The sequence below is a fragment of the Diorhabda carinulata genome, chromosome 7 (genome assembly GCF_026250575.1).
Source record: "Diorhabda carinulata isolate Delta chromosome 7, icDioCari1.1, whole genome shotgun sequence".
NCBI lineage: Eukaryota > Metazoa > Arthropoda > Insecta > Coleoptera > Chrysomelidae > Diorhabda > Diorhabda carinulata.
In genome coordinates, this window is record NC_079466.1 from 5,700,707 (window position 1) to 5,766,851 (window position 66,145).

At 32.1% G+C, this 66,145-nt stretch overlaps 3 protein-coding genes across 5 annotated transcripts; 2 read left to right on the forward strand and 1 right to left on the reverse strand.

The window, feature by feature from the left end:
• Positions 1–3,701: 3,701 nt before the first annotated feature.
• On the reverse strand, positions 3,702–49,263 carry LOC130896672 (protein kinase C). 2 transcript variants are annotated; one of them, XM_057804924.1, is made up of 12 exons: positions 48,603–49,263; positions 45,913–45,970; positions 45,701–45,857; positions 30,688–30,719; positions 22,532–22,602; positions 20,167–20,401; positions 17,055–17,216; positions 13,909–14,216; positions 8,951–9,199; positions 5,448–5,625; positions 4,795–4,943; positions 3,702–4,080 (listed from the first exon to the last, which is right to left on the reverse strand). In XM_057804924.1, exons 1-12 carry the CDS (start codon positions 48,933–48,935, stop codon positions 3,916–3,918), a joined length of 2,097 nt encoding a protein of 698 aa, XP_057660907.1. In that variant the 5' UTR covers positions 48,936–49,263; the 3' UTR covers positions 3,702–3,915. The 2 variants fall into 2 exon arrangements, with proteins under 2 accessions (XP_057660907.1, XP_057660905.1); XM_057804922.1 differs by having other exon boundaries at positions 13,909–14,219.
• A 400-nt stretch (positions 49,264–49,663) lies between these two features.
• Positions 49,664–50,935, forward strand: LOC130896673 (CDK-activating kinase assembly factor MAT1). The gene has a single exon (XM_057804925.1). The coding sequence runs from the start codon at positions 49,775–49,777 to the stop codon at positions 50,711–50,713; it is 939 nt and encodes a 312-aa protein (XP_057660908.1). The 5' UTR covers positions 49,664–49,774; the 3' UTR covers positions 50,714–50,935.
• Positions 50,936–61,212: 10,277 nt separating this feature from the next.
• On the forward strand, positions 61,213–61,879 carry LOC130896675 (uncharacterized). Of its 2 annotated transcripts, none has more exons than XM_057804927.1 (2): positions 61,213–61,712; positions 61,785–61,879. In XM_057804927.1, exons 1-2 carry the CDS (start codon positions 61,256–61,258, stop codon positions 61,868–61,870), a joined length of 543 nt encoding a protein of 180 aa, XP_057660910.1. In that variant the 5' UTR covers positions 61,213–61,255; the 3' UTR covers positions 61,871–61,879. The 2 variants fall into 2 exon arrangements, with proteins under 2 accessions (XP_057660910.1, XP_057660911.1); XM_057804928.1 differs by having other exon boundaries at positions 61,791–61,870.
• The last annotated feature ends 4,266 nt before the right edge of the window (positions 61,880–66,145 follow it).

Below are 66,145 nucleotides of genomic sequence, written 5' to 3' on the forward strand. Positions count from 1 at the left end.
CTAGCTTCCTATCACCTATGTATTTTTTGCAACGCTTGTTTGGAAAACCAATGGTTCCCCAAGCTTTGACCATCCTCCATTCAAAACTTCCTCGATCTGGTACAGTTTCAAAAATATCAGTTCTTCAATTTAAACTGATGTTGGAAACTCTGTCGAAAGTAACAATGATTTAAAATATTCAATATTCCTTTTTTTCAATATTTAATTCGAAAAATCATAGTTTAATCATGAATTGTTCGATTTATTTTTTTCCGAGTTATTCTGGTTTATTTTTTTATGATTTGATTATGATAACAAAAAAGAAGCAAACTTAAAAAATAGACTGAATTTGATTGTATTACTTTCGAAAGAATAGATAGATAAACAATTTTGTAAAGTAAAACCAAACAGGAGTAAGTAAACAACAAGTTGGTTTAAGGCTTCAAAAAAAATTTTTATCATGGTTGCTAGAGCATCTGGATTTTTTTACTGGGTAATGAGTCTGCTCAACTCTCCTTAATGGTGTGTGATTAGGTGGTGTTTAATCTATGCCTTTATAATATACTTGCTCAAAGAAAAATATCAACATAAAATTAGTTTTATGCATTAAATGCAGATAAATAACAGATAAAAAGAAACATTCTCAAGAAAGCAGCTCCAATATTTAAGAAGATTCAAGATTTATTCATGTTCAGGTAGTTACAGGCATTTGGTTAAACTAACCTACATTACAACTACTTTGCCTTTTAGGATCAAGTTTTTGAACTCCTATGACGAAATATCCATACTATGAAAATCCTCACATTAACTTTAATAATCGTATTTAGAGATTCAGGAAACAATATTCTGGCTTTAATTGTTCACGAATATTCCTTGTAACCTTCTGAATCTACCAAAAAATTTCAGAAAAGAGTTATGAATTTGATCATTTCACCATTGTCTTTAAAAATTTGAGTTGAAAACAGAAGGTAAAGCTCATATTAATGAAGATTTGGACATATTAAAAATGTTCCTTTGAGAAACTCTTTTACTACATGAAATTTTAAGCGCTTATATTGAAAAGTTAGTTCTATTTATATTATCCCAATGGAAATAAAAAGTTGCTGGACATTGAGTTGTAGTGATGCAGTGAAATTCTTTCATAAAATATACAGAGTATTTGTATTGTTGATAAAAAATAAAATGTATGTTTGGAAACTTTCAAGAATTCACCAGAACGTGATTTAATAAAAATAAAAATAAAAATAATTCGAGGTAAGGCAATGAAAACTAATGTATTCAAATACCAACATACATGTTTAAGTTAATTAAAGCTTCAAGTTTTCTCGATCAGTTTTTCAACAAAAAATTATATCATCTGACTAAATTATTAATTCTATCGCCACATATATGTACCGCAAGAGGTTTCTATAACTTGATAGATTTTATCCGCTATTCTTAAACTGAAGTAATAAGTGGATAGACCATAAATATATACTAATTTTACGCACCGAAACATTCACTTTTTACACGTCATCGAAGCATTATTTACAATTTACAATAGTTAATTAGCTTAGCTAACGTATTTATAAACCTTATTCTAGAAAATACTCAATTCGAACAACAAAAATAGATTAAAGAAAAATATGACAGTATTGTATTAATAAACAAGTAGTCAAGTGATCTGTATGCCAAAATGTAATTTAAATTATTTTGCATAACTTATTAATATTAGGAATGAATCACGAATTAAATGTGTACATAAACTAACGATATTTTAGTATTGACGCAATAAAGCTCTATCCAAAAACAAACGCGGAGATTAAAAAAGACATTTGACACCCTTTTCCTTCAAATATTCTATTAATATCCTTGTGTACTATTCTGAAATTGCTTACGTTTTCATCAGGTGAAAAAAGTTTTTAAAAAGCAACATTTTTAATTTCTTGTTCATTTTTTCACATGTCATCATCTTCATTATCGTTACAGCCTTACACGGAGGCCTCGACTTTCTTCCGGTCTCTTGCAAGGACCATCCAGTTTGATGCACCAATCTTTGTAGTATCTTCAGGGACTCCGTCGCTCCATCTTAGCCTTGGTCTCATTTTACCTCTATTGTTAGTTTGTATGGACTTAAGTTCTTTTTTGTGGACACACTGTTGTCTACCAATTTTAATTGTTGTTCTTATGCCTCTGTTTCTTGATCTGTATAAGTTGTAGACAAAGTTTTATCTACGACTCCAGACGTCTTATAAATGTTTAACTTGGTACTTCTTGAGAGGATCGTTTTATGTATTTTAACAGTCCGAAATAACATCTATTGGCAAGCATTATACTCCTTTTTATCTCTTTACTAACGTCATTACTAGGTTTATCGAGGCTCCGAGGTATACGAAATCATCTATCAGAATGTTTAATTATGGATTATACCTTTTAAAATAAATTGTTCTATCATTTATATCAACTTGTACATTTGTCTTGTTCATATGGGCGAACGTACTATTTACTATCACCACAGTAACACTCAAAATAACACTACCTGGCGTACGCTAAGTTATTCAAGTTCTCATCTTTCGAGATCAAAATTAAGTTGAAACTTAATTGATCCTTTATATATATTCAATTTTCTACACCAGTCTTCTCTCAAGAAAAACTCTCATTCAGGGGTAAAATTTCATATTTAATTTCAGCTAATAAAATATAAAGTGCAGACTGTAAGGAATATGTAATTTGTCGCTATCAACATCTAGAAACCTATTGTTCAACTGTTTATAAACATACTTTGACACAGTTTTTAAGTCATCCTGAGTATAAAATAATGGATTTGGAAAAGAGCAGTATTAACAAAAAATAGCTGTAATTATTGTAAAGATAAATAAGTTGGCCAGACTTGGTGCTCATTTAAAATATGCATGAAAAATTAAAAAAAGGAATTATTCATTACATTCTACACTTTATTCGATACGAATTATATGTGAAACTTATCGACTGTAAATTTTTCTGGAAGCGCAGTGCATTGATGTAAGATATTTAGTAAATATGTTATGTGGAACAAATTAAATAAGTTTTAAGTTTACCTTTGATCTTTGAAGAAGATACTCGATTATCAACACGCATGTCTGTCAGTGTAGTCGTGAATAATATTGTAGCAGTAGTAAATATTGTGTTCAATATAAGTATCACCAATGGTTTTAGAAATTTCAACTCATGTTCATAACATTAACTAAATATTATTTATTTCTAATATATCGTCATTTTTGTTCCTGTGTGCCAATAAAATTGTTTCAAAAATTTTTTATTCAGCAATAAACTTGACCACTTATCAATTTTAATTGTTTTTAGAACTCTATGTGATCCCTCATCCTGGATAGATATTTTTTACGGGTTAATATCCATATTTTAAAACTTCATTCCAATTAATCTATTTTAATTTAATATAAACATCTTACAATGATCAATAAATAACGTTATGCACATAAATTTCTTCCAATAAATTCAACTTCCAATTTTAATCAATAGTAATCATCAATTAATTTAAACTTTTTACACATATTGATGACAGAAAATTAATATAATAAACTTATAAGTGTTTAGTAACAAAATGTTTCCTTATTTGCTAAAACAATTACAATAACTTGTTTCATATAACATAAATGTTATTAGAAACTTTATGTACACGAATACTTTTTTAAAGTTTAGTCTTTTTCCTTAATTAAATTTTTATATAATAAATTTACATTCGATTTTTCTTATCCTGATTTTATATTACGTAAATTACCCCCGTTTCAATTTAGTATAATTACAAAATTCAAGTGAAATAGTAAGTCTACCCAATCAATACATTGTAGTTTAAGAAATACGAATAAGATAGAAACCAACATAAACATTTTGCAAAAGGTACATACAGGACTAAATTAATTTTTGGTACCTGGTTTTACTTTAGGTACACAAAGAAGCCTATTCGGCAAGAAATCTGGCTGGGTTAAAATCTCGATTAATCATGGAAAATCCACGGAATTCTTCTTGATTTATAGATTGAAGTACCTCATTACTGACTGGCGTTAAGATGGGTTCTTCCCTTGTAAATTCTGCATCGAAATTTGTCACGTCCTTTCTGCTTTTCTGTAAAAAATATTTCATTATAGACAATATAATATAGAAAAATTATGTTAGTTTGAAAGAATTCAGGTTTGTGTTGGTTTACTTACAACCACAAATTTATTATTCTATACTACAGCAAAATAGTTTTTCAAATGAATAATCATACAATTTTGTTGAAAATACTCAAATTTTCATATTACCTCAAAATTCAGTTTTTGTTCAAATTCTCACTGCTTTTGTTTTTGGAACATGTTTTTCATTAAAAAAACCAAACTCCATTTGACTGCCTTGATACAATTCTATAATCATTATTTTACCAACCTCCAAATAATCTGTTTAATCAAAAGTTCACGAACTTGATTATTTCTGATGATAATACTTTTTCAAATGATATTATTATAAATCACTTTCTGTTAATTAAATGAGCTACTGTATAAAGACAGTTTTCACATTTCAAATACAAATGGCGTAGTAGATTATCAATTTAATTTCAAATCGTTTGATTTGATTTAAATAACCTATGCATCTTTTAGGTTTTGAAAAAAACAAATTTTATAAAAAGTCATTCGTAAAGATTTTGAATCAGACGGATTTCAATTCCAAAAAAAATCTTAAAAATATAACGAAATAAATTTAGAAAATATAACAAAATAAATCACCGATGATGAATATATAAATATTCAAAAGTTCAGAATATGTATTAAAGAGAATTTACTTTCTAATAATAAAACTTACTATTCTTGGTCTGAACGGAGGCTTCACTCGTCGTTGTTCTAAAGCGGTCCAATCAATTTCTTTGAAAAAGGGATGTGCCTGAATAGCAGACTCGCCTCCATGTGCAACTACACATCCCAACCTTCTGCTTGGATTTTTAGTCATGAAGCCTAAAAAAAGGAAGAAGTCAACAATAATCAATTTTCTACATATGAAGAGTCATGTTGAATATAAAATAAACATGGTTTTTGATTTGATGATAACTAAAACTAACATCTTGATACTAAATGGAAGTTTCTAATCATTAGGGTTTTTTAATCTAAAAAACTTCAAATTGGAACATTTATTTAGTACTTCTGTTTAATATGGTAACCCTTGTAACCCTGACAAGATCCGCTGATCTTAAAACGAGACAGCTGAAATGTAATGTAATGAATGACGATTATTTGTAAGCTCATAAAGAATATACAGTTAGAATTAATTACGGGTCTTCATTTCACACTCCACTTATAATTTCAAATATTTCAATTTATACCTCTAAAACTATTGAAATTTATAAATGTCATTATAACTCTAGTTATTCATAGCATAAAGATTAGTTGATGTAAGAGATTTAAATGATTCTTTATAGAAATGCAAAATTTTATAGTGACTATTGTTACATTTAAACTAACCTTTCAAGATACTGACTGCCTCCTTACTCAACCAAACTGGATATAAGACATCATCATGTAAAATGGACTCAAAAAGATCATCCTCATTATCTGCTTCAAACGGGGGTTGACCTGCCATCATTTCATACATCAGGACCCCTAATGCCCACCAATCTACGCTTGCACCATATTCCAATTCCTAAAAATTGCAAAAATGAATCCAAAAATTGAAGAATAATTCAATAATGAGTTAAAATATGGAAATATTTATGTAAGTGGAAAAAGAAGAATGTGTATTGCTTTCAGCATTATCGATAAAGAAGCAAATACATACAGAGTGGCACTTTACTGAGTAGAAATGTAATAACTTACTTAAGATAAAATATACAAGAAAAATTTTTGAATAAAAGTTGTTATATTTGCACAGATACATATTTCTAAAATATTTAGAGGTATACAGGGTGTTTAGCCTAAGCGTGACAACATGAAGTAAGGTTTTTTTAAATAGGATACCCTGTATATTTGTTTACCATCGAATTTAGCGTCAAATTCTGCATCTAGCCCATAAATTGTGGTATCGCCAAGTTGAAGCGAAAAATATGAAGATTTGGCGAAAATTGGTGCACTATAAATGCTGCTATTTACTATGTAGAAATGGAAAAACTAAATAAATAAAAAATTAAATTCATAATCTTCTCTACTAAATGAAGATTAAATATATGTATCGAAAAGATCAAAAGTATTTTTGATAATTATGATTTTTAGACCAACTACTACTTTACTATGTCGATATAGATGTTTTATGTTTTCTGGTTATACTGCTCAATTCATTGTTGTTTATTGTTCGTATAATTATTCCACTTCGAGTAGAATCACAGTACCTGTAATACTATTTACATAAAATCTAATTTAAAACGAAGTTTCAATCAATTTTGCTTTTTTTGTATTGTTATATGACTAAATAAAATAACCATACATTGAAACTCACAAAATGATATAATATACTTTATACATCTACAAGATACTTTAATCTTGGGATGAAATTACTTAAAATTGGATTACATATTTACGAATTTATGACATCTGGCGCCTATTAGATTATATAAATATATTCAAGTATAAAGAGGATCATCGGCAAATTTAAGGAGATACATCGATGAGGAAATGGAGGAAGAACAAAAAGCATATAGAAAAAGGAAAAAACGATAGATAATACATGCCTATTAAGGAGCCTAATAAAAAAGAAAATAGAACAGAATTTTAAGATGGATATGGAAGTAAAACAAAGAGATAGTCTTAGTCCTCTTCTATTTATACTTGTCATGGATAGGATGAAAAAATAATAAAAGAGAACAGACTGTAGACAATAATTGGCTACAAAAACCTAGAACCGGTAAAAAAAGACGAATTACAAATCGTTATAGATACATTCAAGAATATAGAAGAAATAGACATATGGATAAAGACTGTAAAAGACCTGAGAATGTAGTAAATATAAAGAAAAGCAATAGAAAGGTAGTAAACCCTAAAATTGAGCATGGGGAAGATTTAATATTGAAAGAATAAATAATAGATACAATGACGACTTCTGAATATCTTGAGTCACTTTCACAGGAGACTGAAAAATTGATATAGAGATAACAAACACAGTAAGAAAAGCAAAACAAGTATATTATGCTCTTAATAAGACAATACAAGATACAAAGTAGAATACTAGCTGCGGATATGAAGCAGCTAATGAAAATAGCAAGGAAAAAGAGAATGTATACGATAAGAAATTTTAGAAAAATGCAAACAGGAACCAAACAAAACATGATTATACTAATACAGATATATAAAGGGAAGAACGCCACAAAGCCTGACAGAAAGAAAAGTGACAGAATGAGAAAGATAAGAAAAGAAGGAAAGGAAGACCCAGAAAAACTTGACTGCAACAAGTGGCACAGGAAAGGGGGAAGACAAGAGAAAACAATAAAGCAGATGAATGAAGTAGAAAAGGATCAGATAGAGAGGACAAAAGGGATGAAATTAGAATCCCAATTCTCTGACGCTTGAAAGGGCATAAAGAGTTCTAGAGAAGAAGATAATTATTTCCCTTATAAAAGAATCACAGTACCTTTAATACTCTTAGAGTAAAATCTAATCTAGAATGAAATTTTCATTAATTTTGCGTTTTTTATTGTGATATGACTATGCAATAAAAAAATAAGATAATTAATATTAAAACTTGCTATGCTAACAGAATCACAAAATGATTTTTATAAATCTACTAGATATTTTCATATTGGGGCGAGATTACTAAAAAATGGATTCCATTATATCTGGCACCTACTCGATTATGTAAATATGTTCAAGTATAAAGATCGAGAAAGAAGCTCACAGAGATAAGAACCTGGAAATTGTTAGTCTTTCAGAAAATAATCATAGTAAAATCAGTATTTATTCCATTACATGTACTTGTATTTTAGATTTTGATTTTATTTTGAGAGTTTGTAACTTTTGTTCAGTTAATATTTTATATTGTATTTTGAGATAATAAAGTTTGTTATTTTTTTAATAGTGTTTCATCGCAAAAACAAGTATTCACAGAAGAAAACTTAGTGAAATGATTCAAAGATTACGAACCAAGCATTTTTCAGACAGAGACTATGCAATTGAAAAATGTGTTCAATTCAATCTAGAGAGGAACTATCGCAAACAGGAGATCATCATCCTGTCCAACAGTCAAGCAGCCATTAGAGCTCTAAGCTCCAATATCATAAAATCCAAACTAATGGGGATGGCTAAGAACAATTAAACGAGCTAGGAAAGACTGGTACGAAAGGAAATGAAATAGCTGATAAGCTCGCTAAAGCGGGGGAGACAAGCCCTTCATGAGACCGGACCATTCTGTGGTATCAGCTACAGAACAATGAAAAAAGCACTCTAAAAGAAGGTAGATGGGAGCAAACCCTATTATTGGGACAACCTACAGGGGCTGAGACTAGCAAAGGCTCTTCTGGGAAACTGTAACCAGAGAAAATCTTCTGAATATATTCAACCTAAATAAAAACAATCTACGCCCTATCAGGGCACTTAACAGAACATGCAGCGTGCATTATTGTAAGAATGATGAAACCTCTATCCACACAATTACAGCAATCCCACATTCTAGACTTTTAAAAAGGAGTAAGATTAACGGATCATCTGTAAACACTGGGTTCTCCAGAATCGCAGCAAGAAAGGAATACAATAGCTCCTTTGAACTGCAGTGTATACAATCTACAAAATCTATACATACATACATACATACAAAGATTATGAATAATCAAAATTTGAGGCAACTCTCTTATCAGACACCCGGCACTTTATAAATTTATTACCACTGGAAACTTGGAAGCTACATTGCTCTGTGACAAAAATCAATTTGATAACGATATAACATCGTTTAAAACTTAAGTTATATAGGCTATTAAAGTTTTTTTTAGTATTTGTAAAATTCAGCATATTACAAAACAATATCAAAAGTGTTGTATAATTATTACCTGTAGAATTTCAGGAGCAATATAATCAGGAGTACCACAGAAAGTGGAAGTAGTTTTACCATCCTGAATACCTTCTTTGCACATACCAAAATCAGCAAGTTTGCAGTGTCCTTCAGCATCCAATAAAATATTATCCAATTTGAGATCCCTATATATGACTCCATGCTTGTGTAAAAATTGTAATGCCAATGTGACTTCTGCTGCATAAAATCTTGCACGTGGCTCATCGAATTTTTTGGCACGTTGTATCTGAAAAAATATTTTTTTGTAACATGACGGTCTGTTGAGTTTAACTAGTACAACAGATCTTGTAGAGTTGATTGGAAAAAGATGATTTGTTGCAAATTGAAAGTTTCAACACCAACATTATTTTTGCTATAGCTAACAACCTAAAATGGCATATTCGTTTCTAACAGTTGCTTGGAATATACTCCATTAACAGCTAAGAATAAAAATTATAGATTGTATGTTAAAATGCTCAGTTCTTACTACTTCTACTGAGCATTAAAAAATCATATGGTACTGGAATAATTAAATTCTGCCTTCAGTATAAAATAAACTTATGAAATAATTTGGAAACTGAATTATCACTACATGGGAAAACGTTTGCTCTTTACAATAAATCGAAAAAAATAATTGATGGGTCTATTAGTTGATTTTCACGTTTCATTTTTGATAGTGCTGTTCCTTACAGTTTGTATATTTTTTTTATATTTACAAAATCATGCAGCTTTTGAACCTTACCTAACCTATCCATATCATTTTGCAGTAAGTTGGAATTTTTGGAACCGTTCATTCATACTGAACACACTGTTTACCCTACCAATACTCACAATTGCACTGTCTGAAGACAATAACTTGGTTGTCATGAGTAATATTTTAAATAAACCACCCTGTATTTATAATTTTTTTGAGTTGATATGATTTTTATTATTTATTTAACAATTCGATTTAAATGGTGAAATATTTATTCATTACAAAATATACAATAAATGAAACTTCAACATTTATTTGTAATAATTATTGTTGAAAATGAAAATCTTCGGTTGTCTGGCAGTAAACTAATCTGTCAGCAAATGACCTTAGCGAATTTTGAATTATTTCTGTCATGATATTTTGTACCTTGGTTCTGATTCGATGTTTTAGTTCTTAGAGAGTTTAAGGTAAATATTTGCCAGCCATTCAATATACCCTCATTGGCTCACCCATCTCTTTAGAAATACAATGTTAGTGTTCAGTTATTGTCTACCCAGTATAATGAAGAGGGGTGTAACTGTAAATTATTAATACGATAAGGAAGAGAACAAATTAATTCTGGTCCAATCTGATCTTGTAAAAGTTGTAAATATCTATCATCATTTAATGCATCTCATAAGAAGGGTTCAATTATTATTCCTCTAACTACTCCACACCAAACATTAAGCTTTTGGGGATATTATGTACAGTTTTCTTCTATTTAATGCGGATTATTATCTGAGCAAAACCTGCAATTATGTCAATTTTAAAGCCGTTCAAGCAAAATGTTGCTTCACTGGAAAGCACAATGTTATTCACATCCAATTTCATTTATAAGTAGCATTAGCTAAACTATAATTGGTCAACAGGATCACATCCATTTTTTTATTTGAATTAATGTTCCCGACAACTGGAATCATTATCACATGGTACAGTTTTTACTGCTTAGATTACATTAATAATAATTCATAATATAGATTAACGTGGATTAGCCGTATTAACTGTTCTGGACTATTTAAAATTTCTTGGAAGTGAGTTTCCTAGCTGATTTAATCGATTGACTGTTGAATTTCATATAGCTTAGTATCGCAATTTGTCCATCACTAACATATGGAACTCCTTACCCTAATTATAAGGTCATCATGAATTTGTATTGGTCATTAGCTGGTATTAAAGTAATGGTGACATCGGAGCTTGCAAGAGGGTCAATAGAATCATGAATATCCTAATTCATACATAAGTTGTAAAGGATATATTCGTCTAATGGAGTTTATTGATGATGATTGACGCTAGCCAAAGGTGGTAGACGATGGTGTTTGTTTGATGGGAATAACGGTTATGGGACAACCTACGCCGTCATCTTTATCTGATGCTTGTTGTAATTACACTTTATTAGAATAAATTTTATTTTTTAAGATATCCTTTTTACAGATTTCTCATTAATATTGTTATTTATTGCAAGTTTTGATATTACATTTTTATGTTCTTCCTGTACATTTAGAATTACATTAAATTAATTATCCTCATTTGTGGGCTGTTCTTTCTCGTCCACAATTGGAAATGTTTTTTACACTACCAGTTTCAATTCCAAGACATGGAATAGACTTGGAAATATGAGGAATTCTGTTAGGATATGTAATTAACAAATCGGCGGCTTCATAATAGAGTTGCCAACTATACTGTTTTGGACAGTATTATATTGTTTACCATTAAATTATACTTTTTACTGTTGAACAAAAATAAAGTATACAAAATACTGTTTTCAGCATGAAAATGAAAACACATTACACATATGGGTGATTCCGTTCTAACTGTGATATTCAATGTCCTGTATTGTTTTTTTGTACTAGTCATTAATTAATAATCAATTAATAAAAATTTTGTGTTAATTGAATAATTCTTAAGATATTTAAACATTATTTTTATACAATATAACTTGCCACTTAAAGAAAACTTATACTACATCACTTGAATGTCAGTACCGTGTCATGTCCATTCCTAGAATTTACCGATAAATTATTAATTTTTTTTGTCGTAACAAATGATTTAAACTAATTACCTTATAAATTCTAATGTTTATGATCAAACTGAGGAAAATTGATGCACTTGTTGTTTAATATCTTAAGTTACCATGTCAGTACCGTGGATAAATGAGTCAGTACCGTGGAACTCAAAATCCGACATTTGTGTCTTGCTCGTGATACTTTGAAGTTGTAGTAAATTCCTCTTAGAGTTTTATTTTTACAGTAAAATAGATGAATAATATGCATAAAAAAGTTAGAAAAGTTAAATTTTAAAATCTTGAAATTTTGAATACAAAAAATCACAGTTAGAACGGAATCACCCATATGTGTTATATTTAGACGCTCACACAAATTTGTTTTTATTTAGTCAGAGGGTGCTCACTGCTCAGTGCAGCACAACCACATCACACAGTTTCTGAACGTATCTGTCAATGTCAAATATTCAGGACTGTCACTCACTGGCAGACATGCGAGTATGTGCGTTCTCAGAAAATAACCTTTTTCTTGCGTAGACCTTTCTTTTTGTTTTACAACTTTGATAAAATTAAAGTAATAAGTTATAAGTATAATATAAAAAGACAAATAGGAGCTTGTTGGCTATCTCTTCTACCAGCAATTGATACCATTTTACTTAATTGGACCCCAATTTGTAACTACTGTGTGAGTTGGGATGTTACTCACTGACAGATATGCGAGTATGTGCGTTCTCAGAACATAACCTTTTTTTGCGTGGACCTTATTTTTGTTTTACAACTTTGATGAAATTAAAGTAATAAGTATAATATAAAACGACACATATGAGCTCATTGGCTATCTCTTCTATAAGCAATTGATACCATTTTACTTCATTGGACCCCAATTTGTAACTACTTTGTTAGTTGGGATGTTGACTGTTCAATTGTTATACAAATTCTAATAATGTTGGAAAATAATGTAGAAAATAATATAGTTGTAGTAGTTACCTTCTTTAAGCTAGTCATATATCAAATGTTTTCAATAAAACCAACAATTAATTAGAATGAAATAATGTAACTATTTTAGATGTTTATAACATTATGACTGGTTTAAAAACTGAGCTAATTCAAAGAAAAAATTATAAGTATTTTGGACGTGAAACAAAAAAAGTATTACAAAGTCTTCCCCTATTAATAATTTCATACTTTTTATTTAAAAGGGTAATTTGTATTTAGAGAAATGGTTCGATTTCAATCTGACTAACTGGCTTTCTGTAATTAGCTATTTGTCATTGAAGACTTCAGTCATATTTGATCATTTTAAGAAAATTATAAATAATCTAAATTTGTATAGACTCAATATTGGTATGGATAATTTATATTCAGAATTAACAAATTTCGAAGTAATTTATGAAAAAATATCCTAAGACTAAAACTTTCTTGAAATGAGTACTGGCCAAAAGTGGAGCCATTTATTACTAGACACTTTAATAAACACTTTAGAAGAATTTAAAAACATGACTAAAATTGTTTTATATCTACTTCTGCTTCCGTGGCGGGAGGATAGAAATAGACCATTTATTAATTTAATAAAAAATGAGTTCCTCGTTTATATTAATTTCAGTTATAATTGAGGTAAGGCATATGAAGTTTTTAAAAATGATTGTAAATTAGTAAGTTGTGCGAGAAACTCTAAAAAATATGTATTTGAAAAAATAAATGAATAAAATACTGTTCATTTTTCTAAAATACTGTTTAATATTCTTCATAGATCTGAATATACTTTATTTTTCGTAAAAAAAATTTGGCATCGCTACCAAAATCATCCATAAAGTGATTCTTTCACGTTTACTTAGTCATGACAATATTAATAATTTCAAATATCTTGTAAAATAAAATAAAATAACTGGCGTTTCAAAATTTATTGAGTTATTTGAATGTACGTTGGATTGGAATGGATTTTTAACTGTTTTATTTGTAGTTTCTTATTTCTTTACTAATTTGATTTTAGTTTTCATGAATGTTAATGCCAAGAACATAAAAAAACTTCAAGAATATTTTTGAGAAATATATAGTACCAGTAGTTCAAAACATTAATTCTTCATCTATTGTCTAGATTATATTTGCAAATTTTCAAAAATTATCAACACTAACTCTTGGAGGGTATAAAGTTACCACTCCAATCCTCATATTGTTTAACCTCCAAGAGGAGGCAAGATTAACAGACACATTTACAAGTACTTGCCTGAAACATCAAATCACCACCATTGACGTACTCCATTATAAATAACAATCTGTCTTTCGTCTGGAAACATGAATGTAGAGCAGTTAAGAATGGGTGATTTGCCGCCAAAGCTAAGATTCGTTTTTCTGTCATCGTACAATCGACATCATCATCTTGTATAATTACATCTTTCTTTAACACTTTAACAGCATACACTTCATCTGTATTTTTCTTTTCGGCCAACATGACTTTACCAAAACTGCCTTTACCAAGAACCTTTATAAAGTGAAAATCATTAAGGCCGATAGTTTTCTTTCCAGCACAAGCATCTTCTGAAAGAAAAAATATATTACATATTTAAAATCTCCTATAAGATACAAATTTGTGGTGTAAACTTGATGATTTGTATTTTTTTTAAATGAAAAATACAAATATAATAGTTATATATTTTGGTTATAATTGGTCAGTTTTTATAGAATCGAACAGAAGAACAGAAATTCGGGGTCTTGTGGTCACAAAATTTGCACAAGATTTGAATTTTCTCTAAAAATTGACAACATTTTGACATATCTGATAGTTAAGTCCTAAGTGAATGTCTGATGTCCGCACAAATATGGTGAGAGTAACAATTGTCGAGAAAGTAAATGAGAAATTCAAATTAACTAGATGAATTGGTGACAGCGAACACGAGCCATACAAATGCTAATATTAAAAGGGAAAGATCTCGGTGAGGTGCAATCACGGCTTGCAAAGTTTAACTAAGAGAAGAGTCTAATCCAAATTATTATGCAAGGCAAAAAAAATGCATTGAATGGATTGTTGAAAAAAAAAAAACAATCGGATGACAATTTTCAGTACAGAATTATGTTATTTTATTCATATTATCAATTTGGTGGTTTGTTAATCGTCATAAATGTCGCATGTTATTTTGGTACCTGAGCCATTGAAACATATTTGCCAAAAAGAAGTTGGTCGAGCAATGAATGCTAGTTCTTGAGATCGTAATGTAATTACAGAGGTCTTTTGATACCACAAATATTTTTTTTTTCAACTTCTAATGGTCGTTAAAATATATTTAAATTATCACCATTAATCTGGTCTTCACAAATCAAATAAATTTATGACCTCATTAACGAAGAGGTGGATTCTTCAAATATAAGAGTTAAGAGAAGGTTTCGTAACACAAGTGTTTACTGTTAATTTGATTTTCCATTTATTGTTAGTTCTATATTTCAAAATGACCATTATCCAATAAAATGTTTTTATAGCTATTTCGTTTGAAACATTTCTTTAATATTAGAGCAATTTTCACATTTCGATATAGTTATAATAATAAATACTTTGCAAATCAAGAATTATGTTACTGATCCCTATTCTTGCCCAGAAATTATCACAAAAGTATAAATAAATTATGAAAATCCATTTTTAAATGAACGACGTAGACACGGCAGGATATGACGTTCTAAATGGGTTCAGTTTAAAGTAGTATGCAATCAATTTATCTACGGAGAAAGTAAACTTAACCTCAAATATAATGAATCATATGTAGTGTTTACCAGCAAAATATGGAATAATAAATAAGTGTTATTGGTGTTGATTAGTATTTTCAATTGAGCATATTTTGAATATAATTTGTTTATAAATAGGATATCTCATGTAACAGGAGGAGGAAGAGTACAATACCAACTTATTTATTCTAAATACATTACTCCAAATATTAATCGATTCTATTTCATGTTATCTTGATTGGTTGTTTTGCTTGTTCCAATAATAATTCATTATTCAAATTATTTCTTATTTATTTGAATAAACGCTCTAGACAACTGATATCACCATTTCAATTCATGGGAGCTAGATCTTTGAGGTCGATGGACCATTTAATTTCATGTAGTGTAGTGTTGCTACTTGTCCAAATATATAGAAATAGATGTGGAAGCTTTTTTTACAGTTCGATCAGCAAGCAGAGGACGACAATTGCAGATTCTGCGAGCAAGCAATGTCCATTTCACTGAAGGGTTTAATTATCTTGAAGGGATAGTACTAACACAAAAATCTCAGAAAAAAGCCTCATTTGGAAGGAGTCCACGTATTTTGGAAACAGAATAATGAGATTTAGATTCTTGTACAAAATATCTTCTAGATATAAGTGCAGAGTGGCTATAAAGTGAAAATGACTCTCCAAACTATCTATTGTCAAGGGATAGAAAATTTAGAGTTTGAATGATTGGATATGATTCTTGTGTAGACGTTAGCGAAATATAGTAGATGATGTTTAATTATTTGATGGAAATTTTCAACAGCGTAATCTATGTTAGCATCAGAATTAGATGCATCAGTATATAGTACAGAGAAAATATATTTAGAGATGTATTGAACTTTGGTTGTTGTCTTTGTCCAAGGAGAATAGAATGAGATAGGAATGGGCACCAGTTTAGATAGATTTGATATTGGTTATGAGTTTCAACAGGATTACCGGAAGTGATCAAGGTTCAGAAGCAGATTTACTGGTGTTAGATTAATGATTCATTAGAATAAACTTAATGTCAAGTTATGCCTGATACAGTATGACATGAAAAGTAGTTGCCGTCGCATTGGATTCACGATTTTTGGTAGGGGTAGAACTGAAAGCTCCAAGTCAAATTCTGATAGTTGAATTATGAACAGAATTAAGAGTTTTCAAAGATTCGCTGGTTGACATAAAATTAAACTTCTATAATTTATTTTGGAACAAATGAAAGATTCGTACACCCTTAGTAGTATTTTTTATTAGCTCCCATTTGAGGGTGAGCCGAAGTTTTTAAAATGTTTATCCATATCCATAAATTATATACATTTTTAAATATGTTTTTAAAGAAACTTCCTTTCAAAAATAATTCTGAATTTATAACAAAACAACTTATTAAATATACTTACGAATTGTTTGTTCAATCTGAAAATCGTTATAATATGCAAACTACATCTCCTAGTGTTTGCTAAACAAATTCATTTTTGAAATTCTATAGAGAACGTAACAAACATTTAACAATTTGAGTTTATTTTTAATGTTAACAAATGCGAAAATAAATTTTTCTTAATGAGTATAAACATACAGTTTTGTGTCTCGTTACTTTTTCACATATTATATTATAATATTTTTATTCATATTATCTAGTAAATGCTATATTTACCGTTATTTGATAACTTTTCTTCCATTGCTTTTGACAATTCTTCACTTGTTGTTTCACTAGTTGTAGTTGAATTTTCTGTGAAACCTTCTTGTTGTGCTCCATTTCCACCAGATCCAGTTAACAATTTACTTCTTCTTGGAGTTTGTTTATCGGGTGATACACCTTGAAAGTATATATTTTTTAGTTTGACAATTATTTAAGACAAATACTCGTTTAAGCTATGACTTTTGAATTTAGGGAAAATTATGACCTCTGACAACGAAAATATATACACTACCGGTCCAAAGTTTTTGTCCACCCCATAATTAATTCATTAAATTTCAAAATAATGGACTCTAACAAATTTCTCTTCAATAATGTCAATCGAATGTCGAAACGGTGTTATAAAAATAATAGTGTTCGTTATTTGTTCACTTTATTTGAGTGCATGTTTATATTTTGTCGGTAAGTGCGCCAAGTTAAAACTTACAAGTACCTGCTGGTTTCTTTATAATTTTTCAACTGTGAATTATTTTTTCGGTGTTAATGATTGTAGTGTAGTCTCTCTTAGCCCCGAGAGACGCGAGAATGTGTTATAGTTTATAGTTTAGACATCTTTTTTGTAAAATGTAAGATTTGAAATGGACAAAATTGGTTAATCGCAAGTCTTCACAGCTTAAGTAAAAGTGATTAAAAAATATGCATCCACCTGGAGCTTTGACGATAACAAACGTTCAGGAGGCCTCGAAGAACCACAATCGCTGAAGATGAACATACTATATTGATCAGTAAATGTAATATACGACTCAGCACCCAGAAATAGCAGCTCAGATGAATAAATCTAGGGATGTGCCTTTGAGTACTTCTACAGTGATGAGGAGATTGAGAGAAACTAGCCTTTTTGGAAGGCTGTCAGTAAAGAAGCCTCTATCAAGATGTCAAAATAAAATTAAAAGGTTGTAGCTAAAGAACATAAAAATTATTTCTTCGGCGATAATAATGAACATAAAAATCGAACATGAAGAATGGGAGAGTGTTTTAAGAAGTGACGATTCAAAGTTTGAGGTTTTGGGTCTAAGAGAAGAGTATTTGTGTGCAGATCAAAAGAAGAACTGATGTTAGATCCATATGTAATCCCGACTATTAAACGCGACGGAGTCTCGAGGGTAGTTTGAGAATGTTTTGAAGGAAGGTCGACTGAAGACCTGGGAAAAATTAAAGGGATAATGAAGACTATGAAAAATATTGAAGAAAAATGCAGTTCGTTCTGGTCAGTGTATTTGAAAAAATTAGAAAAGAATAATGTACTGAAAGTAATGCTTTGGCCTTCAGAGTCGCCCGACCTTAACCCTACTTCCACTTCACATCTTTGGAATATCCTGAAAAACGAATGAATCATTTGTCGAAATTATTTCAGAGAATGCCAAAATTGTGCGTCGAAATGATAAAAGCAAAAGGGGGTTACATCGTTGAATAAAAAATCTAAATATTATATATGCTTAATGATGATGATCCTGATGTCCTTCGTATGCGACCATGAAAAATTAGATTGCACGCTTCAAAAAAGGTAAATTTTCCATTTAAGATGATGACCGATTTTATCAGACCGTCGAATTGGGCTAAAACGGATATCTGAAGCGCTGAATATTTCATACGAACGCGTTCATCATATAGTTCACGTCAATTTGGACATGAGAAAAATTGCTACAAAATGGATCCACAAATGTTTGGATGTTGGCCAGAAGCGTGCAAAAGTAGAAGCATCTTAAACCGAATTGTTACTATGGATGAAACGATCCAGAAACAAAGCAACAATCGATGGAATGGTGACACTCTGGTTCTCCAAGACCTAAGAAGCTTCGTGTCCAAAATTGCTTCAGTTTTTTGGGATTGCCATGGAGTAATCATGATTGATTTTTTGGATAAGGGTAGAACAATAACTGGAGATTACTATTAGACATTATTGACCACTCTACGGGAAAAAATTAAAGAGAAAAGACGCGGAATGCTATCCAAAGGTGTTTTATTTTTGCAAGACAACGTCCATGTACACAAATCTCATGTTGCCATTACTAGAACACCCCCCTTATTCACCAGATTTGGCTCAGTCCGACAATCATCTCTTTCCTCAAATGAAAAAAAGTTTAAAGGGTCGTATATTTTCTTCCAAGGAGGAGGTAATAAAAGCTGTGGAGGTCTGGTTTGCAGAGCAAGAAGAAAAATTTTTATTGAAAGGTCTAGAGACCTTTCAGGTTCGCTGTAATAAATGTATCCCATTAAGAGGAGAATATGTTGAGTAATAAAATATTTTGACATTGAAATTTTGTTTGGTTCTATAGTAGGCTAAGAATTTTTCAATATATCCTCGTATTGTACTTGACCATAATTTCAGTCCCAGACGATGAACACATAAGAATTCGAAAGCTCAAATAAAAATAATACACTTTGGTGTTCAAGTTTGCTACAATCCCACTACGAAACGCATATATATTGGGGAGCAGAAAAAATTTTTTTCAATTCTTACCGCTTGATTTCTCAAATGTTTGTATTTTATATAAAAAAATTCTCACCAAAGATGAGCTATGTTGCTCAACTGTAAGGGGTCCCTATTTTTATTTTACTATCCCATTCGATTAACATTTTACTAAAATTGAATTTACACAAAGTTGACGCAATTTTCTACAAAAACCCATTTTACATTCTTAAAGTTGAGTCTTCGAACTTAGGAAAAACTCTACAATAATGTCTGATTTTCATGTCATGAAGACTAGTTACAGTCATTAAGAAAATTAGTAATTTTGAAATTTGGAGAAATATTTCACAATATTTTTTTGCATAATTACTTAAAATTGATACCCGAATTAATAGTCAGTCATTATATTTATATGGATTAAGATTATGAATTCCAAAAATGGTTGGTAGCATGACAACAACTATGTGTAAATTTAATTTTAGGAAAAAAGGAAATTTTCTCATGCTAATCAAATGGGAAACTTAAATAAAAATAGCGACAAGTTGAGCTACAGATAGATAGATATCATCATTGCTATACTACGTACTGACTACCATTTTTGAAATTTATAATTGGGTTTTATTAAACTATATTCGCCATCAACCTCATAAAAGTACTTACCAATTTGTGTCAGGATTTCTGCCATTTGTTTTGTATTAATACCGCAATTGTTGGCGACATTTTTCTGACATCGTTTATGTACATTTAAAGAACAAGCTTCGCACTGAAGTCCTTGTCTTATTAGTCCATATAAGAGTGATCCACAATGATCACAAAATGTAAAACGTTTGTAGTTGTGAACTACAAACCTATGTGGTACATTAACATTGAAGCCAGTACTTTGATGTTGATTCGACTAGAAAGAAAATTCGTATTATATATTCAATTCAAATAAAATGGGTAATGACATGTGAAACTTTTGATTTTAAATATTTTACTTGTTGTTTTTTTTTAAGTTCTGATAGACCATAACCTAGAGACGCATTCAGAAAACAAGTTATTTGTCTACCAAAATATTCATATAGCAATAATTATTTTTCTACAAAGGCGAGTCATCAAGTTCTTTTCTCTCATTGGCACACGGTGCTGCATTGTCATGGATCAGAATCACACTAGAAGAGCATGCCTCTCCATTTGGTTTGTATTACTTTTCACTTTCCGGAAGATCTCACCAAATACACGAAAACCCAAATGGGTGTATAATCACTAATTAAAAAGTTGGAAATATCTCAATTTTTGTGTTCAATTTTAATTTGGTATGATATAAGACCAAGACTAAGTAGAATGCTTCAAAAGCCTAAATTTAATATTTTGAAATAATTGGACTTTCAAAAATCTGACAATAATTTAGAAATATTTGACAAATCAGCAACAACATTTGCTAGAGATTTAGGTATTCTGAATTTCCCATAAATATAAATAAAATCAGTAACTGTAAAACGGTATGAAGAAGTATGAATTGAATCTTGGAACAGTGAAACAAAATGCGTTGGACTGAACAGTTTTGTTTTCAAATCTATCAAGGTAAAAGTCGAAAGAGTGTCCTCCGTGAAAGAAATGAGGTGTGGGAGTCAATGTCGGCCAAAGGTATCGGGCGATTCTACGTTGCAAATTGTATTGACAATACAGATAAATATTCAATTGTTATTATGAAATGTATGTCACCCACTATTGAAGAAACTGTGAAATCAGAATTTTATTTTGCAGTAAAACGAGGCTGCGTGTCATAAATTATTCTTCTTCTTCTTCTTCCTGCTGTGTATAGGCATCATTGCCTGTTTTTCTTCACATCATTGCCTCTGCTCAGTCACCTGGGAGGTTGTCACTCCATCTTTTCCTAGGTCTTCCAAGGCTTCTTTGTCCTGCTGGTGATTTGTCCCTTGATATTTTCACAATTTGTTCTTCCGTCATGCGGTCAATGTGCTCATTGCATTTTATCTTTCTATCCAGTACCCAGTCATTGATATTATCTATCCCGCATGTTCGTCTTATGTTTTCACTCCTTTCTCTATCCAGTAGTGTTCTTCCCGCTATTCTTCGAACTATTTTCATTTCTGTAGTCTCCAATATCCGTTTCGTTTTAGAGGTGTCAGGTAGGGTCTCTGCTGCATAGGATAATATAGGTCTGATTGCGGTCTTGTATATGCGGGCTTTTGCTTCAGTTCGAATGTATTTATTTCGCCAGATTGTGTCATTTAGGTATGCTGCTGCTCATTGAGGCTCTTGTAGCTTGGTTTCTTACTGCCGTTTCCACGTCCCCGTGTCCAGATATTTAAATTTCATTTCCTGGTGTATTATTTTGTTATCCACCACAAGCTTACATCTGATGGGTGTCTTGGAAGTAACCATTGATTTTGTCTTTGCCGCTGATATTATCATATTGAACTTTTTTGCTGTTTTGTTAAATTGGTACAGTAACCTTTGCAGATCGTCCTCGTGCTCCGCCAACAGTACCGCATCGTCTGCATAGCACAGGATTTTGACTTCTTTATTTCCCATTTTGTATCCTCTTATGATTTCATATAAATTATATTTAATAAAAATCTCTGAATAACCGCCCATAGAATTATGGTATAAAATGTCTTGGTCTTGCAATACCAATAGGAGAATTCAAACACTTCGATAAATGTGGCGTAGAGACACATCGCAAGATTCAACGCCGTCATCAAATTTAAAGAAGATGTAACGCAATGGAAGTATGGTAGTTTCGATAATATTTTTGAAATTTTGTTCTTCTAAAATATATTTATACAAATTTTTTCTAAAAAGTTCACGAATACTCCGATATCTCAACGGCAACATGTACTACGCGCAGACGCTATCACAAAACGATCAAAACATATGTCAAAGCGCGCCACCTAGCAGGTAGACATGAGGGGTAGACATAAAGTTCCGTCACAAACTGGGAAATGGAATGGAATTTAAAATGATATTACATCAAATAGCATTACAGTAAAAATATACTTATTGAATCAAATACTCTTACCTCATCCTGCATTCCAGGACATTTTGTAACTACGGTATGATGACATCGTTTGTGAACAACGCATGTGCACACTGTAAAAAAGGTAGTTAAAAATGATAAAAAAACTATACATAAATATAAAAACCGTCACCGCACTAGTGCAGTTGTTGTTACGAAGCTAAGTATATATACAAAATGTACATTTAGAAAGAATGTTACTTTCACTGTTTACATTCAGATTGTATTTAAAATATTACTATGATCAAATTTCATGAAAAGTACCAGATTAATGTTACTGTCTGTGACATTTATTGAGCCACACTCGTTAATTGCAGTTTTGATTTTTTGAAGTTCTTTTATTTCTTCCCACACAATGACAACATGAATGACACACAAGCGATTATAAATCAAAAATACGAATTTTTACATTACCATCTTAAACCATCACTCCATGAACTGAAAGGAATTATATTGAAGAATTTTTGATTTAATACCCGTTTGTTTATAACATTTTAGAATTTTTTAACTATAAATATTACATCAATAGGAATTTTCGGAAACAATAATCCGGAATCGAGTAGATCACCTATCAGCTTATTACACAGAACGAGATTTTTTATCAAATTTTGGGAATATAACGATCGATTTTTATTGGAGATTTAGAATTTAAAATTCAACCATCAAAACCTTTAATTTTTATTACTTCATTTCCGTACGTTACAAATGGATTTGTTCTGGATTTAGACCTTAATTCAGTTATTTTTGTATCAAAAAACCAAAAATGTACAAGCATCTTAAGCGACAGTAATTTGTCAGATAGGCTGCTACAAGAATTAATCAAAAATAACCATATACGAGATTTATAACTTTTGATATGGAGGGTAGAGAGAAGAACAATCTGTGTATATGAAAAAGTCCTTCGAACTTTTTTAAATAAGGGTAGCACCAATTATCATCAGGGTTAATTTTAAACGCCAAATATTATCTACAACTTTTTACACTTATGTACAACGCAAATTTTCAATAATGAACCATAATATTGAATTTTTTCACTCGGCATAATTCAATTCCTTTACAATTTCTATATTCATACCTCTTTATTTAGACCAGCTCTTTTCTGGAAGGTTTTTCCACTGTTATTTATTGTATACAGCTACCACACTTTTGATGTTAAAACAAACAACTCCTCATCTAATCCCACTTACCCGCGAAAACTGACTAAAAAAGATCCGATTATCTCGTTCAGTTTCCTAACCACAGGGAACGGGATCCTGACTACTTTCCGAACATTCAGATCATCAATAGATTAACCTGATCATAGTTTTCGAAAACCCTTAATAAGTGGTTCTGGCGCTGCCAGTCCCACACCACTTCCGTCGTTCTTACCAAGCATTAAAAGAGGCATGTTAAAATTTTAAAAAATTTGCTAAGTCTGGGTCGAGATAATAATAATATAAGAGCAATCTGATGACCAAATGGATTTTCATTGATTAATGAACACTCCTATAAGACCTTGCCTATCACAAAGACTTCATTCTTATTTTGATACCCAACGACATTTAGTCTCAACCGTTATTTTATTACTTACTTATCACTTATTTTGGTCATAGCTACCTGCCAAGCAGATATGCAACAGATGATGCCATATAGGTAACGACGCCGATAGCTTAACCAATCAAAATTCATATTGGAATAAAGATGATTTAATATCAAATGGAATAATATAGTTTTAAACTCCGGAGCAATTAAAAGAGCGGAAGAGAGAGTAGAGAGTCTTAAGACCGTACGTGTGAGACGTGTTCGTTGAATGTAAATGAATGAATATTCACCTTATTAATAACTATCTCAAACTCAGTAGTGATTGCAGCATGCATAGAGTAATATTACATCTAACTATATCCTTTAACAAAACCAATTTATCTCCACATTTGGCTTTATTTATTAAATTTGCGTTATCATTTGATGTCTGGTGGATACGTATGTAGATGGTGACGTTATTAGGTTTTCCAGGTTAGGTGATAAGGGTGGTTTGGACAACTTTCCCCTGGGGAAAGTATCCTAGACGTCGGGTTGCGTTCAAGATAAGTTTCATCACTAGTTTTCCTGTGATGAGATCATAATCTGGGACCTTAATAGGATGAAAGTTGCTTCTTATAATTACATTTACTTCTTTTCTGGTATTTAGGTAATGAGGCCTCTGTTCCTTGATTTATTTTTATCGCTTCTGTTTAACTTAATTGTGATAGAAATGGTTGGTTTATGTTTCTGGTAGCTTTCTATAACGAATAGTCAGATTCAGCAGTGCTAGACAGGTTTTTTAAGTATTTTTTTGAGGATGTTTTTCATTTATTTAAAATGAATACAAATACTCATTTACCTTATTATAATACTCATACGTTGGACATGTAGCGAGAAAATTGCAAAAAAAAATTCAATCGAGAATAAATTTGCTAATATGAGCGACACGAATAAGATATCTAATTCATCCGATATTAAATAATATTGAGACCGTTTTGCCACCTCCTTGGAACCGCGGTCAGAACGAATTGTCACGGATGGGCCTTTCTAGGGCATCTACAACCATCTTTAAAAAAATATACTTTAACTAGATCATCACTCAAAAATGTTTCAGTTGAGAGCAATATGTCTTGGTAAAGTCACAAAGTCAAAGGCAAAGTCTTGGCCGATTTAGCTAAGCTAGCTTCACAAATACTTGGAGCCCTCTCTAAGATGAAAAAGCTATACACTCCGCAACAGCTTCTAATCCTCTACAAGGCCCAGATTCATTCATCTTTAGAATATTGCTCGCATATTTTAAACTCGGCTTATAGAAGATACATAGTTGACCAGAAACTTGGGTCAGCTCATAGTATAGAAGAAAGATCGCTGACCTGACACTGTTTTACCGATACTACCACGGCAAATGGTTTTCCGAGCTGTCCAGCATTATCCCCTGCCTACTCGACAAGCAGAAGTGGCGCATGAGCATTGAGATCGCCTGCAGACATCCAGAACGTCGATTTAACTCCTTTAACTCCCTTAAAAGTGCAAGCTTGTGGAATCAGCTATCAAGTCACATCTTTCTCGAACACTACAGCATACAGTTCAAGATAAATATCCACAGGCATCTTCATACAGCAGACACCACCCGAACCACTCGAAGTATAATAGGTATTATCTTTTTGTGCTTGCTCTATCGGTAATAACGGTTGAAATGCTGATTTCAAACATGGTTGAAAAACCATTACGCTGCTGATCGCTCGTATTACAGTTCTTTCAGAAAAGTCCACGAAATGGTTTATAGAAATGTGTCTATAAGTATTCCTCATAGTTTACTCGCAATATAACCCTCCTCATATATCATTTCTAGCCTTCAAATATTCAAGATAATGGGGCTAAATCTTAAAAACCTGGCCAAAGCTAAAAAATTCAAGTCATAGATCTGAAATCTCGCACTCGGGGGTATTTGGAGTTCCTGGCCACAAATTCAATGTCAAAAATTAAGAAAATAACTTGCCACCTTAATCAATAAAGTAACATATCACTTTTAAAAGCTTCTCTCCTTCACCCTATTTTAACCACTCCCTCGTATTTCAACTTATACTTCAAAAAGCAATGAAGTTACATGTTACCTCCAAGGTTTTCGAGGTTGCAGATTATGAATTTGATGTCAAATTTACAAAAACTTAGCCCTAGACCCTAATGAAATTAGGGCTACTCATGTCTTATTTTGGGTTGTCCTGAATATAATACTTTTTATTGCAAGAAAAGCAATTTCTAGAAAAACTTTAGAATAAACTTTACAAGACCAAAAAGACATCTATTTTTAGGTACATGGTTAATCGCGATTTAAAATTATGTTTCTAATAGGCAATAGACCAAAAGCAAAAATAAATGCGCTTTCTAGCTTTGACAGATAACTTACATATCTGAAGGGGTAGTCTCCATACTTATGGAAAAACCCAAATCATTTCTACTTGGTTAATTATATTCACCTTGAAGAACGTCGACTTCAAACAGGCCAAGAAAAGTGAGGTGAGTATAAAGAGATGACCGAAAATGCAAAAATTTCTGCTTCAATTTTTGGGGTTTTTCGGCAAAAATTAGCTATTTGGTGTGGGATGTTAGTCTAAATTTCTTGTTTACTTAACATGTTGGCGGTTAAGTTGTATGAGGTAACAAAATTACCCAAGTCCATAACTTTTTTCAATGATTTTTTTTACTGCGAAAAATATCTTGTGGTTTTTCGGTGGCCACCTTGAGGTTCACTAATCACTTGAAAAGATATGGAAATAGTGGAAATAAACGAAATTTATAAAAAAAATATATATGCGCATAGTTCTGCAAATCCTATTAGCATAACTATATTCATATAATCCATTTTTCAATAACATAATTATATTGTAATAATAAGAAAAAATATATAGATTAGGAAACTAATCTTTAGTGATGAATCTCCAGAGAAAAATTTAAAAAAATCTGGTGACGGGTGGGGTGGCACAGGTATAAGCAGAACTGTTTGAAAAAGGAAAGAGAAGGTTTAAGAGTTTCTTTATTTCAGTTGGCTAGACTGATACAGAAAGGTCGTCGACGGTTAAGTTTTGGGAAGTGGCACCACTGTCGAATACCCATCGACGGCCGCCGTCAACGTGTTAATAAAATCCTGTTTGAATTTTCTGGACGGTAGGTACTTCCAATGTTATTCAGTTTTTTATTAATTTGAAACATAATTAATGTTGAAGGTACGTGCTTCGCGAAAGTCGACAGTTGTCCTCCGGTTATCTGTCAACCTGTTACCTGTCAAACCGATAAACGCATTACGACTTTTAAACAGAAATAAATTTCAAAAGTTAATTATGTTTTTAATTGTTGTCTGTATAAGCGAATCGTTACCGATAATGTGAATTTCGTATTAATTTTTATTTACCTATAAATAAATTTGTTTGATATTGAACAAACTCACTAATATTTATTTGTAAATAAATGTAACTCATTTTATATCCGGAAGCGGTTATTCTGTCCTCATAAATTCGTGATATTAAAATTTATAAACTTGAAAAAATTAAGTAATGCGTTGAACTTGCCAAAAATATAAAAAAAATATAACGTGCGGAGATTTCAAGGCTAGAAATACATCGAAAATAATTTCAAGATTTTTTAAAATTATACATTAATACGAAAAACATATCATTTGAATGTAACAGTGAAAGTAAAGATCAGCGACATTTTACGTCAACAGTAGTTGCTTGATATAAAGTATATTTACTTTCTATTGCAGTAAAATTCATTCATATTTCCATCATAATACAATAAATTGAAAATATTTGACCATACTATGACTTAGTACACACTTTTAATTTTTTATTAAGCAAATATTTACACCTTATTCTCATTTGGAATAATATAACGGTGAAATGGAATAAATTCGTTAATAAAGAATCGCTTGGACATTAGTAATTTTGAATGCACATTTTCTCCAAAACAATTATACGGGATGTGTCATGTGACAGTGGTCATTATCAACTGTCTATTATTCATTTTTCGGATTCTCCAGAAAATTCTAGGCATAATGTCTACCTATACCTATCTTCAACTGTTTCGGAAATATTACGATTTATCGCAAAAATTGACTTTGAAAAAAATACTTATTTATTACATAAATAAAGAAATAGATTTTAGTTTGAGTCACGACTATTTATAATATAAATCCCTAATGCATTTCACGAATTTTGTTTGGGAGTGACTTAATCATGAAAATCTGTCACTGGCTCCTGGACTATATTTGTCATCTCATGGTAGGCCAAGAGGAAAGGCCCATACTTGTCTCACTATTTAAAACATAAAATACCTAAAATATGGACGAGTCTTTATCTTAAATACAACACAAAAATATAAAAAAACTTCATTGGACAGATACATAAATAAATTTGTGGGAAACACGTAAAATGTCGCTTTTGCTAAGTTGCAAGAAAACAAAAAGAAAAAAAAAACTTTAACAAAAAAGAGTAAGTAATAAATAAACTTACAACAAAATTAAAAAGCTAAGAAGAGCCATGCCTGTGGTGCTGCAAATTAAAAAAATAATTAGAGAGCAATAGGGTAGTTAAATTAATATTAACGTATCATGCAATAACCATTAACCAAAATAATATATAAATATTTAAATATTCGTAATATAAATTGAAATCAACTGCAAGACACTAATATGGAATCGAATACTGTGTAGGATTTTGTAAATATTGGAATTAAAATGGTGATTTAAACTACACTCCTCGTGAGAATAAATCGACTCGGGCGACATCCTTGCGATCGTAAGTCAAAGCTAATGATATAAGCTTTAAAATGATATAAAATATTGTAATTGTTAGATTATGATCAGTGACCACCCTTTTGATGCGTGTTTAAAATAGTGCTAATTAGGACAAACTTACTTTTATCAAAAACGCCGTTTCAGAAGAAAAAGGTGCATATCCAAGAGATATATGAGGAGTGGCTGGAAAGTCAGAATAAGTTTAAGGCAGCTTACCTTAAACCAAAAAAGCTACTGACCCTAAATTAACCCCAGCACACCAAGCAGTCCATCTACGATTTGCCAAAGAACATGTTAATTGGAATGATAAACGATGGGGTCTGTTCTTTTCTCAGATGAAAGCAGAGTGTGCCAGCATAGTAGCGATAGGGGAGGACGACTTTATGGATTTGCTAACGCGTAGCCCGGACTTGAACCCTATTAAGTTATATGTTAGATCTATGAATTCTATACTAGCCACGAAATCGGACCTCAAAACGACGAAATAAACATCGAATAAAGAAACTATTCGATACATTAAAAACCGATTGGAAGCTGTTATTGAGACCAAGGGAGAGGACAACTAAATATTGATAGGTTAATTTTAAATAAATTATTATTTTGACGAATTGAAGCTTGAATTTCCTTTACTGATAATTATAACCTTTTTTTCGTTGGTTAAGATTCCTTTTAGTTTTATATTTTTTTTACCAAGAAATAACAGCATAGACCACTCATAAAGCTAAGACTAATGGCTAAAATCAAAAAAAGAATGGAAGCTACAGATTTTTTGTTAAATTTTTGACAGCGAGTGTGCGACTTGGGTTGATTTTTTTACTCACGAGTGCATTTTAGAAAAAAGGGAGTTTCCCAGCCAGAAATAAATCTATATATGGCTTTGGAATAAAGAAGAAGAATATTACGTTATTTTTAATTTTATACGAAATATCACAAATATAAATCACAATAAACATGCACATAAGGATAGTTTGTAAATGAATATTGATCTCAATTATTTTTCTAAAGTACGTAACGCACTTAATTACTTACTTCTACATTATTTTTCAAGTTTATGCGAAACCTTTGGCGAAAATATAAAAATTTTTATATTCCTTACATTCTGATGCGATAGTTTAGTAAAAATATATCATTTAAAGTTAAGAATGGAAATGAAGAGAAATAAGAATTTTCAGGCATAAAATAATGCTTACCACCTGAAAACTCTTCAATTAACACATGATTCCATATCAGTTCACTTTCTGTTGTCAATATGAATTCATTAATAGAATAAAAAAATCAATTGACAGAATATTTACAACCACCTACACATACAGGGCGTTTCAAAAAGAATTTTCCGATAATGTAGGTTTATATTTTCAAAATTAACGATCATATGAATATAAAGTTACTTTTATATTAAAGAGTGACTAATGAAGTTTTTTACATACCATTTACAGGTGTTTAATGTGGCCCCTTTTTGACTTAAGCTGTACAATGTAATGTGGTTGCTTGGTTCCCCATATTCTTACATTGTGGTATTTTTGCGTCGCTATGCGTGATACAAAATAACCATTATCTTTTTCCACACCATCAATGGTACGAAATTGACATTGCACTGAAATTGCAGGCTCGCATCTAGCAAAATATATAACAAATAACTGTTGTGTATTTTAACAACTGATGAATAGGGTTCCGTTTTAGCAGTATTTTGTTTTACCTCATCTGATTCAAAGGTAAATAGCTACGATGTTTCTAAATCGGACGATTCTTTTTGAAACACCTCGTATAATTAATGAATAATTAACAAGGATTATGTAAAGTAGGAAAGCAAAGCTTCAGCTAAAAAATGTACACTGACACATCGAACATGCTTGAACGTAAATCATACCTTGACATTGATAGCCTTGCTTGCCCAAACCCCTGAAAATAAAACCACCATTATCTAAGTTAGTGCCACCCTGGGTGCTAACTAAAATCTAGGCACTCATACGCTATATATAAATTTAATAGTCGCCTTTGTAAATTGAGCTTAGCATAGTGGAATATTACAACTCAAAGCCGATTATTTGTTTATCTATGTGATTATTACAACAAATATCTTTTTTATTTTGTACCCACATATACATGATGTAGCAAAAAATTTACCCAGAATTGGTAATTAGGTCTCTAAAATGTTGTGTTGCTAGAGTGCTCTATAACAATAGCCACTACCGATCAAAAACTTTTGCCCACTCCATAACTCATTCTTTAAATTTCAAAATAATACAACAAATTTCTCACATATTGTCAAACGGAGGTCGAAACAGTGTCTTACTAACTAAAATTAATAATGCCCGTTATTTGTTTACTTTATACCAGCGCATGCTTATAATTTGCGGTGAGTGCAACAAATTAAAATTTGTAAGTACCGGCTGATTTGTTTATTATTCTTCAACTGTAAATCTTCGGTGTTTATGATCGTAGTTTAGTCCCAGTTAGCCCTGTGACACGCAAGAACATGCTATAATTTATACTTTTTGGACCAAGACATATTTTTCGAAGTTCGTATACGATTTGATTTCGTTCTGACAAATTCAGACTTGTAAGAAACTATCGGTGGAAACTCGTGCATTAATCGCAAGTTTTTATAGATTAAGCAAAAGTAACGGTACCATTCTAGCCGAATTAGAAATATCTCGACACTCCTTGGTCTACAACGTGAAAAAATATGCATCCACCTGAAGCTTTGGCGACATAAAACGTTCAGAGCGACCTCAAAAAACCACAATCGCTGAGGATAAACGTATTGCATTGATCAGTAAACGAGATCGGCGACACACGATCCCAGAGATAGCACCTCAGATCAATGAATCTAGGGATATGCTTTTGAGTACTTTTATAGTGAAAAGGAGATTAAGAAAAACTGGCCTTTTTTCTTCTCATTTGAGACGCCCAAATAAAATTAAGTGGTTTCAGTGGGCTAAAGAACATAAAAAGTCGACACATGAAAAACAGCAAATAGTTTTATGTGTGAGTGATGAGGTCAAAGTTTGAAGAGAAGAGTATTTGTGCATATGTCAAAGGGAGAACGGATAAGTAATTGTGTAATCTCGACTGTAAAACACGGCGGAGTCTCGGTGATAGTTTGGGGATGTTTTGGACAAAAGTCGATTGAAGACCTCGTAAATATTGAAGGGATTTTGAAAAAAAAAAAGCTATAAATAATATTAGAGGAAAATGTAGTACGTTCTGGCAAGCGCCTGATCGGCAGAAAATTTATCTTCCAGCACGACGATCCCAAGCATTCCTCGAAACTATGCAAAGAATATACCAAAAAATTGCAAATAAAGAATGTACCGAATTTAATGATTTGACCGTCACAATTCTAAACTTACGTCCGTTTTCATAATACATTTAAAGGAAGCTTTAAATTTAAAGTTGCCATTAAATTAAGACGCGCGTTTTATGATTGACATTTAGCGTAAATGTTCTTTTAATTTGAACATTAAGGTGAAGTCAGCAATGTTTCACTTTAGCATATCGAAGTCTTCTTTATCCAGTTAAATAACTCAATACACCACTTTGGAAAAACTAGTTATTAAGCAAAAAATAATTAATTAAACTTTGTATTCGTATTCGACGAAGTCAAACTATTAAGAGCCCAGTATCCGTGCACAGATCCCAAAGGTTCCCATGAGAATTGGTGAGATAATTAGCGGCAAACGTCAAATGCAAACATAGGCCATGTTTGAAGTCTAATCTGACCTAGATGTCTTTTTAATAACGACTTGGATTTTTTTGAACGATTTCGAGTTACCAAGCCCACATTTGCTAAATTATTGAATAATTTCAGGATGAATCGAATAGCCAATTTCCCGTTAACAATGGGTGAAATCGATTGCTACTTAATTCTTGTACTACCACTAGCGGCGAAAACGCAGAAATTTTTAGGAGCCGAAAAGGCTTTTTTGCAATAAACGTACAAACTGTATCCGATGCTCCACTTCGGATTTGTAACGTTGTAACTCGTTGGCCAGGTTCCGTTCACGACTAGACAATATTCAATAAGAGTGCTTTGAGAAAAGACACTTTTAGTGGGTGACAGTGGATATCGCATTCAAAGATATCTCATGACAAAATTGGAAAACGCTGAAAATTTATACAATAATGAACAAGGAACGTCGTATACATAAAAATTATGCATCAATCATGAAAAACCTTTAATACTTCGTTAAAAAATAATAAAAATAATTATTGTATAAAATAATTAAAATGGCAAATACAAAACACGCCATACATAGCACGCCACCAAAGATCCAGCCAAAAGAAATATTAGCGACAAAATAACACTCATTCCCACGTTCCATATTGTTTCTTTTTCTAACAACACATATTGAAAAAGATCCAGATTGTCAACCTTCTTCTATTGTCTAGAAGGAACCTTCACTTGAGAGACCGTTATAAATCTATTATGAGACCAATTCACTTTAACAAATAAGATGATGAGCCCTTTAATCTAAATGAACTTTTAGTTAAAATGCCAGTTAGGGTGGAATTATTAAACCGGCCGTTATCTATATATGTTCTTTAAAATATAAATATCAAAATCGAACGGATTGTTTTTAATCGTTGTCTGTCATGCAAACTATAGGGTGGGCAAAAACTTTACCGATAGTGTACTTGAGCTTTTGGCTTGCTCTGAATGTGATTAGCGGCTTCTTTGTATTGAATTGGGAACCTCATTTGTACAGGAAATATGTGGTATAATAAATTGATTGGAAATTCCTATCACTTTTATTACTCTTGTTTTTCCGATAGCGCGTCTCTGCAAGGTTCTAACCAGGAATCACTAGACAAAGACACAAAATGAGCTTAATATCCTTTCCGGAAAGCGGCTACACAAAGAACAAGAGGAAAACCCTGAAAATCTTGCTTCAAACGCACCGGGCTTCCACTCGAATAACGATCGACTGACCAATGTTCGAGTTCCGATTCACACGGACTACGTCGCGGCCAAAAAGGTAATAAACTGTGGGAGGGTAAGCTGTCAAATCCCTTTTCTCCTACAAATCACCGAGCTGGGATATATCTGAGAGTAACTCTGGATACAAAGCTGCTGTGACACAAACACGTGGACAATAAAATAAAAATGGCCACCTGCGATCTCTGGGCATGCAGAAAGGCCTTTGGCTGTACATGGGGTCTTCCACTTAAGACCCCCCACTGGATTTATACCTCAATGGTCAAACCTTTTCTCACATGTGGGACCATCGTTTGGTGGCCCTACACGGAAAAAGAAAGAAAAACGAGACTAGACAAAGTCCAACTTCCTGCGGGCCTCAGTATAACGGGGCTCTTGAGGTCTTATTAGACCTTCCATCCCTGGATCTTGCGATAAAATTGCTGTACATCCACAAAGAAATGGATCGTTTTGGCCACGCAAAAAACTGGCGCAGTCCACAGGTGAATGCCCAATCATTTCGATGGGCAGCGATCAAATGACGCCTCCGACCGTGGATAATAAGAGTTTGGAGGCACACTTCATTGATCGTGAGCAGTGGAATGGTGATTTCAAGCCCGCTACATTGAATAGTGGAGCCATCTGGTACACAGACGGTTCTAGGAAGAATGGCTTGACCGATGCAGGCTTCTGCGGAGAACGCCCCAAATAAGCGCGTGGGGAACACGCTTCCACGTGTTCCGAGCCGTCTTCCAAGCCAAGATATTCGCTTTGATGGAATGCGGACGTGCAATACACAATCGACGTCACAGAAACACAGTAATTTCCTTCTGCACAAACAGCAGAGGTACCATACAAGCTATAACGGCTGAAAAGGTAGGCTAGTGCTGGAGTATACGGGTCCTTCAAAATCTGGTGAGTGATGGCTGCAAGATCCAGCTCGTTTGGGTGCCAGGTCACTCGGTCAACAAATGCAACGACGAAGCCAGACTCACTCACCAGACTGGGATCGGCGAACCCACCAATGGGACCAGAACCAATTCTTCGTGTTGCCAAAAGCGCTGTCATCATGTCTGTCAATGGCCTTCTCGCAAGGCGTTATCGACAGAGATGGATGGAGACGCCTGGCATTAGACAAGCGAAGGCCCATGTAGATGGACCCGTTCGTTTCTCACCAAACAACTTCTGCATCAAAATAGGCGCGAAATCAGACTAGTGACCGGACTTCTAGCCAGACACTGTCATCTAAGACGTTATCTTCACACCATGGGCATCACGGATGATCCGGGATGCCGCTGGTACATGGAGGAGGATGAAACTGACAACCACGTTATCTGTGAGTGCCCTGTACTCACACGGGCCAGGTTTTAACACCTGGTCAAACCCCACAACCTGCCTAACGACATCAAAGGGTTCAAGTCAAAGCGTCTGATCGGCTTCTCAAAGGACATCGGACTTTGGTAACGTCAAATGAGACACGACAGGCCTATCTGAAGGCCTATGTGTTCAACAACCGTCCACGCCTATGAACTATGAACATATTCAAGAAAAGGATAAATAGATACTATAATCAATTAAAATGCAAAACAGAAACGAAACATCAAAACATAAAACCTTTTTCCTTACCATATGTACACGAAATTTTCCAACAACTATCGAATTATTTCAATAAATATGATATTAATATAAGTCTTAAAGGACATAATACATTATCCAGATATTTCACTAAATTAAAATCTAAAACACCAAAAAACAAAAGTAATATTATATATCAAGTAGTAATTGTGACGCAGTCTACATGGGGCAGACATCTCAGTATTTAGAAAATAGACTAAGAGGTCATCAATACGATAAAAATTATAGAGCTGTATTAACTAACCATGAAATATCAAAAAAACATACAATTCAATTATAAAGTTTCAAAAATTCTTGAAACGGAATCTAATGCACGAAAAACAGAATTTTTAGAAATGGTTCACATTCATGAAAACGAAAAAGCTATAAATGATAAAAAAGACCTGAATATTTTAAGTAAAATTTATAGCTCTATTTTGTAAATTCTAATAAAACTACAAATAATTTGATTGATTAAGTACTGCTACATATTTGAGATTTAAGAACTAAGGAAAAATTCATGTTTCTTTTTAAAACAAATTTCTATTTTGATTTTATTCCTATTTTGATATTCATAATGTATATATAGATCTCTGTAAAATTAGTTTTTTTTAGTTTTTTTTTTATAATTTTTGAAAGACGCCAGAAGAAACCTAAAATCAAGATTATTTAGAAACATAAACATATATATAAGAGGTCTAAGAAATTGTATATTATTTGGTATGTAAAAAATACTTTCTAATAAAACTACAGATGTGGAAAAATCTATTTAAGTCAGAATCAGACTAATAATAATTTTGTTATTTCAAAAAGTATGTAGTCAATCCAATTGCAAACATCTTGAGAAATGGCGCCGAATTAACATCAACTTTTCGGCCAAAAACTATAACGAATATGCAGTGGTGGAGAATGTGCAAATATTTAAAAAAAATGTTTTGAAAGGTATTATGCCCCTAATTTAGAATATTTTTTATATTCAACATTAAATAAAGAGTGAGTCAATGCTGCAATTGGAATAATTTTGTTTTACGGAAAATACAGTTTAATTAGGCTACATTTACACATAGCATTTGTTTTTTTCAATCAACTTTGGTTTAATTTTTCACTATCTAGATTTGATTGATAATGTAGAACATAGAATTAATGTAACAATTGCCACTTTTTGCAGGATTGCAGACTGTATTCCAGTAATGTTGGTTTATTTGCAAACGAAATAATCTAATGGTGTCAAGTCGTATTAACAAGGTGTCCAGTTAACAGGTATATTTCGTGAAATTAATAGTTGGTCAAATCTTTGTTTTAGTAAATTGTTTGGCACATCGTTGAAAATTTTTCACTATACTTAAGAAACCACAACTCTGCAACGTTAATTAATACCTTCAAATAAGAAACAAAGTCAAAGTAACCTTTTAAACAGCACCATTTCAGAGACATAAGAGCCAATTTTTGCACCGGCCAATGAAGCACACCAATCAGTTATGTTTGTATCTCCAAATTTGACAGTTCTTTTTGTTCATACATTGAAACAAAAATGAAACAATGACATTCTTTCCTTTCGTCCATTCTGATAATGTACAGCAATGTAAGTTAAATTTTATAGGTACGGAAACCCTCATTTTTGCGAAAACTTTCCCACAGAGTGAATGGATACAAGTTACAAGATGATAAATTGACATATTTAAATCACCATCAACATAACGCTGAACAGCGGCAATCGCTTGTTTTATGCACAATGCACGAAGTCTTGGGACATGCATATTGTCGACTAGAGTTAAGGTAATATGAAAACGATCAACAAACAGTATTTCTAATCAATCGACGAGTATGGTCGGAATAAAACTGGCTTGATGCCCGATATATCTCTTGAACTGAACTATTCTTTTTAAAACCTATTAGAACAATTTGACAAGAACAGTCAAAACAATGAGTCTCTTTGTGCGAATGGGCACCTAACCAAGGTGGATTTGTCAGCCATTAAAGTAATTGCTACCTTTCTTGGGATCAGAAATGATAAAAAAACTAATAATGAATATTGTCACTCTATTTGGTCGATTCAATTGTAACATGCCAATCGTCTTGTTTCGTTTTCGTCAAATATTTCCACAATTTCATTCCGATGTTTTAAAAAAGAGAGCTTGTCGACTTACCACTCAGTTAGCTGAGTCTGATACTCAAACATGCTTTCCTTCATCGCCTCATTAAGACAACAATAATTCAATAAATTAAATAAATGTTGGTAACATTTATCTTTACTAACGCTGATAAGTTCTGTCCAAACTTTTTAGCATTTCTTTTGATGTGTGTTGCTTACAAAATTACTTTTCGACACTTTTATCATATGATTTTTTTAAGTTGTTCGATACCAAGTTTTCAACTCCTTTTTTGTTCCGCGGAAATTTTAATTTTCTATTTATTTGGGAAACAGAACGAAAAATAAAGAACAGGGTTATGCCTGGTAATATATTCTCAATATAGTGTAATTTTTCGTAAGTGTTATAGCATAAGCTCCTTTTACCCAGATCTATTCTATTTACTAGTTCCTTAGTTGTTTCCAATCCGTATTACCGTTTTTTATTCAATATTACCCGCAGGTCTTCAGCTGCCGGCTCACGGCCACAAAATACAACGCGATTAGAGCTGCAGCCACACAACCTTATCTATATAAGTTCTCTCATCTTAGCTAAAGTTATTTTTATTATATAACTACTTATAATCGTTGTTACTTTGAATTCACATTAATGCAAATGGTTTTCTTTTTTTTAAATAAATAAACTTTTTATATAGTTTTCAGCAACTACTTGGAGGATTGGGTTCGTGGATATTTGTTTTTTGTAAATTTATCAGCCGAGGTGTGCGCTTGCTTCATGACAATGCTCCAGTCCACAATGCTTCGCTTTCCAAGGCTCTGTACCGGCTGTCCCAATAAGAATGGCTCTCGGCCATATCTCGGGAGCCGTTTATAGTACAGCTTCGGGAAAAAAAAATTTATAACAAAAGTGACCTCGAGAAAAACCTGGAAATTATTTACAGAGTTGTAGGTCCACCGCCAAAGAGCGTAATAGAATACCAAAAATTATAAAATGAATAATTTACAGATTTGGCCTAATTAAGATGCATTTAAACTACGATTATCGTATTCTTCAAGAAATTCAGCGTATATTTGATTTGACAAGTTTTAGTCTATCTCTTCAAATAAGACGTGGGGGGCAGCGGGAACTTTATTATGAAAAAACGCCTGAAGTCTAGTTCTACTTAACCTATCTATGCAAACTTAGTCTTTTTAGAGGGCACTATTTATTTATTTTTTTAAATCTAGCTATCCTTTAAAAATGTTGATGGAAACATGCAGTTTCAATTAAGGAATATAAAAGTAGACCAAATTAGCGAAAATTAGAATAGCGAAAAACGCATGTCGATATCTTTTTCTGTTGTTTATTTACAGTGGGTTTGGGTTTGTAGTTGCAAATAAATAGAGTCCAATCTTGATCAATGTTCGATTTATTGAACAGGATTTAAAGTGCGTTCAAATCGCATTCAAGGTTCATCAAAAAAAGCATCAAAAGGTACCTGCCAATATACAAAAGAGTCAGTTTCTGATTTTATACAATGCAAATTGTTTGTTTGTTTATAATAATTACAAATACTGTGAGAGAAAATAATGAACAAAATTGAGCATGTGGCGACAAGATTTGAGTACAAAAATACAGTTTAATTTGTTACAATTTTAACATACCTTTTGAATATTCTGACACTACTTGTTTTGTTAAACAAAATTCTCGCCAAACAATCGACGGATTGTTGCGCAATACTTTCAAACAAACGGAATAACAATTTCGGAGCACGTTTGTCTTTCGCCTTTCTTTTCGCTTGTGTCACTGTTACATGAAACTGTCAAAAGGTGCTTATCGCCTACCAACTTAATAAAATCAGAATACATTAGAATACATAATTACCAACTTTGACTCTATATAAAACAAAAGTATAGTGTGAAGTAGGATAGGGTCAAGGTTGGGTTGGGTTCGGGTCAGCTGTCAATTGATCAATTCTCAACATTTTCGTATTACTTGATATCTTAAGAAATGTGTAAATTTTAAGCATTTTCCTTTAAACATAAATTACTCCGGTTTGACCGAACGGATTTCAATATTTTTTGACTCCTCAAAATTGTCTTTCCTTGTTCTATAAATAATAGAATATAATAACAATATAGTGATAAATATAATAAAAAGTTAAAATGGAAATATATAAAAACAAGTAGTGGGCCATGAAAAAAGCAAAACAAAAAAATATGTCTTGTGTCAAATTAATAAACGTAGTAATTTGTTTATTTACGTGTCATTGCTATTTGTGTGCATTAAATTTACTAAAAAGTTATATCTAAGATGATTCTTCCAAACGAAGAAGCATTTGATATGATAGGAATTTACTTTGAATGTTTGAGAAATGCAACTGTTGCGGCAAGGGTATATGCCATACAATATCCCCAAAGAAGTCATCCCGGTAGCAGAGTTTTTCGTCGACACCGTTTAAGAACGACTGGAAATGTAAATCTACCTGTAATTAGAAGACGCGGCAGAGTTCGTTCAGAGGAAAACACAATAAATGTTTTGGCATATGTGCAATTTAACCCGCATTTAAGTATTAGAGCAATAAGTAGAGACTTGGGAATAAGCAGAACCACCGTTCAACGTATTTTTCTTAAACAAAATATACCCACATAATATTATTTGTGGGCATGGTTATATGTTAACATAATAATTTATTTATCATATCATTCCGGAAAGATGTTTAATATGACATTGTATTTCTTTTAGATTTATCGTGATTAGGACAGAAGGTTGGATTATTGCAACTGGTCACTACATATAGTATATGACGACCCTCAATTACTGTCACATATTTTGTCCATATTTATGTCATTTTGTGCATGTTATATTGTTTTTAAAAATAGAAGTTTTCTTCAGTTTTTCTTAGATGTCAAAACATATTATTTAATGTCATTTGTTAACTAACCAATCAATATTAAACATCATTCTCAACAACCTAGCCCAATCTACTTATAAAAATTTAATGCCATTCATAATTTCACAAATAAAAATTAATATCGATTTTTATAGCAACCATAATAAATAACCTTAATATTTCTATAAAGCGTCAAATTGAATATTGATTTTTAAATCGATGAAATATTTTTTAAATAGTTAACGAAATTTAAAATTCCGCCATTCTTAACTAATTAATGTAATTGTAATTGTAAAACAAAATATTGCGTTACCATAGCAACGAACAATAACTTATTAGAAGTGTCAGAGTAAAGTTTGACGTCAAAAAAGTAAACCAGAGTTACGAAATAAACTGAAAGAAAAAAGATGTCCACCGAAATTGTGAAAATCGATAAATTCGAGTATGGAGCCATCATCAAGTACCTGTATTGAAAAGGGTTAAGAGGTAAGCAGATTTACGAAGATATGCTTAATACCTTTGGTGATCAATGTCCTTCGTATACGACCGTGAAAAATTGGAGTACAAGCTTCAAAGGAGAAAAATTGTCCATTGAAGGTGATGACCGATCGGGAAGGCCAGTTTCTGTGTAAGTCCCCGAAAATATCGATGCAGTTCATGACATGATTTTATCAGACCGTCGAATTGGGCTAAAACGGATATCTGAGGCATCGAATATTTCACATGAACGCGTTCATCATATAGTTCACGTAAATTTGGACAAGAGAAAAATTGCTGCAAAACGGATCGCAAAATGTTTGAATGTTGACCAAAAGCGTGCAAGGGTAGAAGTATCGAGTTCGATCTGTGCTCGATTTGAAAACGATGTAGACTTCTTAAACTGGTGACACTCTGGTTCTCCAATACCTAAGAAGTTTCGTGTCCAAAAATCTGCTAGAAAAGTTTTTGCTTCAGTTTTTTTTGGATTGCCATGGAGTAGTCATAATTGATTTTTTGAATAAGGGTAGAAAACTAATTGGAGAATACTATTCGACATTACTGACCACTCTTCGGGAAAAAATTAAAGAGAAAAGACGCGGAATGCTATCCAAAGGTGTTTTATTTTTGCAAGACAACGTCCATGTACACAAATCTCATGTTGCAATGCAAAAAATTCTTCATTTAGGGTTTGAATCACTTGAATACCCCCCTAATTCACCAGATTTGGCTCCGTCCGACTATCATCTCTTTCCTCAACTGAAAAAAGTTTAAAAGGTCATAAATTTTCTTCCAACGAAAAAAGCTGTGGAGGTCTGGTTTGCATAGCAAGAAGAAACAGTTTTTTTTTAAATGTCTAGAGTCGTTGCAGGTTCGCTGTAATAAAATATTTTGACATTGAAATTTTGTTTGGTTCTATAGTAGGCTAAGAATTTTTCAATATATCCTCGTATTAATGCATATAAATGTTATTCATTTTAGGTCTCTTCTGTATTGAAATTAGTTTTTTTGCAAGATAGAATTTGACATATATTAAACGGTTGAATCTACTAGTTGTATATTTAGACATCAAAAAAATGTATACATCGTTAGGTACAGTTGCATCTCGTTTTCAATATATAATGATTGTTACAAAATAACGAATTCAAGTAACAAAAATCGGTACACAAAAATATATTAATCATTACAATGTTGAGGGCGGAAATACACAAAAATAAACTATGACGAAATTTTGGCAATTTCCCAATAAAAATTTAATGAACGTTAGTATTTTCATTTTTTTTATTCAATTTTTCAATCATACCCACATTGTTGTTGTTTGGTATCTGTTATAAATAATGGGTACGACACTGCGGGAGTAACATATGATATATTCCTTATTCTATAAAAAAATATCAAAATTCATATAACAAAATTATTTTTGAGCTTATACCCAAGGTTCGCAAAAGGTTCATGATTTCACAAATAAATTGCGCTAGTAAAAATTATCCTCTCTACATAGATTGCAATAGATGGCCCTATTACTATACTATTAACAATTAAAATACAAATTTCGATGATAAGATTTTTAATTTCCAATAATTACTTCTAATATAAGTAATTATAATTGATTCTTGGAGCTGACTATTAAAAATATGCACTAAGCCAAATTATATCACTTTCCCTCTTAACCCCTATATCTTTATAATTGAATTTATATTTTTTTTTATATTTCGTGGTTCGTTAATGCAATTTTATTTTTTTTTATCGTATTGATGACCTCTTAGTCTATTTTATAAATACTGAGATGTTTGCCCTATGTAGACAGCGTCACAATCAGTACAAGGTGCTGGGTATTTAATATTTGGTTAATGTATTATGTCCTTTATGACTTACATTATCATATTTATTAAAATATTTCGATAGTTCTTCGGATTCCTTTGTACATATGGCAAGAGGAAATGTTTTATGTTTTGATGTTTCGTTTCTGTTTTGTTTTTTAATTGATTGTAGTATCTGTTTATCCTTTTCTTGAAAATGTTGTTTATCATTTTTTCCGCATAATAATTTTTTGCTTTCAAAATTATTGTCAAAAATAATTTTAATTATTATAAATTATATATATATATATATATATATATATTTTGAAAGCAAAAAATTATTATCCGAAAAAAACATTTTCAAGAATAGGATAAACGGATACTACAATCAATTTTCTCTATCCGTATGTTATACATTCATATTTATATTAAATTCAAATTTTAAAAAAATATTATGTCTGCTCTAAGCTCCATAGGTTAAAACCTTCCATTCAAACACGGATTCGATATTTTTTTAAAACTATACTCCCACACTAAAATAATTGAATATAGAACATATTTTTCATAGACAGGTGATTTTCAACTGTATTATTATAGGGATCAGGAAGCCCTGGTCAAAATTTGTTACCAAAATACCCTAAAATTGCGTTACAGCTGTTTCAAATGTTTTTTTAAAATCACAATTAGACAGTATTTATTGATAAGACTTCATTACAGCTTTAATATCAATATTTGAGTTACTTAGACATTGAGAAACACTTTATTAATGAAAAAAATTACAGGGATGCCCAAAACTTGATTATTCTCATGAATCATCCCCAGACTGTTATTGAAAAAAAAATTAGATCCCACAGAATCCACCTGTACACAGATTATTCCAAAATAATTATTACCTTCTTGTGACCTTTTGACCTTATTAATTGTCCAATATAATAGTAAATTCAAAATTATTATTAATAGAGATGTGATTCAATTGTTACGGTATTTTAGTAACAAATTTTGACAAAGGCCTTCTTTTTGCCCTGGATTTTCTGCTTTCAATTAATTACTGTGACCGCTATTGGCAACTCCATGTAAATATCCACTAAATTCAATTACATTACAATAATGGTGAATTTTGTCTTAATTGAGATTAAAAATATTCATGAACATACATTAGATGTTACAAGCATATTTTAAACATAAACTCGATAAAATAGTTATGTACTGAAAACCATTTTCATGAATTAGAATTGTAGTGTATAACAGCATTAGAATCATTACATTTTTTATTGCCATAGTGAATTTATGAAGAGTAAAAATTATGGAACTTACAATTCCTATAAAATGGAAACGCTTCTCAATAGACAGCACATCAAAATATTTTGGATATTACATTTAAAAGTACGAGTAACAAAGCAATGAAACTTAATATTTATCAATTTGTACCTAACCAGTTGCCTAATTAAGATATTTCTAGTTAATCTTCCGCAAAAGTATTTTTAATCACCTTTTTTCATTCCTTATTATTAATTTAATATCATTATAATAAAAACAATTTTTCTTTATTCCTGAATAATTTTGGCAAAATTATCTTTCCTCGCAAATATCAGCATGACAGAAATAATAGGAAAAAAACATAACAAATAAGTGTTAATGTCTCAGGTTTCATAAACATAGATAGTCAATAGAATACTAAGGATTATGATCTCTTGATCAAAGGTTATCTGCACCAACAAATCAAACTTAGCTATAATCTAACAAAGTCACTCCAAAATACTTTGCATTATCACTGATAAGCCATGGTATATGACAAATTAAACACTAAGCACTGTTCCACATATTCAAGAAATATGAAACACCACAAGAGAAGTAAAAACCATGTCAATACATCACATCTAGAATCCCAAAACATGAGAAGTCTCAATAGGAATCTTCCAGCTGATATTTGAAATGGACGAAAAGGGCTGAAAAAGATCTTACTCTGCTAAAAAGAGCTCTCAAGCCAACAAATTAACTCATATCAACTATATTTATTTGATTTATAATATATAAATAAAAAAATCATGTTACATATATTATAAGTCATACTATAAATTTCTATAAATCTAAATTCACTAATCTTATTTTGAGAAGCCAAATAGATATCAACTGTAGAGCTGGCAATGGTATCATCAGCAAGACAATCAAGAAAATCTTTTATAAAAAGTCTAAAATATAGATGTACTAGTATTGTGGTTATTGGTTTATTCTCACTTTATTGTCAAATTCAATTTTCTGTTTATCATCTCTTAGATATTTGTTTGAGAATAGATTTTTTTCTGAAGCTAATACTACGATCAATGATTGGTTTCACATAATCGCATTTGCATTTGCATTGGATAACTTGTGAAATGGTAATAACTTCATCTTGCCATATCAGCACATAGTATATGCTCCTTCAATTCTTTCTTCCTCCTTCAGGAATATGTGCCACAGGTGTATAAGATTAAGTTGTAAGACTCACTTACCCTTGCAAGTTTAAAAAAAATAAGGATATTTATTAGAAAATGCTGTTTATATATGAAGTCAGCTTCACAAGAATTGATGTTATCATTTCACATAATTTACAAGTAGTATATATAATTGACACTGGGAATATTAATATACTTCGACAATTTAGAATATTAAGACACAAATCACGAGAATCTCTATTTTATCGGGTTTTATGTTTAAAAACACAATAACCTTCATATATTTCAAACAAACATAACTAAATACTGTTAATTTGACAGTTACAATTTCTACTTATTCTACCTGACCTTTTCTTTAGATTACCAATTTATTTAATTAGTAGGTACTTATAAATGACCCCCAAAGTAACCAATGTAGTAAATATCTTTGCCACTTTGGATATATTGGGTGGACTTGATCTTAAGCTTCAAGAATACAGATAAACATACCTTCACAAACCATCTTGAAACTACAGTAACACACACAAGTTCCCATTAATCATAGACTTTCTTCAAACGGTAATGTTTAAGAAAAGATCTAGTAAAGTTACTGTATATTGCAATAAATAATACTGTAGAATAAGTTCCCACAAATAAATATGTATCAAAAAGATCAGTAAATAAAATATATATACTCACCAGATAAAATCACGACAATGAGAGCAAAATGTGGGTTGTCGCAAGAAAGTAGCCATAAATTTATGACCATTAACTTGATGGACTCTTCTTCGCATAGCACCACGCCTCCTATTGAAGCCCTGGCGCTCTTTGAATTCTCTTGGTTTTCCTCCATAATCTGTGAAAAATAGGAACTTTAAATGTACTAAAAGATAATTGAAACTATTGACTACCTTTTGATATCCTTAAGTCTATTTTAATATGTAAGCGGCCTTTGGGCTCTAGATCCACCTAAAACAAAACAGAATCTATAGTTGGAGTGAACAGATAAGAGCATTCCTAGAGATATGATTAAAATAATTATTTTTTCCTTTTAATTCTTTTTTTAACTTCAACCCAAAACTGAGGGTGTTTTACAAAAAAAATTGTGACAAAAATTTTATTTAGTAGCTTTATTTACAGCAGATTTAGTACCAAATAAAATTACTACACAGTTAAGTGACATAGCAACACACACATTAAGTTTATAGAAATTTCATTGTAATATAAATTTTGTGGTTGATTCAAAATTGCTTAGTTGTAAATGTTAATTAGAATAAAAAGGAAGAGGTAAATATGTAAAAAAGATCATTTTGAATTGAAAAACAATACATATTTTCATTTTAAATTTGTTATTTTCAGATAAAAATATTACAGTTTGAATTTTGAAAAAAAATATCATTTCAACATGAAGTAAACAGGAAATCATATCTATTTGAATAGATGGATGAATTTAGAAAGTAATTATTGATCATATGTAATGAGTCTTGAAATTGATAATAATAAACAGCAAATCTCATTCTGTTTACTATATGTTTTAATAAATATCCTCACTAATTTTAAATATCTATAAAGATACTATAGAAACTTGATTAAAATTAACAGTAGGTTCTAATAGTTGTAGTTTGGATTTCAGATAATCAAAAATACAGATAGCTGAATTAAAAGAGGTTTTTGTTTGTAGTTGGTATTGTATAATATATGTTGCTTGTTATTCTTCATGATAAATTAATTTTCGAAAAAATACTAACTGAAAAGTTTTTTTTATATTACGAAAACGTTAATATTAAAAAATGCTATAGTTGTGTTCACAAAGCCAAAGTTGCACCATAAAAAGGAAAATATTAATGTATCCATGCAATATTTCAAAAGCTAAATGACTCAAGATTTTTTGAAATACGTATGTTATTTTTTGATAGGTTCTTTCACATTTTTTTTCTTTTTTTGGATATGTTAAGTTAACTATTAATTTCGAAACAAATAAAGAAATATTCAATCAAAAAGAAAAATTTCAATAATATTGTTAGAAGAGATTGATTATAATGATTAAATCCCCTAACATCTTGAAGACATACTGTATTATCAGTAGTTTTTTTTTCTAGGGCAATAATTATTAAGCTGTTGTAAGACCATGTTTAACTTTAATGTATTTCAACGAATTATTGTGTAGTAAAAAGAAATAGATATTTTTGTAGGAAATTAAACAGCCTACAAAAAAGGTTTTTTCATTAAGTCATCTCAGTTAAAAGTTATTTGCAGTTTAAGTTCAACCTAAAATAATATATGACTTCCACAATCTTTTATAGTTTTCTACAATAAAATTTTTCTCATTTTTACTTCCCAAATTTATCGAGAAAAACTTTCAATGTAACTGATTCCAAATAACAAATCTTTAAATAATAGACATAATCGCATTAAAAATCTTTATAGTACTTCTGATTGTATTATTTTAGATTGAACTTTAACTGCAAATAACTTTTAACTGAGTTGACTTAGCGAAAAATTATTTCAGAGAATTTTTGTAGGCCAATTAATTTCCTACAAAAATAATTTGTTGAAATACATTAAAATATAAAAAAAACATATTTAAATGGGAAATCAAAAATCATGATGCAGCACATCAAAATATTGGTATTAAGAGATCAAACTTTACCAGAATTTTTTTTTCAACATCTTGGACATATTTTCGTAGAAGCTGAATAAATTTTTTTTGTCCACACTAATGTATACTCAACATTGAACTAATCTTGACGCCTAATTTTAACCAAACTAATTCTTTAAACATAAAAACTTATGTTGACAGTATCTATGAGGTTAAAAATATGGATCAAAATGTTCAACTTAGCTCTTTCCACATTAGTTATCTCTATATTATTGTATGACATAACTGCCCAACTCTTGTAAATAGAAGAAGTCTTTAAATTAAACAAAACAGATTTCCATAGATATTGTCAATTTTTATGGATATCAAACCATAAAAAACCGCAGCCTGTGAAAAGTTTTAAAAAATTGTTGGAATATTTTCAAACTTTCGGCTAATATTCCATTAAGGTAATTTGTTTAGATTTATTTTCTTATAGATAAATTGTACTATTAGGTAATAGCTACAGATGTATTTACTACTGTCTATATAGACAAATTATATTATTTAAAACAATATTTTATGACATTTTAATTCTCGCAATTTAGCAAAAACTGAATTATGTTGATCACCTATTTATGTAATATACTGATACATAATGTGAAAATACTAGGAAGTAGAGCTCAAAGATAAGGTATGATTCACTAAATATGAAAAAAGTTGAAAATACGATCATTTTTAGTCAGATTAAATTTGTACTATGACATTTTAAAAAAATAATAGGTATCCCGAAAATAAAACTTAACCAAAGTTTGTTCTTACAGATTGAGGTTTTCAACAACCAGCCGATGTATATTCTTTAATCAAATGTTTCACTTTTCTTAGAAAAATAAATTCGTTATTAACACCACCCATTAAGTGTGAAAATTATTGGAGATCGTCATTTATGGAAAATGCGACAGGTGTACAGCATGACAGATATTTAAAGGAAAAAACAAAAAAATAAACGTTTCTTAAACTCACCCAAAAATCATCTCTCTCCCTATTTAGCAAATCCTCAAAAAGAATAGAGACGTTCGCAACGAAGACGTCAGGTGGAATCGCAGCGTCATGGAACACCGTCAGGGTCAGCGTCTTAGCGTTCTCAACCTGGTGCTCAAAGAATTCATTCCATACTGGATCACAAGTTTTTTGTTTAGAGGTGGATTGAGCTACATGAATGTCATCCACAACAATCGTAACATAAGGATCTAAAAGTTGTTCATCAGGTTTCCCGAAAGTATAACGCATCGAGCAATCCGTCGGTCTCAGGCTCTGGGCCTCGCATAATTTTACGCGAATAGTCCCCGTGAACATTGCACTGTACACGAGTTTTCAATACCTCACCTATGAGGAATGAATTTATCCACCACACCACACCACTAATCACTTTTAAACCTACATAGGGACGACACAATTTGTTAGAAACGAGTCTATAAAATACAATATAAATGACAGTTATCGCACACCATCGTATGATCTCGATTTGCTCGGCCCAATACGACCTCTAAAAATCTGAAACTGCTAAGCTTGAGGCTCCGCCTTCTGGAGTTCTACCTTATTTCAAACCTCCTGGAAAAGTTACTTTTCCTAAAATTCCCTATTTTCCCTGTCAAATCTATATTTTATAATCAATTTCAGCTCATGAATGCGCTTACCAATAGGTGGCGCAGTACTATTTTTTACACAAGTTGGAATGATTTGTTTTTTTTTCTGTGTAAATTTATTGGTTGAAAATAGTTTCTCCAATGTATTTGATTTTCACAAATAATGAAATTTTAGAACAGTACACATAACTTATCATCACACTTATTTGATTGCACATTTGATAATAGCTAATTTCATTAATCAGACCACCAATTATAACACAACAAAATATGTATCCACACAATCTTTCGGGAACTAAATACATCTTCAATTTAAGATTTTTCAAAATCTTAACAAAAGGAATATTTAATCAAAATGGAAAGTGTTAACAAAATTCCTGTTAGAAGAGGTTGGCTATAATGATTTCACCATAACATTTCGATGACATTGACATGTTGACATTTACGCGAAACATTTACATGTATGGATATGTTTAGTTAGACTGTTTGAACCGCCGATTTTTTATTATTAAAGTAATTTTATTAAATAATCAATAGTTATATGAAAATATGGATGATTTTACTTGTCCAAGATGCAGGACATCCAAATTTCAAAATCCCTCCATGAAAATGATGGTTAATGTTTGTGGTCATGGTTTATGTGAAAGCTGTGTGGATCTACTATTTTTAAAAGGATCTGGTGCTTGTCCAGACTGTAGAATACCTTTGCGAAGGAATAATTTCAGAGTACAATTATTTGAAGATGCTACAGTGGAGAAGGAAGTTGATATAAGGAGAAGAGTTCTTAGGGACTTTAATAAAAAAGAGGAAGATTTTTCTTCATTAGATGATTATAATAATTACTTAGAGGAAATAGAAACTATTATATATAATTTAACAAACGATATTGATGTTGTAAATACCAATAAAAAGATAGAACAATATAAACGTGATAATAAAGAACAGATATTAAAAAGCAAAGGAAGATTAGGACGAGAAGAATATGAATTAGAAGAAATGCTAGAATATGAAAAGCAAAGAGAGGATGAAAGAAAAAAAGAACTTCAAAAGGAAGAAGTTGAAAATAAGAAAAAGAAAATTAGGGAAAAAGAAGCATTGATTGATGAACTCATGTTTTCTAATGCTGATGCCAAAAATATTGTTGACACATTTGCTCAACAAGCAAAAGAGGAAGAAACAAAAAGGTTGCCTCCAAAAGTGACACAATTTTCAACTGGAATTCAGTTTGGTCATCAATCTCATATAACATTTTTGCCAGTACCTACAGATGAAGGTCCCCTTTATTCATATAAACCGTTAACATTCCCTATAGATGGACCTGAACCACCAAATGTAGTTGATATCATAGAAAAAAAATTTTTAAATCATGTTAGGTCTGAAACAGAACAAGAAAGAGCGGGAGGTTTTAAATCCAATATTGCCTGTTTACGTGCTTTGCAGGATGCTATGATGGGACTTTTTCACAGTAAAAAGACTTTGTTGACTTGAATTAAATTAAATGTATTGCAAAATGCAGTTTAAATTTTCTTTTGTTAATAATATTAAGTAAAATTAAATTTTTGGTTAAAATCATTTTAATGTATTTGTATCGACTGGAAGTAATTGTTATTTTATAAAATTGGTTAAAATTTAAATTTTGGATTGTTATATTTTTTGATAAATTACAAATATGATTTCATTTTGCTGTTGATAATAAATTGTTACAATTTCTATTAGTACTTCAATGAACAGGTTATTTAAATGAATTATTGACAAGAAAAATGAGTTTTCAACATGACTCGCTTTTATATACTAGTACCATATTTACATGTATAAGCTAATAAATATGATTTTTGTGGGGTTGTGGTAATGAAATATAAGTGGACTATTTTGATATATAATCCAATCTTTTGAGTCACTATATATTTATTCATCATCGGGAGGACCATTGTGGTATTAAAATTTTCTTTAAAATACTATGTGATGTGATTCAAAGATAACCTTCAACTAACCAAATCGTCCCTTTTGGGTGTTATTATAGTTTCATTATACATGTTTATAGAATATATAGAATGGAGTAAGAAAGGAAAAGTTTTGTTCAGAGAACATGCTGAGTTTCTCTCTTTCCCAAGGGAAGAGTATGTTAAATGGTGAAGTAGAATAGAGGAATAATTATAACTGTAGGGCAATTATAATTATGAAGAGGTTTTGACTTGGACTAACTGATTTCTACCATTTTTGCGAATAGAAACATCTTAAACATAAAAGCTAGTGGTCACCTTAAAAAGGAAGAATCGTCAACTTTGATAAGTACCATGATTATAATGGTTAGACCTTTCACAGAAGTAGTTCATTTTAGACGATTTTTTAATTAATTGAGGTAATCAAATTCTGTTGCGCATGAGTACATTTACCAGTGTAACTTGTTCTTGACGCGTTCCTCCAACCACCTACTTTCCTAACTATGCTCTGGAAAACAAAACATTAATAGTGTATTCCACTAAGGGTTCACAGCGCCTAAACGAGGTCTGACTATTAAATAACGAGACTGGTTACGAAAAAGGGTTTTATTATAAAAATTATTCTACATTCGAATGTTCCCCTTCAATAGACTCCCCTCCCTTCGCCCACACACCTTTCCATACATTTTTTCCATTGATCGAAGCAGTGCTGGAAGTCTTCTTCGGTGAGAACCTTTAGGAGCTCTGCCGTTTTTGACTTTACCGCTTCCTTCGACTCAAATCGGGTCAATTTCAAAGCAGATCTTTTTCTAACCTTTCAAGGAAATCTGAGCAAACCCGTTGACTCAAGAGCTTTTAGTCAGGAGTCAAATTTTTTGGCTCCAACTTCGCACAGACTTTTGTCTGTTGACAAAGCTACTCAAGATTTTATACGTAGAACAATTTATAGTTTATATGAGGAGAACAGGGTTGCGACATTAGAAGTAATATAGCAAAAGGTAGCAAATTATCCAGAATACAATTATACCAGTTCAGAAACATGGCGTCAAGTGTTTGATAGCGACAAGATTATTTGAATCAGATAAAAGATTGCCGAAGTTCTAACAGATGAATGGGGTACAAAAAAGGCTCAGTTCACGTCTGGTACCCTGTTTAAACCAAACTTCCTCACAGGTAAGTACATTTTACTCGTCTATTTACTATTAATAATTTAATATTCAGTTGTAGCAAGTTAGCGAGGTATAATAATGACTTTTTTCTTAGTTCCAAGAAGGACTAGAATTAAGTGCATCTGTTTAACTAACCGCAAACTTTCTCGCATAAGATATACATATTTTTAAAAGTATTTATAAAAATAATAAATTTATATAATGAGGTATTTACGTCTATGGTAGATCAAACAAAATTGTCGACAAGGGTTTTTACAATTTGCAATTGATTTTGGAAGAACTATACTAACAAATTTAGAAAGTTTAGAAGTCTAGATATATTTATACCGCCCGAGATCCGTTCTAAATGCTACTACGTCATTGGCGCCGATTATGTAGAAGATCGGCCGGCCTGTTTGACAAAATGCTACCGACAAAAGTGCTATTTAGACGACAAAGAATTGTTTTGTTTTTTCCTGATTCTTCAAATATATTTCCTTGAAATGGCTACTTATTTTGCCACATAACCTCTTAATTTTGAGATGCCAAGTATTAAAGTTTGAACAAATATATTAAATTTAATTTGGAGCACATTCGACTTCGATCGAGTAAAAAAGTATTTGATTTTCATTACAAAATATTTAAAATGAGATAGGGAAATGCTATTGTTTTCTCAATGTTATAGCGCCCCTAGATATCATTAATTTAATTTAGTTAATGCCTGATTATGTATGTAGATTTATAAGAGTTTTTATAAAAAAAGATTATCAATTATCAGACCGATTTTATTTTTTACTTAAAAAAATACTCTAGTGGCCAAATTTGCTCCATATTAAACGTGAATTTTGAAAATTATAAGTTCTGGTGCCCTTTTTTCTTTATTAATATTCAGGCCTGGACACCACGCCAATGCAAAAAAAACCGAACTACCCTGTATCGTATCGTCGTAAGTTTTGAATATGTTATTTAAAAAATGAAAGTACCTATTTACTTCGAAATGATCTTCACAAACAAACCGATTACTTGTACTTGACAAAACAGTATTCCTTTTACTGTTATTTTTCATTGCATGACACCATTTTTTCATTGATTTTTCTCCCTTAGGGATACTTAAAAATACTTTATTTGGTGCAGTTATAGTGGTGTTGGTACATTTTGGTACAATGCAATATTTACAACGAACCTTCGACATCCTAACAAAAAATACGACCAGTACGACTCGATACGATGGTAAAACAAAACGAGGTGTGGATGCTGCTGTAGCTATTGATCGAAACTCGATCGGCGCTGATGACGTAAGCATGCGATTGGTGTTTTGCGAGAAGAAATGAGGGCAGAGTAAAAATATTACACTTTTCAAAATTTATATCAGCGCTATTACGAGTGCTAGAGACGTGAGGTACCTAAATTGTAAAATTTATATTACGGTGTGTCCATCATTTAAAAATTTAAACCCGACATCGTTATCAGATCATTAAACCGTTGTTTTGTGGACGTTAATTAAGCAATTGTGTAAACAATAATGCTCGAATTGGAAGTTGGGTAGGTACTAATTATATAATGTTATCAAGACGGAATAATTTAAATATTTTATTAAAAAAAGTTATCGTTTATTTTGAGACATTGAGCACAATTCAACGTTCAAATACAAATGTCTTAGAAACATCATGAAATATCTGGATGGAAGTGACGATATTTTTTCCTTTTTTTATTCGACTAGGTTAATAATTACACTCTTCTAGTCAAGTTTTTATTTTAAAGCCATATTTTCATAACAATTAACCTTGTGCTAACATTTGTGATTTTAGTATAATATAAACAGTTGTTAGAACCTTTGATCATCCCTATCACAATCTGCATATATTTCATAAGTAGTCCCAGTGGCGTAACAGACGAGCCCGCAATGCGGGGGGCCCGTGAGTCATTCATATTTGATTTTATCAATCATTCAATAATGGTATAATTAATATCATTTATTTTAATAATGATATGTTGTTATTGATGAATTTTGATATGTTATCGTACTTTCATACACTGCTTATGTCTGAAACCAAATAGGCCTAAGATTTTAAAACATTAAGTTACCTGGACTCATGAGCGTTGACTGGGGTTTTTAATATTGCCATATTGGCAAAGCTGCTTATCTGCTCCTCACTCCTACTTTTCCCTCTTGCTATCATCACTCAGACCAGTCAGTCAAGCCTACCTGTCACGACAGGCGTCTGCGTTGTTTACATTTGCCGAATGACCCGTAGATATTAATTTCTCTTTCGTAGTGTTTGGTAAAGTGACCATTTTACTATTTCCCACTTGTTTATGTCACAAAAATGTAAATTATGAATTCTTTTAAGCCAAAATACGAACATTTAAGTGGGGCTAAGAAGAGGAAATGAAAAACCCAACAAAAACAATCGGAGGCAAAACTTAAAAAAATAAACACCTAGTAGTAGAAGTAGTAGTAGTAGTTTTTCTTCAAATTCCATAGATCAGGGATATTCAGATCAACAAGAAATTGGCAAAACTGTCAGTGAAGAAAAAGACGATACCGGTAGTGATAATTGTGGCGAAAGTTCTGTCAGGGAGGATTCACTAGAAAAGGATGAGGACGTAGACATAGTTGCAGATATCGTGAACAAAACAACAGATCTTTTTCCGAAAAATATTGTTTGAAATCCACAAAAATGGGGTTTAACATATCACGAGCATGGCTTTATTATTCACCAAAAAAAGATTTTATGTACTGTGAAGCTTGCTGATTGTTTGCCGAAAGAAAAATGTTACAGTCAACAACATGGTTTGATTGTGTTCCAGACTGGAAAGGCCTTTCGAAAAAAAAATTGAAAAACATGAAGCTATAGTCATTTAAACGTGAATGTCGTTTTCAACTTGAGGAGTAAAAAGCAAACTGTTGACGTTAACATGGAATCTAACATTAAAAATGAAACCAATAAATAGGCTAAAGTGTTGGATCGAATAGTAAATGTCACGCTTACTTTGGCTGCTTCTAATCTAGCTTTTAGTGGCTATAGAGAAAGCATTAGTCAGCCAAACAGTAAATATGATCCAGTGTTACAAGAACTTGTTACTGGACCTAAATATAGCAATAAATATATGAGCCCTAAGATACAGAAAGAGCTCATACAGCTTTTATCAAACAAAATTGAAAACAATAAGATATGTTTCAATTTCAGAGGACGAAGCAGGAAGACCAATTTGTTTGAAAATAAAAGAAAGTTTTTTGGGGTTTAAAGAGGTAACCTACCAAACGGGACAAGGCCTAGTGGAAGATGTATTAAAAAGTATTGAAGACAAGTTATCCAAATATCGAGGTCTGCAAACATGTCAGGTATGTATCAAGGGGTAAAATCGAGGATATAAAATAAACAAAAAACTGCTAATTACGTGCATTGTGCTGCCCACAACTTGGTCTTAAATGATGCTACCTCAAACATTCAAGAAAACTGAAACTTTTTCACGTTGTCGAACATTTGTGTGTATTTTTTTAGTCAAAGCATCAATAGGTCGGAAATATTAACATATTAGTAGGGGAGCCCAAGCGGGGATTTTTGAAGTGACTCGAGCGTGTCAGAAAATTATATAGGGAGAATCCTTGCATCCTTTAATGTACCTCTACCAAGTATGAACCCTCCATATGGTGGGGTGTGTTGAGGGGAACCCGACTGATTGGTAAAAAAAAATCGATCCATAGAAAAACTCGAGCGTGTCAGATTAAGAAAAAGTTGATTAATTACATTGAGAAGATTGTATATCTCAATAATCTGACAATTTGAGCGTGACATTAAGAAACAAGCGAGTTTCGAAGTTGTAAAAAAAAAACGTCACCTTGAAATATTCGAGCGCATTTCAATTTTTTTTTATTTTGAAGGAAACACTATTAGAATTACAAAGAACTAATAATCTGACAGTTTTCATGGGGCGATGTTAGTAGAATCGTGGAGCAAAGGTGAAGCGTACAGCGGCTGAGAGCTGTGTATTCCCCACTCCGCGTCTCACTTTTTTTCTCGCTCTTTCTCTATCTCTCACTCTCTCGCACCGTCCCTAAACTAACGTTTGCCGCCATGATGGCATCTCAGCTGATCACAATAGCGTGCTCGTTTTTGGTAGACGCTCGACGTTTTCGTTTGTTTGTGGTGTTTTGTAATTGTTTTGTGAATTTAATGCGATTAGTTTTACATTCATTACAATAATGAGTAACGTAAGTGTGAAATGTGTTTTTTGTGCAAAAGAAACTTGTGAAAAAATTAAAAAGTTTACTCCAGAAACTTTAAAAAAGTGTATAACTATTTTGGAGTATCGCAAAGCGAAGCCTGTTGTCAGAAGATCGAGCAACACTTATGCTACTGTTGAACTTTCGGAAGAAACATCATTGAACGATGGCTATCATGCCCAGTGCTATAAACTTTTCACAGCAATCAAAATACCATCAGATTTTCGAAGCCAAAATCAAATTACTCCAGAAAGTGAACAAGCACGTGTTGATGCACCAGAACATGCTGGAGAGAGTCTCGATGTGTATACTCCCAGCATAATACCTGTTGTTGATACAATAGACGAGTGAGTGTCAATGTATTATATTATTTATTATCTATCGTATTTCACAGTGTTAAAATGAAAAAAAATAGAACTAATCGGTTGCAATGTTATTAATGTATAATTTAACGTGGGAAATAATGGTCCGATACAAAAATTCATTGAATAAAAGTTACCAGAAATTAAAATTTGTGACCAAAATGTATGTTATAATTTTCGAGAATTTTTTATTTTTTCTTCGTAATTTCAAAATTCATATTTATAATTAATAATTACAACTGTTCGTTCATGAAAAAAAATGTATTTTGTCATTCTGGTTTTTTTGTTGCTTGTAATATGAAAATTCTCACAGTAATTTTTTTTGAAAATTAAAATTTTGACGACTTTCATTCAAAAATTTATTTCATTTATGCATAATGTCACCATAATATTAAATATTTGACATCTTCATTTATATTCATTTTAAAAGTCTTCGAAATTTAAGATTTCTAATTATTGAATAACAATAAAATGATAGTGCTAATTATGGGTCAAACATTTTCAGAGCGGGTCCATCAACCAACCTTGAGCCTCACTCGGATGATTGTGATGATCCATCAGATGCAGATGAACAGGTCATCCAATCAGATTTGCTGCTAAGGGAGTGTTTCATTTGCAAAAAATCGCGAAAACGCCGTCATGGCCGCGATGTGCCATTAGCAGTAAATAAATTACGGACAATTGAATTATTAAAAAGTGCAGCTACAGAACACAATGACATTGAGATGTTGGAGAAAATCAGTTCTTTTGCGGATACTTCTGCAATTCCTTATCATAAATGCTGTAAAGATCTTTATTTGCGAGACATTAATAAAAAAGAAGAAAGTGATTTTATAAAGAAACGCAAGGCTTCGAATACAGCTTATGAATTGCTGTGTGAAATGATAGAAGAATTGGTTGTTGAAAAAAATGAATGCCTTTTTTTTGATCACGTAAAAAAAGAATACCACAAACTATTAGTTGAACAATACAAGTTGTTATCGGATTCTATTAGCAGCAGTTCATTTTCCGATCGCCACTTAGAAAGTAAGATCATGGGTACTTTTTCGAAAACGATCAAAATTATTTATGCTGAAAAAAAGAAGTTTCTTGCTCCGATTTCAGCTGATATTGTGGCATATAGTGATTTATTTAGAAGCATGGCAATGAAGGAGACAATTCGTTCGGTTGCAGCACAACTCCGAGAGGAAATTAAAAATTGTACGACAACAAAATTGCCTGATGATTGTACTGCTGAAGATTTAATTAAAGGTGAATTAGATTATGTGCCAGAACTTTTAACCTGCTTCTTGGAAACATTTGTTATTGGCGATGTTTCGCATCTATCGAGGGAAAAACGTAAAATAAGGAAAACAAATAACGATCTAGCAATTTTTTCTATTGGACAAGATATGATCTACGCTGCTTCAAACCATAAAATCAAAACTTCCAAACATATAAGTTTAGGTTTAGCAGTCAAAAGCTTGTGTAATAGCAAAAAAATAATCAACTTGTTATCTAAATATGGGCACTGTTGTTCGTATACTACTTTGGAAGAATTAGAGACCGAATTAACTTTTTCTACGGCTAACAGTACCTTCGTGTGCCCTGAAGATATCTTACGTCGTCCGGACTTAAATACGGCAGTTGCCTTCGATAACTTTGATCGCTTCGTCGAAACACTAAATGGAAAAGATACTCTTCACGATACAGTGGGGATAATTTTTCAAAACGTTGCTCCAAATGCAGATACAATGCCTTCAATATCTTCAGCTGCCAATGAAGTTGAAAATCTAGCTTCTAATCAAACTGTATGCAGCAATACATCAGAATCTACGCTTCTAACACCGAGAAACCGGAAACGCCGAGCCTTTGAAGAAATAACTTTTGAGATGCGCCCATTTACAAAAATATTAAAAATAGCAACTTGGAATGAGCTTGACATTTCCGCGCTCAACAAAGATCCTGCAAATTTAATTACAGCTAAACAATTAGATATTATGTGGATGTTGTCGCATAAGCTCAATGTATATGGTACTCCAATGTGGGTTGGGTATAATAGTAAAATTTACATTGATAATTCACCTGTCCAAAAAATTTCGTATTTGACTCCCATAAACGAGTCTCCCACTAATCATTCGACAGTTTTGAAAACTTTAGAATTGTGCCAAGAAGTTGCAAAGGAATGTAACGCTCCATACATTCAGGTTACATATGATTTAGCTATAGCTCGCACGAGTTATTGCATACAATCTCAAGAATCTCCAAAATTTGATAACATTTTTATTCACATGGGGGCTTTTCACATCGAAATGGCTTTTTTCAAAGCAGTTGGCACTTTTATTGAAGAATGCGGACTCACTAATATAATGACGGAATCAGATCTAATTGCTGAAGGATCAGTTTCAGGTTTTATTACTGGGAAAAATTATAATAGATGTAAAAGATTACATTCTATTATGGCGTTATCATTGCAGCAATTTCACTTTCAGTCTTTTTTGGAAAACACGAATTTGACTATCGAAGATTGTGTAATTGAATATCTCACTGATTTCTCGCAGCTTCAAGATAGCTCGCCTCAAATACAGCATCCAGATACACAAAATCTACTCCAATTATATGATCAATATACAGCAGAAACTTTACGAGGCAAGCACGGTAAAACGGCACAATTTTATGCTATGTACATTGATTTTATAAATCTTTACCATTTATTTATCAGAAGTATAAGAGTTGGAGATTTAGATGCATACATTTATGTTCTTGGAAAAATCGTCTGTTTGTTTTTCTACTTCAATCAACAAAATTACAGCCGGTGGCTAGTGTTTTATTTAAATCAACTTCAACACATTAGCAATACACATCCAGGTCTTCGAGAGGAAATTGCTAAAGGCTCGTTTGGTATTAGGAGAACCCAAAAACCCTTTTCGCGGATCCCAGTTGACTTAACGTTAGAGCAAACAATTAATGGTGAAGCAGCACGTCGGCTCACGGGAATCGTGAACCTGACGAGCTCTATTTCTGCCAGACAACGTTGGGCACGAAATCATGGAGCTCGAACTCGAATTATTTCACACGTTTTAAATCGTGCAGGGATGAGTAACAATAGTGAAGACGTCGCCGCAGACTTACATCCAGATAGACTCAAGGAGCATCAAAAGCAAATTAAAGCTTTCATGCATAGCATTGAGCAGATCACCAATCCCTTCACTTCCTCCATAGACAAAGATAATCTATATAATATTTCTACAGGACAGGCTACTAGCCAAGAAGTTGCTAATTGCTTGCTAAGCACTGTTTCATCTGGGATGTCTCTCCGCGATCAGTTTATAACGGAATGTAATATGAATCCGGATAGATTTCACAAATCTCTGAAGAAAAATCCAATACTTACTTTTGCAAGTGTAAAGAAGAAAAAGGTTATGAAGATTGGAGAAAAAGTTCATGAGGTCACACTTCAGCGGGATTTATTCGGTAGATTATTAGGTCTATCTCTGGTTGCAAACTTAGATCTTGGAAAAGTATTGTGTTTTCCAATAACACCAGTCCCGTTATCACTATGCCATATAGATGGTTCTTTTAATAAAACTGCAAAATCAGTACTGGTTCAAGAACTAGAAATGAGAATTGAAGAAATGGAACAACCACCACCCCAGGTAGACTGTGGAATCGTAGATGGCTTCTTCTTCTTAAATACTTTTAAACAAATGCCGCGCAATTTCGGTGATTTATCAAAGAAAATTTTGCAAACTCTTGTAAAAACTCCAGCAGATAGTATAGCCATTATATTTGATCGTTACTTCACACCTTCGATAAAAGATTGTGAACATGCTCTTCGACGCAATATAGATGACAAAGATTTTCATATTGCCGGTCCTCAACAAAGCAGAACCTCTGACTTCTCCAAAGATTTAAAAAATATAAAGTTTAAAGAAGCATTAGTGAAATTTCTTATCGAACATTGGGCTAAACAGGAGATGAAATCAATTATTGGTAATAAGAAAATATTTCTAATTCATGATTTATGTTACGTGTACTCTGTTATCGATAACGAATTATCGCGAATTATTGATCATGAACTGTCATGTCCCGATCATGAAGAAGCGGATACAAAAGCTGTATTTTTTGCTTGTATATCTGATACAGATATCGTGGTTATTATGTTAGCCAACATGGAACATATGAAATCGTCTGTAAAAGTCTGGATTGATCTCGGAGTAGGGAATGCACGCCGATATATCGACATTTCTGCTCTTTTTACGAAATTGGGCCCACTTGTATCAAAAGCACTACCAGCTCTGCATGCTCTAACGGGATGTGATTACAACCCAGCTTTGTACAGGCGAGGTAAAAAAAGGCCTCTACAGATTCTAATGGGATCTGTAAATATACAAGAAGTATTTGCAAACTTGGGCTCTGAAGCATATAATATTGAGGCATTATCTTCCACCGTGGAATCGTTCATCTGCCATTTGTACGGGTTTAAAAAACTAGCTGACGTTAATATTGCTAGGATTGAAATATTTAATAAAACGTACAAAGTAAATGATACGTCTCAACCCTTTTCACTGAATGTGCGTAATTACGATGCTTGTAATTTGCCACCATGTCGATCGGAGCTGCAACAACATTTATTGCGAACGAAATATATTGCTTGTTTGTGGAGGAACGCTCACAATCGTATTCCTACGGAAATGTCACCACTAGAATACGGATGGAGAAATGTGGATGGAAAATTGGAGCCAACTTGGTTCCTAGGAAACCAACTTCCTGAAGCGTACGAAGACATCGTCATAACACCTGACATTTTAGGAGATACTTTAGATTCAGGTACGTTTTTTTTTCCATATTATACTATCATAACATAAATATAACATTATAATGTATCATAACCATTCTTAGTTACAGAATCACGAGATGACGAGGACGTCCAGGAAGTTGAAGTGGAAACAAACTTCAAAGATGAGTCTAGTGGAGATGAAGACTAAAATATGTATTTTAAATTTTAATGATCTGTAATTTATTATAAATTGTAATGATCTATATTTAATTTTTTATTAATAAATTATCCAATTTCTGTACGTAAATGCGGAGATATTATTTCTAAATTTCCTTCAAAATGGTCAGACTAGCGATATCCCTCTATATAATTGTCAGATTATTATTCAGGAGAACTATGACATCAACTTGACCCTCCTGCATAAAAATCTGACGCGCTGGAGTATCTCAAGATCACCTTTTTTTTACATATATAAAAATATATTATGAGTTTGTGTCATGTCCAAATCGTCAGATATTTTAATAGGACACTTTTTAAGCTTTAGTTGACATACACTTTGAATGTCTGACACGCTCGAATAACTTTTTTTTTTTTTTTTCCAACTGCTCGTTACGGCCAGCCCCCTTGAATTAATCGTCAGATTAATATCTAATAGTTACCAGAAATATAATGCGCGTACATACTGTAAATGACTGACGCGCTCGAGTTTTTCTAAAAATCGATTTTTTTTTTACTAATCAGACGGGTTCCCCTCAACACACCCCACCATATGGAGGGTTCATACTTGGTAGAGGTACATTAAAGGATGCAAGGATTCTCCCTATATAATTTTCTGACACGCTCGAGTCACTTCAAAAATCCCCGCTTGGGCTCCCCTACTATATATAACGTATAGTTTCAACTACCTATACTTTAAAAAAACATACTATGGCCATCCCGAATAGACTCTTTAAAAGCTTCAAGACATAATTATGTTGACATCATGAAAGCTTTGACAAAATCATACCAAAGTGAGTAAACTCATCCACATCAAGTGAGAAAACTCAAGCTATTTCATTCATTCAAAAACACTTGGAGAACTTTTAGTTTGTGTTTCTAGTGGTGTTGCACACTCTTATCTTTGAGTCAATAAACCTGGTATTAAAAAACCTTCAAAGAGAAGAAATTGACCTACAGAAGGCATCTAAGCTATTAAATGGCTCAAAAAGTGAGCTGTTAAGTGTTAGAAATAAATATGACGTAGCAGTTCTTATTCAACAGTGGAGAGTTGAGACTAAGTTTAAAGACAAGACACGCCGATAAGTGAAAAAACAAGTTGATGAACTAGTAGAGGACGAACGCCTATCGGATCCTGACTTTTATTTCAAGACGGTTGTTTATTATGGAACTTTAGATATTGTAATAAATCAAATCACTTCAAGATAGAGGGAATGGACAATGTCAGTAGTACGTTTTCTGTTCTCATCAGAGTTTTTGTCATCATCTACAGACGAACAGTTGAATCTGAAATCAACAGAACTAGCTGCTGAATATAACGAGGATCTCACTTCAGATTTTCCTCACCAAAGCACAGCATACATTTTGTTCTTAACTTTGCCAGTAACTGTTGCGTCAGATGAAAGGTCATTTTCGAAGTTGAAATTGATTAAAAACTACCTTCGGAGTACCATGTCTCAAGAAAGGCTTAGAGGGCTAAGTATATTAAGTATAGAGAGTGAAGTGGCAAGACTGGCTGATTTAAATGAGGTCATAAAAGCATTTGCTTCACAAAATTCAGTAAGAGCGAGCAAAATCAAAAGAAGAACTTGAGACATTTTGAATAGCTTTAGATCCAAAAAATGATTGCTTTATATTTTTTAGTCATTTTGGGTTTTAAACATTGATAAATTTATTATTAAATATTTTAAATTTCCCTTTAACAAATAATTATTTTATATTTCAGATTTGCCTTAATATTCATTGTGTTGAGTTAAATAAAATATTTTGCTACTCTACTAACTTTGTTAGCCTATCTTATTTTACCTCACGATTCATCATTACCAAAGATATATATTTGTAATGTAGATCAACGCTTCAAATGCAGCCTGTGATAAAAGTACGACAGTTTTCTAACTAAACCAACTTTTGGTGTAGAAGTCAATAATTTTAAAAAAGTGTAATAAATCAAATCTTAAACCTACACTTGATATAAAACATTCCGATACGGATTAAAACAGTATAATTGTAGTTGAAGAGAAAGTTGTCAATAGTGCCATAAAATGCCATTGCCAAAAATAATACAAATATTAAAGGGAGATTTTGTTGTTAGTAAGGAGCTACCTACAAGCTGCTGTCAATCTTACCACTAATAATTCCCTGTCGGGATGATAATTTACTAATCTATGACGAAACTGTTTGATTACGTTGTATCGGTGGTCCAAAAATCACTCATGGGGGGGCCGAAAAAATCTGTTACGCCACTGAGTATTCCAATATTCAATTTTATTTTTCAATTAGTATTTATCGTATCAATTATAGAACTGAATATGATAAATTATTTCATATTTCCATCAAATTTTCCAGTTTAGGTTAGTTTATAAAATCCCCAACTCGTAATAGGGAATATGATGGGAGTTTGCGCAACTGCTTGGCACGTGACAACCACGTCATTTCAGAAGTGGTTCTAATTTCTTTGCAAGTAGACGTTTTTTCGCTGCCCTCTCGTAAAAACAAAATATTGAATAATGGCTGGTATGCTTAGGCGTTTTAATTCCAAATTACTTAATATTATGGATATAAGAAAACAGTTAGGTTAGGTAGTAAAGTAGGGGAAGTTGGGGCAAAGTGGCCTCTCGGGGCAAAGTGATTTTATATGGTATTTCCAACATGGTTACGACATCTATAGGTATCTTCGCGTATATCATTCCCCTTACGTATGTACAGCTAACTTAATCTGCATTTAACCACGGTCGAGACTGCACGCAATTTTTTCGTGAAGTGAAAAGTTTTGAACCACGTGCTTGTAATATTCATTGGTAAGTAAAGTAGCAGTTTAGCTGAAAATACAAATTGTTTGTTCGGTATCATATAAGGTTAGAATGACATTTTATATATATATATATCTGAGACGTACATATAAGCAATCAAACAAAACAAGCTAATTTTTTTATTACTTTCAAAATACTGCCTCGATACGTATTGGGGCAAAGTGGGTTTCCTATTATGGGGCAAAGTGTTCCACTTTGGCCCTATAGAAAAATTAAGTTGAATTTTTTTTTCAGAATTTCCATAATGGTGCGTAAATATATACGTAAAACTCAGCAACAATCTTGGTCGGAAGACAGTATGATAGCAGCTATACAGGATGTCAGAAATAATATACTTAGTGCAAAAAAGGCAGCAAGTCAGTACCAAGTCCCTTTGACAACACTTCGAAGACGAGTCAAATCGAACAAGGACCCTGAAGCAGCTTCAAGAAAATATCTAGGGCGATTTAGACCTGTTTTTTCGGCAAAGCAAGAAAAGGAACTTGCGGATTTCATCATAGAAATGGAAAGTAGGCTTTTTGGCCTCGGCACGCGGGAACTGAGACACCTTGCATTCCAGTTTGCAGAAAAAAATAAGATTGCTCATAATTTTAATGTCATCAAAGGTCTTGCAGGGCGTGATTGGATTTATGGGTTTTTAACCAGAAACAAAAATATTTCTCTAAGACTGCCAGAATATACGTCAGCTGCTAGGTCCTCGTCTTTCAATAAATTTAATGTAAGTTCATTCTTTAAGCTTCTGAAAGAAATGTTCGAGAAACATAAATATCCACCCAGCAGAATTTTTAATTGCGACGAAACAGGTGTGTCTACGGTACCAAATAGGCCCTCCAGAATATTCTCCAGTAAAGGAAAAAAACAGGTGGGTTGTGTTAGTTCCGCGGAAAGAGGCACCTTAACTACTGCAGAAATTTGTTTCAATGCCGTTGGATTCTATATTCCTCCACTAGTAATTTTCCCGCGAATAAGAAAATGCCCAGCCCTTGAGCACGGGCTTCCCCAGGAATCGATCGTCGAATATCACCCGAGTGGGTGGATGCAGAGTGAGACTTTTTCTGATGTTTGGTTTAATCACTTCCAAACCCACCGAGACTGACCCGGTGTTACTGATTCTTGATGGCCATGCAACGCACACTAAGAATTTAACGTTAGTTGAAAAGGCAAGGGCAAATTATGTAAACATAATTGTAATACCTCCACATACATCCCACCGGCTACAGCCATTAGATGTTGCCTTCATGTTTCCGCTCAATACGTACTATGAACAAGAAACGAAGAAATGGTTACTGAATAATCCTGGGAAGGTGATAACATTATATCAAGTCGGGGAACTGTTTGGTAACGGGCCGCAACTGCACAAAATGCTACTAATGGCCTCAAAGCCACTGGAATTTATCCATATAATCCGGATGTATTTCCAGAGGAACTATTCAAACCGGCAGTGACTACTGACAGAC

Coding starts and splice junctions, on each gene's coding strand:
- LOC130896672 (XM_057804922.1), bottom strand. CDS start 48,935: ATGTTCACGGGGACTATTCGCGTAAAATTATGCGAGGCCCAGAGCCTG. Junction 17,217..20,166: donor AGAAATCCTGACACAAATTG/GTAAGTACTTTT, acceptor TATACTTTCAAG/GTGTATCACCCGATAAACAA. Junction 4,944..5,447: donor GGCAGTCAGTATCTTGAAAG/GTTAGTTTAAAT, acceptor TCCTTTTTTTAG/GCTTCATGACTAAAAATCCA.
- LOC130896673 (XM_057804925.1), top strand. CDS start 49,775: ATGGATGATTTTACTTGTCCAAGATGCAGGACATCCAAATTTCAAAAT.
- LOC130896675 (XM_057804927.1), top strand. CDS start 61,256: ATGGGATCTGTAAATATACAAGAAGTATTTGCAAACTTGGGCTCTGAA. Junction 61,713..61,784: donor AGGAGATACTTTAGATTCAG/GTACGTTTTTTT, acceptor AACCATTCTTAG/TTACAGAATCACGAGATGAC.